The following is a 72,089-nucleotide window of genomic DNA, read 5'->3' as shown; positions in this document are numbered from 1 at the left end:
CCAAATGAAGAAACAACATACAATCAGACCAAGAACGAGATATTACCTCCAATGGACGCCCCCAACTGCAATGAAGTTGATTCCAAGCAAAGCCCCTTGCCCCAAGCCTTCAATTCCCACCAAATTCCTTCAATAAACTTCTCCAATGCTCCAATCCACTCAACAATGGAGCTCCTCTGCGATTTAGGGTTTCTGAAACTCAAGAGGGAAGTAAAGAGGCTGGGGAAGGAACATAATGTTCCTTATATAGGGCTCAACCCCGAGAATTAGGGTTTTCTTCACCCAGCGCCTACTCGCCGAGTCCATCTCATCGACTCGCCGAGTCGGCTACTTAACACGCGACCAAGTCGCGACTCTACTCGCCGAGTCCAACCATGGACTCGCCGAGTCACTCTTTCCCAAATAACACCTTTAGCCCTTCAACTCTACTCTTGCTATTTCGGGATGTTACAGGATAGGGGGGTCTATAGGTTTTGTGAAAGGGATGCTCTTATCATGTTATTACTGAAAATAAAAAATGAATTCCTCTATTTGATGTCGATTCAAGCTCTCCTCTTCCACGTTGCTGGAAAGGGCTTAGTCGCCTTTGGACAAGGACCCTTGAACCATTTACCTGGCCTCTCTATCTAGCTTTTCTCCTTCAACAGCTCTAAGAAATAATGGTCTCGAACATAGGGAAATTCAGATGAAAGCTCCGATCATTATGGATCATGGTTTGAAACCTAATTGCTAAATATTTTGGTATTGATAGCTCAGGGAGTCATCTGGGAAACAACTAGGGAATTCTTTCGGTGTGCTTCAGCACTCGTGGTGAGTCTTCCTTCAGAGAATATGTGGGTCAAAGGCACCAAGGCCGGCCCATGAACTATGTTATAGTATGATGATTGTCTTTGTGATAATTGTCATTTGTGTATGTATTGCATGATGCTTTCTGTGTGATGTTATGTGGTAGTGGTAGGGTGAAATGGACCCAATATCTAGTCGATATGGACCGAAGGAGTAGGTTGAGCACCCATATATGCTCAACAATATTTGGTTGAGATAGACCGAAGGGGTAGGTCGAGCACCCTGATATGCTCGACAGTATCCGGTTGGAAATAGACCGAAGGGGTAGGCCAGCACCCGGATATGTTTGGCAGTATGTTTGTTATGTATGGTATGTGGTATTTTGGGAACTCACTAAGCTTTGTGCTTACAGTTCTCAGTTTTTATTTCAGGTACTCTAGTTTTCAAATAAAAGAGCTCGGGACGATCGCAACGCATACATCCGTGTTTTCCTCAATATGTAATCTTTGGGGTCGGACTCTGATAATTTTTTTATTCGAAATGCTTTTCAATGTTTTGAACAAATATACAATAGTGTTTTGATTATGATAAAAATGAGATTTTTGTTGGATTAGTGTCTAAGTCCATAACTATTTTGGTATGTACTTGACCCGATGGTGCATGGTACTTTTGGGTTGCCTTCACCAAAGCAACTTGATTGGAGAAATAAATAAAGAGAGAGAGGTTATTATGATTTATTAATATGTTATAAGGATAATATATTAAAGGAGAAATCATATTTGTTTAATTAATATTGGTCAATAATTAATTAAGAATTAATTTTGTGATCAAGTGTAATTAATTAAACTAGAGGGGCTGAATTGTAATTATGTGATAATTACAAAATAAGGTAAGGATTATCTTATATATATATGGTGAACGAATTTGAGGTGTAAATCTCTTAGAATTTGACTAGGATAAGGATTTCTAGGACTTATCTTATGGTTGCTTGGTGGACAAGCAACTAGATAAGGATAAGGACTAAAACCCTAATCTTTACACCTATATAAACCCCCTAAGGCTTATGAATTCGGCCAACCCTTCCCAAGAGGTCCTAAGGACGAATTCCTACCTCCCTCCTCTCTCTTTATACCTTCTCCACTTGCTTATGGTGTTTGTAAGCCATTAGAGGAGTGACACTTGTGACTCTCTACTTTCCAAGGTCAATTCAAGGAGGAATTGGATTATTATTGCTATATGACAATCAAGGTATGTTCTTAAACCTAATTATATGTTAATATTGATTTCCATATGCTAGAATTAGGGTTCAAAGTCTTGGATTCAAAGTATGTACAATAGAGAAACCTAGATCCAAGCTTTAGGATTTGTATGAGCACATAGGATGTCTTATGACCAAAACCCATCAATGGTATCAGAGCCATGATTGGTTTCTATTGTATTGATGCTTGATGTAACTGAAAATCGTGTTTTGGCCTCACTGTTCAACCTGACTCGGCGAGTCACTCTTGGACTCGGCGAGTCAGCCCTACTCGGCGAGTTCCAGAGGGTGACTCGGCGAGTCGGTGCGTCAGACAGTGCTTATCTCGGGATTTCTTGCTGTTTTTGCATTGGGATAATTACCTTATCATGTTAGATTAATATTAATCCGATTATATGATATATTTGACTATAATTTTAATCTAATTGAAGATATTTATCAATTAATAGGATAATTGTTTCCTTATAAGATAATTGATTAATTATTTTAAGTAACTTGATAACTTATTTTGCAAGAAATCATCAAATATGGATAATTATGTGATTAAATTTTAATTTAAATTATTTGTTATTTGATCCTTGTTGTTGTGAAAAGTTTCATATTTGGCCCTTTAGGTTTTATAGTTTAAATTTGAACCCCAAAAGTTTTGTTGTTTTGAAATTTAAATAGTTGAAACCCTAATGTTTTGAAAAAGGTTTCAAAACTTGCCCTCAAGTTTTGGAATTTAAATTTTGATTAAATAGTTTAATTTTGATGCATATTTAAATTCTAAACCCTAATGTGTTGAAATGTTTCAAAACTTGCCCTCAAGTTTTGGAATTTAAAAGTTGATTAAAAGTTTAATTAGGAATGTTAAATTCTAAAACTCTAGTATAGTTTTGAAAAAGTTCAAATCACACCCTTATGGTTTTATTAACTAATTAAGGTGTTTAATTAAAGAGGTTTAATAAATCCATAAAATTTTAGGTTTACAATTTAATTGAATTAAAAGTATAATTGTTAAATTAGGCCACCTAGTATTTTAAAAGTATAAAATACACCCTATACTATATATAACATGAAAAGTCTAACATTATATATATGTATGAGTAAAAGTCAGTCTTACCGTTAGTAGGCCTCATTCACGAAGCTAGTCTATAAGGGGTGTTTAAGGAAATTGCCTATAAAATGGCGATTAAATGGGTATCCACTCTTACCCACCGCACTCTTGACTAGTGGAGGGTCGTTAGCCGAACGGGTAGGATAGGACGAAACCTTCCATTATAAGTATAATGAATTATAAAAGTAACTAAATGTTTTCAAAAATTCTCAATCTTAGTTACTTAGGCAAAAGTGAATTGATGCAATTCCATGAAATTACACTTTGTGCCCTTGCGAAGACGTTAGTGGAGCGTGTGTGGTTAACCGGCACACTAAATGGTTCTAAACAATGGTAGCAAATGGTGACTCAATGTTTGTCATAGTTCGGTGGAGCGTGTGTGGTTTACCGGCACATCGAACAGGTGACTGTAACATGTGAGGGCACCATGTAAGTTTGCATGGTTATTCACACCCGCTTTGTGATCCTCGGCATCCCAGTCACAAACAAGATGGGCATATCGAGATTTAAACATGCCATTGAAAGTTCAATGTATCTCAAAGGATCTTGGAGTTTTCATAGATTTAAAACTTAAATTTCTTTTTTCGTTTTTCATGGTGGAAATTAGTGAATCGTCATTCACTTACCTTCAAATGTTCTGCAATTTGGGTTACGGCATCCCTCTCCCGAGTTGTAGAATATTGTGTTGGGTCCTAGCCTTAGTATCTCATTTGGGTGATTTACTAAGGATTCATTCTATCAACTAACTTGAATTCGTTTTCTCCCGTTTTGTAGATGTCAAAGTTCGACAACTGTGGTTTTCCCAAATCCCGTGGAACAAGCTTTCCACATGAAGATGGTATTCCACGATTCAATCGAGGAACAAGAAATCATACTTCACTTCCTCCTCCTCCTCCTATTGTTCTCCCCAACCCACAAGATCGAAGAATTGAAAGGTTCAATATCACTAAAGCCCTATTGGAAATGAAACATGAAGATGGTAAACCCGTGTGTGCCCACGTTCTAGGAATGAAATCACACATTGATAGGTTGATAATGTTGGGTGTGTCATTCCCAGATGAGTTGGCTGTGAATTGGGTTTTGCAGTCACTTCCTGAATCATATAATGAGTTCAAAAGAAAGTATTATATGATGGATCATGACGACAACCTCATTGACCTAACTTACATGCTCATTGCTGCTGAATCAGAAATGATTTGGCGAAGCAATGGAGCGTATTTGTTGGGAAACTCAACCGACCATGCTTCCGAGGACGTTCTAGGAGAACCGACCTGCGTTTGCTGCCAAAAGAAAGGGCGTTGGATACAAGTCTGCCCAAAGAGCCTGAAGAGTCCAGAAGATGGGAGAGTCAAAGAGTATGACTGCGCTTCAAGTAAAATCCACTATCTAACTCCATTAAGTTCCTATTCATTAATTCTTAATACATAATGTAATAAGATTGCATTTGAATGTTTTACAGGATCGGTGAAAAGAAAGGAAGCATGGTGAAAGAGCAAGATGAATCTAATCACAAGGAATGGATCTTGATCGCATGGACTTGAAGATTAGATTTTGAGCTTAGATAGTTATGATAGAGTTATTAGAAATTCTTCTTTTGAAATACATAGTTTTCAATGGATTTTGCATTGTAAGGATAAATGTTTTCCGCTGCTTTTATAAAATAAATTTTTGTTTGACTTATTTATTTATTTGTTTATTTCCTTGCAATAAAATCGTTATGAAAATTGGTGTTTGCATATTTCTACAACAAATGGATATGATTCTCATTTATGGTGTTTATGGAAAAGTCGAGAATTTACCAAATAGGGAGAGTTTCTCATCGCCCAAAGTTTCAATTGGACAGAAATTTGGAATCACGCAACTTGGTTGCTCGATGAATGAGAAATTTCATATTTGGAAATTAGACAAATTCATTGACAAAGTGTCAAGTGAAGGAATAAGAGATCGAGCACACAATGTTGCGTGATATTCGTCATGATTTACTAAAGGTTTAGTAAATATGATTATACTTACAAGATTAAGTGTAATTCCGAATTGATTAAAGGGTTTAGATCAATAGCAGAACGAATAAGAAGAATCAAGTAGGCAGAAAGATAAAAGTTTCTCCATTCTAAGAAGAAGGGAGAGTACCTTTTATGCTTTATGATAGGTCTTAATGATTAAGAACCATATCTCAATTGATCCTCTAAGTGAGTCTTGGTACAATTGTATGTCCAAGAAGAGGAATCAAGAATTGAAGAAATGGTTAAATCAATAAGTCAATCATACTTCGTCCAAATAACAAGTCTTAAGGTTAAGATAATGAGTGAAAAGTATTAAAGGTTTACAACATTCATCAAATGAGGAAAGTTGTGATGTATTGAATAAGACAAAGACCGACTAGGACCAATTTATGAAGTGGTTTTGATAAAAGCTACACTAACTCTTGAATATTTGTCAAGAAATGGTTTTTGACAAGAGAATCGTATATGTCAAGGAGTCAGTGGGAGTCTTAATGGTCTTGAAAGGTTTCAAGAACAAATCAAATAAACTTATCGATCATCATTAGCACACGAGTTGAGCTTTACAACCTATCGTGTTGACATTATTTTGATTCTGTGCCAATCCAATCGAGTTAATTATGCATGTGAGTTCTATGAGTACTCATTTTGAACGCATAAAAGGCAAAGCACCTTAATCAATGAAAGGTACATTGATAGGAAAGGGTGAGCTGCTTAACTACTTGGAAGACATGGTGGGCAGCTGTGCTACCATAAAGGCAAGAAATCGAGATCAAGAAAGTTCGATTCGTAAGAGTTTGAATTTGTCGTAAACTTTGGTTTTGACAAATTCACATGGATAGGAACAAATACACTGTTTAAATCTAAGTGTCATAAGATTTCCTCCTTCATGAAAATGATTGTGAGGAAATGCTTTCACTAAGACCGATTTTAAGAAGATAGTGATTGTAAAATTGCATTCTCGAATTCGATTATGGTTACGGTATCCCTTTCCATAATTTGAATTGTAAGGTTTGGCAACTAGTCTTAATTGTTTAGACACACATATGAACTATCGAAGGCAAATGTGTATAAGTTCAAGATACCTTGATAAAAGATTATCAAAGCACTAAGTATTAGAAACATGAACTTAAGAAATTCAATAAGCATTGTTTTTCTAAAAGTTAAGATGTTTATGAATACATGTCGAAGCTAGTGGGAGCATAAGTGTTATGTTTTATAATAATCATCAGGGAGCATAAAAGTTATGATTATATGATTATTAAGGAAAGTGTTGCAAGGTTAGCAATATTAATTATAGAAAACAAGAGTCATACTTTGCAAAGTCGCAATAGTTGAAGAGTTGTTTTGCTATAATTAAGGGAGAGAATATTATGCTTCATTTCAAATCTAAAGGTTTAGGTTGAGAAATGTTAATAAAATTTAGTCAAAGGTACAAAGTGTGTTCTTAAAATTTCAATTATGATTACGGCATCCCTCTTCACAATTCGAATTTCGAGAACATAGCAAATAAAACATTATGCGTCGTGTCCCATACGCTTCGGGTATAGGATCGATTGCAAATGCTTTAATGTTTGACCATTCTAAAGTTTTCCAAATGTCTAGCGCATTTAGAGGGAAAAAGGACTAGAATCGGTTCTGACTAAAATAATTAAACAACTATCAAAGGACAATCCAAGTTCGACGAGGATTGGTCGCTTGTGAGTAGTTGGAAGTATAGTATTGGAAAATATGGAAATGTTTCCATATTTGATGGACCATATCGACATCATTACGAATAGATAAGATTCTATTAAGAATGAGTTGTCATATGGAACATATGGAAGTGTGTCCATATTGGGAATTGAATATTGAGAAATCTATGACTAGATTAGAAACTTCTATGCAAAAGGATGTTCAAAGAGAGTACTTTGAGTGAGAGACATCACATCTATGGAATTGTCTTGTAACAATCTCCGAAAGAAGACTTTGTAATATCATTGGCAATAGTCTTAGTGACTTTGGGGCAGTGATATTACGAAAGGATAGTTGCATAAGAATGTTAGAATCTAGCATATTCTATAAGTAGCAAGAATTTGATATTCTTTTACTTATGAAAAGGATTTGGAGTTGTGAAATGAGAATGATTGGAAATGTGTTCAATGTGATCTATTTCACAAAGTAAGAACCATAGGTAAACATTGTGTGCATGCTAGGAGCATGGGACAAGTGTTGTAATTCAAGTAAGAAGTTGATTACCTGAAACTACAAAAAATGAGTAATCAATATGGTGATAAATAAAAGGTGTTTTATTTATGCTCAAAGGGTTGAGGCCATATGGGATTAGTATTATTCTTGTGTTTCACATTTGCATGTTTTGACTTCCAGAATAATTGAATTTATTAAGAATAATCGAATTATTCGAACGGGCCACAGTCGTTCATATGTTGGAAGTAGATATGAATGAAGACTGTCGTGAATTGGTGTGTGGATTGTCTAAAAGAGTATTAGACATAAGCAAATGTTTGCTGCAACGTTCATGAGTGCTTATGAATGTGATTTGAGCATTGGATTAGACCCATGCTCACTTGGATCACTCCATGGATTGTATCACGAGTGATTGGTGAGACGATAACATCTTATATTCTTGAAACCGAGATGTGTGAGTTGTATCTTGCAAATCGGTTACACATTGATAATATGTAAACGCACCAGTAACTTGGTGTTATAAAACATATTGTTGTGTGTGATTCGGTGCGTGAGTACAAGCAAGCATTGTATCAAAGTTTATCCGTTCCTTTTATCCAAAGTAGGATAAAAGCGATATCTTTGGGCCACTCGATGGTTTAGTGATGACAAACGTAAATGCTCGGCCGGGCTAGGGCTAATTTGATTTGTTCAATTAGTCTGTCATCATAAATTGGAAATCGAGATATAGTACAAAGAGAATGATTTGAAATCATATCTCATATGATATCTAGAATGGAGGAATATATGATCTCTTATCTAAGGACACGCGTATTTGATATGATCAGAGTTGACAGCGGCTTTGGAAAGCTACGATTGCAGATCGGGATCCGAAGTCATACGCAGAATAGTTGTTAGACTTATCCAAGTGGGAGACTGTTGGATTAGTGTCTAAGTCCATAACTATTTTGGTATGTACTTGACCCGATGGTGCATGGTCCTTTTGGGTTGCCTTCACCAAAGCAACTTGATTGGAGAAATAAATAAAGAGAGAGAGGTTATTATGATTTATTAATATGTTATAAGGATAATATATTAAAGGAGAAATCATATTTGTTTAATTAATATTGGTCAATAATTAATTAAGAATTAATTTTGTGATCAAGTGTAATTAATTAAACTAGAGGGGCTGAATTGTAATTATGTGATAGTTACAAAATAAGGTAAGGATTATCTTATATATATATGGTGAACGAATTTGAGGTGTAAATCCCTTAGAATTTGACTAGGATAAGGATTTCTAGGACTTATCTTATGGTTGCTTGGTGGACAAGCAACTAGATAAGGATAAGGACTAAAACCCTAATCTTTACACCTATATAAACCCCCTAAGGCTTATGAATTCGGCCAACCCTTCCCAAGAGGTCCTAAGGACGAATTCCTACCTCCCTCCTCTCTCTTTATACCTTCTCCACTTGCTTATGGTGTTTGTAAGCCATTAGAGGAGTGACACTTGTGACTCTCTGCTTTCCAAGGTCAATTCAAGGAGGAATTGGATTATTATTGCTATATGACAATCAAGGTATGTTCTTAAACCTAATTATATGTTAATATTGATTTCCATATGCTAGAATTAGGGTTCAAAGTCTTGGATTCAAAGTATGTACAATAGAGAAACCTAGATCCAAGCTTTAGGATTTGTATGAGCACATATGATGTCTTATGACCAAAACCCATCAATTTTTACCTTGGATTTTTGGGTCGTTACAACTATAATTCTCATCTTAAGTTATTCCAACTCTTCAAAAACAAAGAAGAACTTAAGCTTAATTTAGGATTGAAAAGTGTTAGTGAAGGTTTCCAATATAAAGTGAAAAAAATCTACAAAAGGAAGGTTTGAAGTTATTTTTATATAGATAATTGTGACTGGCGGATTAGGGCAACAAATCATAATACTATTGATTCATTTCTAGTGGTTAAACTATCAGAGAAACACACTTTCTCAAACACACAACTACGTCTCCATCACCGATAAGCCAACAAAAAGGTATTGGGTCACTTCTTGTAGGGCATATTAGTTGATAGTACCGATGATATGTTGTGGGGGAAATAGATTCAACGAACTTTATATGTCCGTCTTTTATACATGTTTCATATTGGCAAGCATGGAATGCTAAAATGTATACTCTAAATCTATTGAGAGGGACCCCTGAAGAAAGTTTTCTTAGACTACCTATATACTGTTAGAACTTGGAGAAGAAGAATCCACGAATGGTTACACATATAAAGACGATTGATGACAACAAATTTGAATAGTTTTTTCATGGCTATAGGTTGCATAGTAATATATTTTATATACCTACTTCTTTATATTTAATGTCCATACACATGCATTTGCTTTAATTAGATTTTTAATTACTTTTTAGGTTCGAGTATTTCAAATATGTATGCGTCCTATTAATATCATTGATGACACACACCTTGAAGGGAAATACTTAGGCACCATGTTCCTAGCAGTATGCATGGATGGAAATAACCAAATCCTTCCTATTGCATTTGGTATTGGGAAAACTGAAAGTCGAGAATCATGGACTTGGTTTTTATCAAGACTCAAAGAATGTTTTGGGGACATGCCATATTTGGCTATTATATCAGATAGAGCCAATTCAATTGAAATGGACATTCAAGCCATGTTCCCGAATGCATATCACAGATTCTACTGTCACCATTTGTTGATGAATATGAGAACAAAGATCAGAAAGCAACAGAGAATGGAGATTTTGTTTTGGGAGGCTGCAAAGGCATACCGAGAGTTTGATTTCAAGGAAAGCTTGAGTAGGCTACGTCGTGCATTAAACGATGATTGTCAGAGAATCGGTAATGAGAGATGGTCACGGTCGTGTTTCCCCATGGTTCGGTACAATATTATGACATCAAAAAGTGTTGAGTCCGTCAATGCATTATCAAGAGACTCAAGGAAACTACTAATAACAATGTTGATCGATTTCTTTCGAGCAACTATGCTACAATGGGGGTGCCAGCGACATAATGTTGGAGGTAAGTGTTTCCCTATATTATAATAGTTCAATCATAATTGTAGTGTAATTTACTATGCATGACAACATATACGTAAATGTTTGTTATAGCTGAAAGCAAAAAAGATGTCATTGAGTATGCTGAGAAGGGCATCGATAGGAGGATCAACAAATCATCTGGTTTTCGGGTATACCAGATTCATCAAAGAAGATATGAGGTGAGTGACCAAATGAAGAATGGTATAGTAAACTTGGAAAGTCGTCACTGCACGTGTGAGAAATGGCAATTGTCGGGTATACCTTGTACTCATGCTATGACGGTATTCAAGGAACTGAGATATCAACACTACAATGCATGGGTGTCATCGTACTTCACAATGGAAACATATCATTCAACATATGCAGGACTTGTGTTTCCTGTGCCAGTTCCAACTAAATACGAAGAACAGAATGAATTCATGGTTGTTTTTCCACTATTGATGGACGAATGACAAGTCGGACGACCTAAAAACCATAACCGTATCCAATCCCAAGGTGAAGGTCCTATTCATAAAAAATGTAGCCGTTTGCCGAAGGATCGGTCACACAACCAAAAACTGTGACACTCTGTTTCCCATAGAGTAAAAAAAAGTGAATCTTCAAGCAGGACCAAGTCAAGTGGAAAAAATAGTGTTTAGTCTAAGATTAGACATACTAGTCAAAAAGTTAGCCAACAATATGATATTGTTGATTTAAAAAACCCGTAGTGATGTATGTAAGATATCATAATATTGTTTTAAGGATAAACTTGTTTTTGTTACATCTTCAAACGAAATTGTTTTAAAACATTAACAAAGAAAAGCATAACTCAAACATTAGCGTAATATGCAACATCTATCCATTGTACACTCTAAATCCATCACCTAACATCACGCTCATGCACAGTAGGCTGCAACAACTCGTTGGGGGGGACATTGCATCGAAAAACAATATATAAAGGTTAATCGTAATTTATTTATGCCATATCAACTTATAAATTATAAGGTGGACTAAACTACATACATTAGTAACATCGAGAATACGTTCACAATCAGGTGCATGCAAACGCCTCATCCTAGGGTATGCAACTGCCTGAGGGATAACACCCGATATAAGGGAACCAACAATACTACTGTTGGGAAATGTCTCGAAGATCCAAATCTACAAAATTAAGATGACAAACAACTTACCAAGTTAACAAAGTTACAATATTTGTTGTTTAAAAACTCTTATTAAACATAGTGTACATACCTTAAATGCATAGACAAATCCCTGCACAGTATATGTATGTCTACTGCCGATTATTGTTGAATTTGGGTTCAAATGGTCCTCAATCTTATCAAACACTGTATGCAACTATTTGTAAGTGAAATCGCATATTAATATGCTCCATGGGTACCTATGTCAAAAAATTACACTTAATAAGTATATGTACATTTTGATATAATGTGGGTAAAAAGTTGTTATACCTGTTAAACTCCTATAAATTAGAGACGAGTGTCATACGTTCATTAGTAACTGGTTGTCGCAGATATTACCCCAAAAATCCTTGCTCTAGCATATACAGTAGGGAGACTCTCACCATGTCTTCATTTCTTAATTGATGAAGTGAGTTATTGAACACGTTCGTAAGGTCATCCATACTCACCGAACGTGAAAGTGGCACAAATGGAAACACACGTTCTCTGAATGCTGCAAAACCAGAACTGGGATGGAAATAATCCCCGAACCGTAGGCCGGTGACCAAGAAGAATGCTTTCATGCCAAAGCAAACCCGATAGTCACCAACCGGAAATAGAAGCTCTTATAGGTCAACTGGATCAAAAGTAGTAGCTTCCTTGCACATTAGATAGTGACATTGTAAATGGTGACATTCGACACTCGTAGGCATGTTCATGTAATCATCAAAACAAGATTGCTTAAACATCTTCGCACAAACTAGTCGGTTTTGTAAGCGCGTCATGATTTCCCGCCCAAGTTCAGGTCTGCAGGTTGTAGTAACAATCGTTGCGTATGTTCTATCGTGCTACAATCAAAAGAATTATTAGTTAGGGATTTTTGTATGTATGTTCCGGAGTGGAATTAAGGTTTTTTTATTGTATTTCGGAATTAAGGTTTTTTATTGTATTCCAGAATTAGGATTTCCGGAATTAGGATTTGTGTATGTATGTTCCGGAATTCGAAAATCGGGGACGGTATTCCGAACCCACTTCATTGTATTCCAGACAATATTTTCGTATTTCAGACTTCATTTTCGGATTCCGGCCATTTTCCAGACTGGCAAAAAATAGGGTTTTTGCTTACGATGTATCATGTAGCATAAGTCTATGTAATCCTATAATTGTCTTAACAAGATTAAAGTTCACAGAAAACCTTATAATTACGTAAACTAAACATAAACTAAACATTTTTAACATATAATAAATAATAAATGCATTTAATTAGAAACAAATTTGAAACTTACAAATAAAAATTGCATTTCTTCACCTACTATCGGAAAACATTTTCAGTTGTAGAGGTGTCTAGAATGGGATATCGAAGTTTAGTCCGAAACAAAGGATGTCGAAGTGTAGTCCGAAACAGATTAAATGGTATTTATAGGAAAACCAGATTATCGGGTTAGAATTACTATCCGTTTAACGAATTTAAAATCGGGTCCGAAACAACCTATTTCGGACCAAGTGGTCATTTTGCTAAAAAAATGTTATATTTTTTAAAACAGCAACAAAAAAATAAGGTTAGATTTCTTAATTTCTCGTTAAAAAAAATAGCTTTCTTTGATGGTTTGCGTGTTTATGCACTAAAAAGAGTGTGGCGGTTTCCTTGTCCTGCCGGCAAGCAAAGCAGCAAACAACCCCTCCCCTAATCACTATTTACTTTTACGTTAATTTTTATGCTCTATATTTCACCTTCTTCTGTTTATAGTTTATTGTTAATTGTGTTTTATTTTCCTCTGATTGCATTCTTTATAGGTATTGGTTGTATATACCGGAGGTCTTTCGAATGACATTCGTTCTGTCCTTCTTTTGTTTATATTTTATTGCTAATTGTGTTTTATTTTCCTCTAATTGCATTTTTATAGGTATCGATTGCATATACTGGAGATCTATCAAGTGACATAGTAGTTCTATCCAATTTGAAGACATTATTGTGGACATCTACTTTCCTTCTACCTCGTCTCAATATAATTTCCAAGATCTTGGTTTATGTTTAATTTTAATGGTAGGAAGAAAAAATATAAGAATATTTGATTTTTTTTTTTAAATTTACATACCAATTTAAGATAAAAAATATACGGAGTATATATCTAAAAGATCTTACAGATATTTTCCAAACTGAAAAAAATAACATATAGTTGAAAACATTAGGTGTGTAAAATTAATATTTTATTGTTTTAACAAAGTAGGATTGTGAAATTGTCTTGTTGCATTTTATATCATTTTTATTTACATTGGATTAATAATCAACCATTTTTAACATGTAAATCTAGAACCAAATTTATTTATGACCATGCATGAGTCTATATTTTCATATCTACCTTACAAAATTAATTATTTGTTGTTTTTGTTTTTGTTTATTTTTTTCTTTCAAAATCCAAATGTGGAAATAAAGGTTAAGGAAAATTCGAAAATCCTTTAATTTCATATTGATAAAAGTTGCATTAACTAACGAAATAATTGCTTTTAGAAAGATCTCAACCTCCAATAATTTTAAAGGTAGCTTACAAGTTACACAAAATGACATTCAACAACACCATTATCTCTTATTTGCCCATCGTCTTTTTGTTTTTTAATTATTTATTTTCTTAATTAACATAGACTTCATAAAAACAATTTTTCAAACCTTTAACGCTCAATACAAGATGTACTTTATAGTTAGAATTTCAATATTTCATTTTTCTTTATAAAAAGAAACAGAAAGAAAATAAAGAAAGAAAACGTAAAATATGTATGAATTTCAAGCAAGAAGTTAAATATGTTTGAATTTCAACTTTCAAGCAAGAAGTTTTACCAATAAAATACTGCAGATATCTTTTAAAAATAAACAACACTTTACTTAAGATATGATATTGTTTTGTTATAAAAAAATTCATATAAAATATAAATCGTGTACAAATTATTTATTAGCTGGCTAGCATAAAAGCTCAATATCTAAGTAACTAAATCCATAGCGTAATTAAAACTCAATTCGTTTTGGACATTAGATATCGTAATTAAAACTCAATTCGTTTTGGATATTAAATGGCTTATTATACTTATCAAACACATCTTATTTATGTCATTGGGCAACAAATTGACAAAGTCAAATGTGTTTGACATGTGACAATATGACTTGATTCGTTTTTGATATTTTTTAATTAACTTTTAAACTAAAGCATTCTTAAATTAAATTTTATATAAATTTTCACTGATTTAATCTATGGATCAAATCAAAACAATCTCATTTGATGCGTGATCCTTTCCCTACTTCTAACTCAATATAGTTGTTCACAACATCCCAATAATTGATTAATTACTCAAGTGGATACGAATTAGTCCTCGTTAAGCCCTAGACTTAAACCAGCTTTATCGCTCATGGATCTCGTATTTAGTTACTTGATTATATTCTCTCCAAATTAGTTAAATATTGTGGTAGCAAACCTAAAAAAAATGAAAGTACTATTAAGTGACGTGTAGTTCACATAATGTTTTTAAAATAGTTGGAATCAGTCAAAGAATTCGAATATGTCATAAATTGGAATTAGAATTCGAAGCCTGTTAGGTTTGTAGAAAATAGAATTGAAATCCAATTGTATATTTTGTTTTGTTCGTAGATGTTAGTCGTATATATCTTTGTGTATTGTATTTTATCATTGTATTTATTTATTGTGTGTCTTTTGTATATTTAGTCCACAATTATAGCTCTTTCCATATAGTTCTTTCTATATTTTGTATTATTATATATTGGTGAAATGTATCTTGGTGTTTTATGGGAAAATCATTTGTTAGCATGGTTTTAGGCCAAAAAGAACCCTAGTTGTTTCCCTATCTGTGTCGACATCTCTTCCCTCTCATTCTTTCTTCTTCCTTAATTCTTCTCTACCATGACTATTCCACTTGATAAATTGTATGGCATCACCAACATCAAATCATATGTTCCTCTCATTCTTGATCTCGACAAGTTAAACTACGATGCATGCCGCGAGTTCTTCAAAAATCATTGTGTTGCCTACAAGGTTTTCGACTATCTTGATGGCACCGATCATAAACCCGTTGATCAAGATTGGTGTACTGTTGATTCTTTTGTCAAACAATGGTTTTACGGTACTCTCACACAACCTCTTATTCAATCTATTTTACTACCCAATGCAACGACTCAACTATGGAAGACTATTGAAGATCTCTTTTGTGACAACAAGGAAGCAAATGCCATTGAACTCGAAATCAACTGAGGAACATTGCTATAGGAGACTCCACTTTTATGGAGTACTACATACACACCAAATCTATTTCTGATCTCTTAGCTAACATCGGATCAAAAGTTCCCGAAAGAACCCTTGTTACTTATGCTCTCGATGGTATCTTCAAAGTTTGACCACATTGCCACTACCATCCGTCAAATTGATTGAATGATTAATTGCAATTTTTCAATTTCTTCAAATTGATCGAATGATTAATTGCAATTTTTTTTTGTCTATATAAAAACATTATCTTCCATTCTTGGTTACTCATATTTTCTTTTCTCCACTTTTGCCTGTATAAGAACATTATCTTCCATTTTTGGTTACTCATATTTTCTTCTCTCCACTTTTCCGTTTCTAGTATATAGAGTGCTTGACAATGAAGAAGAATATTGTAGTTGTTTATATATCTAAAAGAAATATTTTAATGATGAAATATGTCGGGGAGACATGATATTATTTGGAAATGAGATTGTTTATTCAAAATAACTTTAACGTGTTTGGTTGTTAGTTTGGTCATGTAATATTTTTTAATATAGCTATTAATGTTTTTTAATGTTCCGCGATATTTTTATTTCGTAATTAAGTAAAGTGCATCCATAAGCTATACTTCAACAAGAATGCTACATCATCGCCTATTTCGATTGTTAATTTATTTTATTATCCTATTTATTTAATTTATCTCTATGTTGTTATAATATGAATAATTTAATTCATTTACTATTATAATTTTCAATTCACAAATGTTGGTATAAAAAAGAACATATTGTTGAAGTCGAGACCGTATAATTTTTATTTATATTGTGATGCATACAGTGCATTTAGTTTTTTTTTTATTGAAATATGATAGTCTATGTCATTATAAATATTTTTTTTCTACGTCTACTCTCCAAAAGAAAATATATGTCAATCAATTTTAACTAATGAAACTCCTCGGATTTGATTGTAATTTTTGTTTATATTATACTTTAGGATGTACTACTTTATAAATTAAACAACTTTGTTTTAATGGTTATTTTTTATTTTTACTATATTTATACTCTTCGTATCCAAATTATTGGCTTAATTGTTTACTTAAACATTTACCCACGACTATTTAACTGTATAATTGTATTTGTGTGCAATGTGTGGGATTACACCTAGTAAACTTATAAATTAGGACATCTAAATCAACATAGTTCAATATATGTCTTCTTTTTTGAACCATATGCATTTCAAACTTCCAACTCTTCCACCTCCTACTAATTAACCACTTTTAATTTTTAGTTCTAAAACTCTTCAACTTTCAACTAATTAACCATTATAACTCAAAAATCTTCAACTTGTGACCTCAGGAGAAAGACTCAACTCTTCATTCTATAGCCATGGTGCTAGGAAATTCAATGAATTCATTTCACGAGCAAATCTACCGGAGTATTCCATGGGTGGTCGTAAATACACATATATGACAGATGGAGGGGAAAAGCTTAGTAAAATTGGCCGAATCCTCGTAAATTCCATCTTTATGCACAAATGGTCAAACGCAGCCCTCACGACACTACCCTAAGAATTCTATGATCATTTCCCACTGATCCTCCTCGTTTCTTGTGACATTCCCAATTTCACGACCAGAAAGACTGATTTGTTTATGCTTATTTAAAATCAGAGTATCCTTCTTGAAGAATAATATCGCGACATTTGTTCCCATAAACATGATAATGGTATTCTCAAAGCATTTACAAAGAAATATATTTTATTTATATTAAAAACCTTGGGATGTCATCGCCAATACAGTACATAAGTATAAACATAAATAAATAAGGCATTACAAACATCTATTATTCTACTGGCCTATAATCCATAAATCTCTCATCTAATCATCACGCCTCTACTCTCGTGCCACTACCTGTAATATAAGAAACTGAATGGGTCAGGATTGGGAGCCTAGTGAGCACATATGGTTTTCAACCCACAATAATTAAGTTCTTTTAATTATATATTTTCATTAAGTCATTCTAGCCGGTTACCCATTCTCGTTATCCTCACTTTCTGTCCCTAAAGCATCTAATTTGAGGGAACTATCCTAAGGATCATCTTTTGGATATGTAACATCCCAATTTTTAAGACCAAAAATTTTTGTTTTTAATTATGTTACTTATAAAAACGTTTACTGAAAAACATCATCAATATCATATAAATCCATAAAACATAATCACATGTCTCAAAAGTCATATCATCATCAATAGTAATAATAATAATATCAGAGTACAATCCCATGGATATCAAAATGTGGAAATCATGTGTGTGCGATGCGTTGCTACCATTCCAGCTCCTTCCCCTTCGACCAAGAGGTACCTGTAACCAAAACTGAAAACCGTAAGCACAAAGCTTAGTGAGTTCCCCCATCATACCACATACCATACATAATACATATTGTCTAACACATTTGGGTACTGGCTACCCCTTCGTTCTCTTTCAACCGGTAACTTCCCTAGCATATCATGGTACTGGCCTACCCCTTCGGTCCTGTCGACCGGTAACCTTGCCTAGCGTATCAGGGTGTTGGCCTACCCCTTCGGTCATGTCGACCGATATCCAAGGACTATTTCACCCATACCACTACCACATAATATCATAGCACATATATCATAATCTATCTATCGTAAGTGGGTACTAACCACCCCTTTGGTCCTTTCGACCGGTACTGGGGTCTATCCAACCCCTCCTATCACATATCACATAACATCATCGCATACTAGCACATAATCATAACATATCAACATACAAGATAATTATCACAAAGACAATCATCTCTACTATAATTCTTACTAGTGGGTCGACCTTAGTGCCTTAGACCCACTTTTATTGGAAGGTAACTCACCTCGTAAAGCTGAGTTTCGAATCTCACAGGAAGGGATCTCTAACAGCTGCTCCGATGACTCCTGGGTATCATAATCATAATGACACTCATTCAGAATTTACAACACTACTTACGGTAAAATGACCATTTTACCCCCTTGGTCTAAATTTAACCATTCATAAGGCCCAATGCTAACTTATTAAATGCAATGCACCCATAGCCCATCAAAGTATCCTTAAGGGCCCATTAATGGCCTAATTTTCTAAATTGGGCCCAACTCTTCAAATGGGCCTTTTCATAAGTCTAATAAGTCCTTAGCCCAAAATGAATAATCTTGAGTGGCATAATATGGCCCAAAGGCACAATACTTCTAATTCCAAATTCCCAGGCCAAGATCTATACTCCACAGTGGGCCACATGGTCTAATAGTCCAAGCCCAGTCCCCCAAGGCCCAAAAAGCCCAATCTAGCTCTTCTGCATGCATACGCGCGATATACCTGGCATGTACGCCCAACGTACGTTAGCCTTGACCAAAACGGGGAGTTGACCCAGTACGCGCAGCATACCAGGGTGTACGCTTAGCGTACTTTCCAACTTTCTTGGGACTTCATTTGTGACTTAATCCATTAAGTCTTCACGTCCAAAATGTAGATCTGGGTCCTTTAAGACCTCCTAATCCATAAAGTCACAAACTTTATGTGCTTGCATGCATGGTTGGGGTCCAAACATGATTTTGGTCCTTTTAACAAGCTTTATGACCATCAAACACTTGCATGGTTATGGCTTAACCATCAAGGTCCGATTTTTATTAATTTAAGTGCTTCTAAGAGCCCAAAAGGACAACTCTTATGTTCTGAAACTATCAAGACTAAAGCAGGCTCAACAATGGTGCTCCAAAAGTGACCCAAAACACCCCAAAGTCAAATCTAAACATGTAATGATCAAGTTTGAAGCTTGATACCTCAAATGAGTCAGAAATGGTGCTAATCTCCTGGATCTACAAGCTCCCTTTGAATTTTTGCTCCTTCTTCAAACTCCTTTCTTTTCAAAACACCAAAACGTGGATTCCAAATCACAAGAATACACAAATGTGAGTTAGGGTTTTCGTGGTGGCTGTAGGAGGGTGAGAGGGAGGATGGACTAAAGGCATAAGGTCCTTTAAATATGGATCAAACCCTAAAAATTACGGTTTTCAACTATGCGTGCGTGCGCTGCACGTACCCTTTGGTACGTTGGGCGTACGTACATGGCCTTCCCGCCCCATCATCTTGAGTATGTTGTATGTACTTGGCATGGTACGCCCCAAGTAATGCTTTTCTCAGCCCAGGGCTTAAGGCCCAACTATCCTAGCCCAAACCAACAACAACCCATTATTCAATAAAATAAGTAAAATTAATACTTGCAAATCCCGAATGTTACAAATCTCCCCCCACTTGAATTAGACGTCGTCCTCGAAGTCTGCTGATGCTGCTAAAAATAACTCAGGGTAGTGCTCCCTCATCTCATTCTTCGGCTCCCACGTCCATTCCAAACCCTTGCGGTGCTGCCACTACACCTTCACTAGCTCTACCTCCTTTTTCCTCAGCGCCTTCGTCTTCCTATCTAGAATGGCTATCGGTCGCTCGATGTAGTTTAGGCTATCATCCACCTGAATATCCTCGAGAGGCACCACCGCAGAGTCGTCTACTAGGCACTTCCGCAGCTGGGAGATGTGGAAAGTACTGTGAATCTGGCTAAGCTCGACTGGAAGATCCAGCCTATATGCCACCTTGCCCACCCGGTCTACAACTCTGAAAGGACCAATGTACCTGGGGCCCAACTTGCCCCGCTTCCTGAACCGGATGACACCTTTCCAAGGTGACACCTTCAGGAGAACCATATCCACAACCTGAAATTCCAGGTCCGAACGACGCTTATTGGCATAACTTTTCTGCTGACACCGGGTAGTCCCTGCTCCTGACCTAGTGGATCCTCTCCGCCGTCTTGAGTTCCACTTCGATACTCCCCATGACCCTCTGCCCAACCTCACCCCAACATATCGGGGTCCTACACTTCCTCCCATACAACATCTCGAAGGGAAGACGATCGATACTCGTGTGGTAGTTGTTGTTATAGGAAAACTCTGCCAAGGGAAGGTAGGTATCCCAGCTACCACCGAAATCCAAGACACACACCTGCAACATATCCTCCAAGGTCTGGATGGTCCGCTTGCTCTGACCATCCGTATGCGGGTGAAAAGCAGTGCTAAAGTGCAGACGAGTACCCAACTCATCGTGAAACTTCTTACAGAATCTGGAAGTGAAGCATATGTCTTTATCTGAAATCACGGAGACTAGCACTCTGTGCCGAGCTACCACTTCTCGGATGTACATATCGGCCAACTTCTCGGCCGAGATGCTCTCCTGGATCGGTATGAAGTGTGCACTCTTGGTCAACTGATCCACGATGACCCAAATCGAATCCACTCCCCGTGCGGTCCTGGGAAGATTTGTGATGAAATCCATGGTAATATCTTCCCATTTCCACACAGGGATATCTAATGGATGAGTCTTGTCGTGAGGCCTCTGTTGTTTTATTTGAGAATAATCATAATGTTCACATTTATTGCTATATTCTGCTTGAAGTTTTCTAAAGTTGGTTTTGGCCTCTAATTGATTTTTTAAGGGTTTTTGGGCCTTTCTGAGAGTGTATCCTTCATATTTAAGGTCCTTAATTTCCCTAATTAATAATTCATGTTGATCACGATAATGTTTAATTTTAGCTTGACAGGACTAAGAGCATGATTTTTCACTTACTTTGGTGATTGAAGAACTCATTATTCACCAAAAAGAATAATTTACCAAAAATAGAACTGATTATGAAACCAAGAAAAATATCCTTTGACTTGAAACCTCAAAAGTCAAAGTTGAAAGTCAAACTTAAAAGTCAAAATTAAAGGTCAAAGTTGAAAGTAAAACGTGAAAACTTAAAAGTTAAAAGTCAAATTTAAAAGTCAAAAGTCAAAAGTCAAACTTGAAAGTCAAAATTCAAATTTGAAAGTCAAACATGAAAATCAAAATTTTTGTCTAAAAAATAACCTTAACCGAAAACAAAAGTTTCTAGATCGAAAACGAGGGTTTTGGACCAAAAACATGACTTTTGGGCCGAACAATGAGATTTTGGACCAAAATTTGCGAAGCCTCTTGACCCAACCGAGAAGACTCGCATACACTCCACTAAAAACATTGGACCGAGAACTAGACCGAAAACCAGCAAGACCAAGAATTGCTGACCGAAAATGTGCAAACCGAGAACAAAAGACCAAGAACTTCGAGGCTTCGGACCGAGAACAAGGCCGAGGACTTCACAATCGAGAGCCTGATGACCGAAATCGCTACTGGCTCCGAATCTTCTAGGGTTTGACCGAGGACCGAGGACAGCCGCCGGGATCTCGCAAATTTTGACCAAAAACTCCTAAAACTTGCCAAAAACACGAAATTTTCAAATCTTTAATGCCAAACTCGATCAAAGACTCAAAAATATGAAGACACGAAGAACAATGGCCAAAATTTTGTCAAAAGTAAATTAAAAACACCAAGAAAAACTTTTAATAATATTTTTCAATAACCCGATTGCTACCAATCCTTTGCTTTGATACCAATTGTAAGTCCCTAAATCGCTATGTATCAATCGGATTTCACTATGATGGTGCAAAATCCCAATCAAGTGAATGACGCAAGATATAATATGAAATAAGAACAAGATGATTAATCTTCAATGCACACTATTACTGAATAGTCAGGTACACAAGATTCTTGATTACACTTGGATTTCTCTCTGTTTCTCTCTAGATCACATTCTTAGCTTATGGCAGCCTCCTAAAACATCCTACACACATTACGAGGCTAAAATAACACTATTGATACCTAGACCTAATAACCAAAGCCCAACCCAAAACCCAAACAAAACAATATTAAGCCTAACCAAAATCACATCTAATTTCGGTTCAAACAACACCAAAACATGGTGTTTTCGGTCCTAGACCGAGAACTTTAATAGCTTATGAAAAGCAAAGTATAAACCACAATTTATGACCTAACAGACACAATCGTTAAAGGAACACTGTGAAGTCTTACTATCTCATTCACATATACACCTACAAGCTTATCCATAGACCATCTCTCATTGGCTGCTATGAAGTGTGCACTCTTTGTGAATCGATCCACGATTACCCAAATCATATCGTGACCACTCTTTGTCCTAGGTAGTTTAGTCACAAAATCCATGGTGATGTCCTCCCATTAATACTCCATATTTCATGAGGTGTTATAAACCTACTTAGTATAAAATAAGTTTCAAGATATGATTTGTAATAACTATAGCATGGCTCTAATACTTGATTGGAAAGTGTTAAAGTTACCATTAACAACGACGTTAAATGTAACGGAAAGCATAAACGATATGTTATCTCGCCAGAACCTTGTTCAAGGCCCGGTCTTGGCCTAAGTAATCTAGCACCAGGGTGGCAGTTCGTTTCCCTTCACGAGGAAAGAATATTCCCCGTGATCTTCTCATTCACTCACGACCAATCAGGACGTGACAAAAAGCTTAGGTGACGCCCAGAACTGACGTCACCATGTAGTTAGTTAACGTGGTCATAATTCTCCTAGTCAGAGGAGGCCACGTCTCACACTTATTGGGCAAGGTCCCCACGATTCGTTAGTAGCAGGTATAAAAGGATCTATTCAGTCTCAAGGAAGGGATCCATCTTCTCCCTCACTAATTTTACCCTAAATTCTCTTTCTCATAAAACTAACTTGATCGTCGGAGTGACGTCCAGGGAGAACACCCGGTTGTCCTTTAGCGGTTCTTCTGTGTTGTGTTCTCAGGAAAACTTCAAGGTTCGATTCATCAACCAATATCCAATCCCCTGAAGATCATGTGACAACATTTGGCGCCATCCGGACGTATCCTTAGAGTGATACAACCAATAAACAACGATGGCTCTCAAAAAACGGGCGATCTAAACCCAACAACATCTACGACTGCAATAGACGACCTGTTTCGAACACCGATGATGACACAGATCCCGCCGATTACAGAGCCAATACTCTAGAGCAGTTTCTGGCAACTGTCGTTAGATGGTTCACTGCCTCAGACGGTGATATCGCATCCCGATCTATTGCAGGAGCCTCCATATGACGACACGGAGGTACTCGCTATCTCTAACTCTTGTAAGAGGAACACACCTCACCAAGCAGAGGACAAGACAAAGGTACTCTCGAGAAACCTACTCAATATTAGTTTCTCGAGCAGCGATCCCAGACCATTTAACTGGGATCCGCGAGACCCACTCCTCTTATTTGGATTCATTCGTAACACAAAAATCCATCGGATTTACATTAAAAATGGTAGTTGCTCTGATATACTCTATAAGCATTGTTTTAGGCAACTACTAGATGCGTGGAAGGAGGGGCTATGACCCCCAACCGGCGAGCCGTTGGTAGGATTCACCGAACATAGTTTGTGGCTACTGGGCACTATTCGGCTACCCTTAACGTTGGTCAGTCACGACGAGAGGGACCGAATCACATGAATAATCAAATTTTCTGTGATCCGGTATCCAGCAGAGTACAATATTCTGCTCAGACAGCCGACAATCTCCTTACTACACCTCATACCATCGACGATCCATGACATAGTTAAATTTAGCACGCGCCAGGGATCAGCGATGATCCTCGCCACAAACACTAAGGCACAACATTGCCACCAGATCATAGCTGCTCCCAAGCTTGTGCGAGCACCAAAGAAGTCAAAGGAGGGATGTTCCACTGAGCAGCACCAGATAAACACGGAATATCCAGAACAACTAATGTGAATCGGCGCTCACTTATCAGACGAGACCATGGCACAACTAGTAGCACTCCTGAAGCAATATTCCACCGTTTTCGCCTGGAAACCAACAGATCTGACAGGTGTTGATCGACAGGTTATAGAACACAACCTTAATATCATGCCTGGAAGCAATCCTGTTAAACAAAAGAAGAGGGGCCAGACAGTAGAACGGAACAGGGCAATAAACGTAGAAGTGGCCGATATGGTGAACGCCGACGTACTCAGTGAAGTAATGTTCCCAACATGGATAGCAAATCTTGTCATGGTAAAGAAATCCAATGGCTCATGGAGAATGTGAATTAATTACTCTGACCTTAATAATGCCTATCCAAAGTATTGTTACCCGCTCCCGTAGATTGATCATAAAGTCCAATCGCTCAAAGCTTTTCAGCTCAAATGTTTCCTTGATGCGTACAAGGGCTACCATCCGGTACAGATGAAATGAGAGGATGAGGTGAAAACTACCTTCGACACTGAGAAGGGCACTTTTTGCTACCAGAAAATGTTGTTTGGGCTCAAAAATGCGGGTGCTACATATCAAAGGCTCATGCACAAAGTATTCACCGATCAAACTGGTAGGAATATCGAAGTCTATGTCAATGACATGGTAGTTAAGAGCCGCAATGAAGAAACAGTGCTCCACGATGTGGAAGAAACTTTCCAAACGCTAGCTAAAGCGCATATGAAGTTAAACCTAGCTAAGTGTACTTTCGGGGTAGAGGAAGGAAAATTCTTGGGTATAAGATATCCAAGGAAGGGTTTCTACCCAATCCCACCAAAATCCATGAGTTCCTCAAGTCGAAAACTCCCCACAACCTCATGGGTGTACAGGAGATCAACGGTAGGCTGACGGCATTGGGAAGATTCATTGCCATATCTGCAGAAAAGGCGCTTCCTCTATACCAAACACTCAAAGGGTGCCTAGACAAGAAGCAGTTCAAATGGACAGAAAAAGTAGATGCGACATTGCCACAACTGAAAGATGCCTTACACCAACTACCGACTCTCGCCTGCCCGCTACCAGGGCAAACACTACAAATGTATTTAGCAGCTTCCGAAGAAGCTATCTCCTCTGTGTTAGCGGTGGAGAGGGAAGGCAAGCAGGTCACCATACATTTTGTTAGTAGGGCCCTACAAGGACCAGAAGTCAATTACCCAGCCTTAGAGAAGCTGGTCCTCGCCTTGGTATACAATGTTAGACGGCTACGGAGGTATTTTTCAATCCCACAAGGTGGATGTTCTGACTAGTTACCCGATAAGACAAGTGTTGCTAAGGTCGGAAAAGTACGAGCGCCTGACCAAATGGGCTATAGAATTAGGCGAACATGATATCCATTACCACCCCAGACTAGCATCAAGTCCCAGCCCTCATAGACTTCCTTGTTGAAATCCCAGATACCATTAAGGGAGTGCCGACAACAATCTCTGTCGACCCACTAGAGCCTGAAGCCAGCAAAGAACTCTAGAAGCTATACACCGATGACGCAGCAAGTAAGGAAGTCTTAGACGCATGCCTGATCCTCCAAAGCCCCAACGGTGAAAAGATCACTTACCCGTTACGATTCGACTTCCAAGTATCTAACAACAAGTCAGAGTACGAGGCACTCCTAGCAGGTCTGAGGCTGGCCAAAGAGGTTGGGGGAAAATATCTAGCAGCTCTTAGAGATTCATTACTTATCACAAATCAGATAAATGGAACATACGAGGCTAAAGACTCAAGGATGCAGAAATACCTAGATGCATTCTGTAGCCTAATCAGCACATTTAAAAGTTTTTCGATAAAACAAATCTCGCGGGGAAAGTACGCAAGGGCAGATGCTCTCAACAAGCTAGCCTCCACTTATTATGATTACATAACAAAGAAAGTGTTAGTTGAAGTAGTCCCGGAGAGAAGTATTGATAACCAAAGGGTCAATACCATATCGACTACTCCAGAATGGACCAAACCCTACGTCGATACTTGCACTATGGCGTGCTCCCGGATGAAAAGTCAAGATTAGGGCGTCACAATTTGCAATCAGAGACAACCAATTGTACCGAAGAGGGTATTTAAACCCATGGCTAAAGTGTGTCTCTAAAACAGAGGGGCATACATTCCTGGAAGAAAGTCATTCTAGAGACGCGGCGACACATGAAAGCGCTCGAGCGCTCACAGGCAAAATACTCCGCCTAGGGGTATATTGGCCAGACATATACAACGACACCGCAACCCTAACCAAGAAATGCAAAGAATGCCATGCCTTCGCTCTTTTCCAAAATCAATTGGCCATGCCATTGACTAGCATTACCAGGCCCTGGCCTTTCCATTAATGGGGAATCGACATAGTGGGACCTTTCCCACCAGGGCCAGGGGGTGAAATTTTTGTTGGTAGCTATGGATTATTTCACTAAATAGATAGAAGCAGAACTGCTGGCCACCGCCACTGGCAAGCAAATGATAAAGTTCATGACCAAGAATATCTTGACCCATTTGGCACCCCAGAATCCTCCTAAGTGATAACAACACGCGGTTTGAAGGAAGTCCCTTCAAAGAGTGGTAGGAAGACAAGATAATCCACCGCCGATTCACATCAGTGGTGCACCCTTAGGTCAACGGACAAACTGAGATATCAAACAAAACCATAGTCAATGGTTTGAAGAAAAGGTTGCTCAGATCAAAATCTGCCTGGGTGAATGAGCTCCCGACAGTACTATGGTCATATCGTACCGCAACAAGGTCAAGCACAGGAGAAACACCATTTAGTCTAACCTATAGGACGGAAGCAGTCCTCCCATTGGAAATAGTGGTCGGCTCCCTGCGAACAGAGAGTTTCAAGGAAGTAGCCAACAAAGAAGGGCGACGCCAGGACCTGGGCATGCTCGATGAAAAACGTGAGGCAGCACAGATGCGCCAAGCATTATACAAATCACGAACTGAGAACTATTACAACCACCAAGTCTGGGTCAAGAACTCTAAGGTTGGAGAATGGGTGCTAAGAAAGAACAAGTCCAGTCATGCTGAACTACTAGGGAAACTCAGTGTCACTTGGGAAGGACCATAAAAAATTGTGGAAGCCCATAAGAATGGTGCTTATGTCCTAGAAGCTCAGGACGGGCGTGCCATTCCAAGAACTTGGAATGCGCAGAGCCTGCGTCATTTTTATTCTTAAAACGAGTGTTAAAGATAGATTCAATCCTAGCTAGGGAATTTTGTATTAGTTTTGAGATATAAATGTAATCAACAAAAATTACTTTACCATCTTCAGTCTTATAATACTCCAACATTAAAACTAGAAAAAAGAGAGAAAGCAATTCAGAGGCTTCTTATTTTCAAGCTTGAAAAGCAAAACAAAGAGGCTGTGTACATTTACCGTGTGACAACAAGGACTGATCATCCAATGTCGCACGAGCGAAATTGTTACAAGGAGGCAGCCAGGGGGTTTGTATAAAAAAATGCTCATAACCTGTAACAACGTAATTTTTAAAACAAAATTTTCATTTTTCAACAACCATATTCATATGAAATATTCTCAAAAGTATCCATCAATAGTTATCAAATCATATCATATCCCAAGATCACAAAAAATCAAATCCTCTATCTCTAGTGTGTACGAGTCACGCAGGCGCCTTCCCACGGTCCTCGCTAGTACCTGAAACACATAACACAACAACTGTAAGCATAAATTCTTAGTGAGTTCCCAAAAATACCACTTACAAACATACGCCTTTCCAGGCCATACTCCACACGACCTTTCGGTCCATGTGTCTTAGGGGACTTCCGTCCTAACCTGGTAAACCTTCCGGTCCTACCCGTGTTGACCTTCCGGTCCATAACTCCCTGACCTTCCGGTCCACATCATAATGCCTTCCGGCCCATATTAAACATAGCATACATATCGCATACATAGCGCATACAAAACAGACAACTCATAGCATGTAACGCATATATTTCATAGCATACCAGACCTTCCGGTCACACATAGGTACCCTTCCAGGTACAGTATAGTGAGAAGACTCACCTTGTATGATGTCTAGAATCTCACGTGCTCAGTATCTCTGAATCTCGAAATGACGACCTAGCCTTGCCTAATCACAACAAATAATCATTCCATTTATTAACGGCTTTCCGGGCTATGCTACACCCTTTTCCCACTATCCCACAGAAGGGTAAAAGACCATTTCACCCCTCCCTGACTCAAAAGTCCACATGTTGACCAAAGCCCTAAAAGTCAACAAAAAGTCAACAGCAAGCAGTACGCGGGGCGTACCAGCTCCTGTACAAGGGGCGTACCCTTGCACTCCAGAAACGGGGGACGCGACCCACTACGCGGCGCGTACTGGGATTACGCCCGGCGTACATCCCAGTTTTCTACTTCCCCATTTTAATGTCTTAAATGGTTAAGACATAACCCTACATTTCAGATATGGCCATTTTAATACCTCTTAATCCATAAAGTCGAAACCTTTAAGCCTTTTCATGGCTATAAAGGTTCCCCACACCTTCTAACACCTTTCCTTTCTCCTCCAAAAGTCTAGAACTCAAGCATGGCTCAACATTCACGTCCAAGATTGCATTTTTATGAGCATACAACTCATATAGTTCTGGAATATGATAGATCTAGGCCAATGGAGACTATTTGCTCATAAAGTCTCCATCTTGGGACCAAAAACCCTAGAAATTTGTCCAAGAAGCACACCACACAAACTACAAGGCAAGATCTGAACTTTTTACCTTAGGAAAAAGCTCCAACCTTTGTAGTCCTCAAATCTACACTTGTCCACCCACTTCTAGCTTCCACAATGGTCTCCTCTTCTCTTTCACCACCTTGAAATGACACTTTGAAGCTTAGAACACTCTCACCCAAGCTAAAAATGAAGGAAATACTCTCTTAGGGTTTCTTTCTGAAAGATGGTGGCTGAGGGATAAGACCATCTCATTCCTTTTATAGCCCTCAAGTCATATTAGGGTTTTGAATCTGGGCCGGTTACGCCCGGCGTAACCTTAGGTACGCCCAGCGTACCCGGATGGAACCGCATACATAATAAGTGCACGACTACGCGTAGCGTACTCCTTGTACGCCCAACGTACTCACAAGCTTAGCACTTAACATGAAGGGATCTAATATGACAACTTGGAAAAGATGAAGGGTTAAATGGTTGAACCTGAATTTCGGGATGTTACATAACCTTTCTCCCAAAACATGTTCATCAATTACATTATAGAAAATAACAAACACACAAAAGAGCATGTGACATAAGTGTACAAGCATCATAACCTTCCAGTAATGAGAAAAACACAATCGGGTGAGCCTCAAGATGACGATCCTAGCTACACCTAGGGTCTTTAAGCAGAAAATTAGAACAAGTTTCTCAAAGACTAGCATTAGTAAAGCATAAAGAGTTCACCAATAAAAGAACCCATACCAGGGGCATAAGCAAACCCTGCGTAAATACTATATGATGGCCAACACAAACCATACACGAAGAAACAAAAGGAAAGAATATGTGCGGTAACAAGAAATATTCATACCCACAAATTAAAAGTGAACATTGTCAAAGTCGTCGGACTCCTGGACTTTAAGACTGCCACTAAGGACAGCAAAGACAAAAAACAAAGAAAAAATTGAAAAAATTTCTCACAGGAGTTACATCAAAATAAACCAAGTAAACAACGCTACTTATGGGCAGGGGTGGTACCATCACCGGGTGAAGAGCTTAGGCCAGGGCCAAACCCATCGCTCTGACTTTCTTGACAAAGATCGCGGAGCCTGGCCATGTCTAGACTTCCTAGACGGAGATAGCCAACAAAATCTATTTCTGTGAAATTCTCCATGACATCTTCCATCTTTTAGGTCTTACTGGCCACGTCCACCTCAACGTCTAGATTAAAATCCCCAGCAATCACCAGCTCTTTCGTAGCTCTTTTTCCCTGCTCTACCCCTGCCGCCACACAAGCTGCCCATACATGAACCAAACCTTGAAGAAATTAAGGGATCTTGATCACCTTATCCACCACCCGGCTCAGCCCATCGCTAAGGATCCACAAAATATCCTTCTCCAGTGCCCCATTTGCAGCGTTCTCTGCAACCAGATCGACCTCCAGTTCTACCGTCTGCTTGCTTAGACCAACATTATCCAAACTCAGGGCTCCCACGTGATCATTCAGGCACCTCACCTCTTCCTCCAACTTTGCCACTTGCTCTTTTAAGCTTGCATTCTCGAGCAACACCACCTCCTGCTTGGCCTCCCAGTTGCACTTGTCGGCTTCCATCTTTGCCACCTGGGCTTTCAGCTCTTCACATTCGATGCTTTTCCTGCCAGAGTGATACTGGATGGTCTCCATATCAGAGATACGTTTAGCAGTTGCAACCAGGTAAGATGATACTTGGGCAGCGACATAGTGCAGGCCGTTGGCTATGTGCTCATCTGATAGGATAGTTAAAGCCTTAGTTGTAGCAGGTGGAAAAGCATGCCGACACCACTCAAGATCAATGTTGTGATCAGAGACAAGGTCTTGGGAAGTTAGCCTCCAAGTTGGCTTGTAGGCATCCGGATGAGACCCTACAAAAAGGGGGACAATTGCGGTTTTACCAGAAGTTGTTGATGCGAGACCTTGGGAAGGCGAAGACCCAGTCTTCGCTTTGGCTCCTCCAGTAGTGGGATCAGGGTTGGTCTTTTCAGTGCTTTCTTCCTCTATATGACTGGGCGGTTCAGTCGCCCTAATTTGTGCCCCCTCCAGTAGTTTCGGAGGACTTTCATTGGGGGCTCGGTGCTATCCGACTCAGTTCGACCACTGGAAGAGGCCTCCAAGAAAGAAAAACGCCTCTTGACACAACGGAGGCTCCTCGGGGACCCGAAAGGAGCAGGATCCTTCTGAAAAGCGCCAGTGACAACAATGTCCTGCATATCTGAATCCTCACTGGCGCCAGTAGCAATTTCCGAACAAACAATAGCCTTTATTCCTCGACCAGAAACGGGGGAGGGGGGAGGAAGAGTCTCTACAAGGTCAATGCCACGACACTCAAGATCTCCAACAAACAAACCTTTCAGAGCTCTCTCCAAGGAGATAACCTCCTCCACACTTGGCAACAAAACAAAAACAACGAAGGATAACCAAAATGCTGATTTAAACGTGCTTTGCCGATTAAAGGGGGGGGGGGGGGGGAAGAGAAAACAATCTGAGAAATGCAATACCCTCTTTCTCGACGAAAAACTCGGGCATATACCCGCAAACTCTCCAAGCAGCGTTCATTCCGCCAACGGCCAAGAAGCAGTCAAGCCAATCCTCACCATTGATGTTGATCTTCTCTAGGACATCAACTAGTTCCTTGTCAGCACCAAAGAGTGTTGGAGCACGGTCGACGTACACCTTAGCCCTTGGGTAGCTGAGCACCACGAGGTCGTTGTTCACCCATAAAAACTTCTCCTGCCAGTTCTTCTTGGACTTTTTATCGTGGATAAGGGTAGGGACTCCCCACCGACGAGAAAGGGTCCGAGTCCCCGACTGAGTAGAAGCATTGAAGAAGTACTTGAATACCAGAACAATTGGCAAGCGGCCTAGGGCATGGCAGAGGAGTTCAAAACCCACAATCTTGTTTATAGCAGTAAGGGTTAGCTCTCTTACAGAAAACCCATATTCCCGGATAATCAGGTCGAAGAAATATGTAGTAGGCAAACACAGACCCACTTCGAACAAGGCGATTGGAATGCTAACTTTACCCTCGGGAGGACTATAAAGCGATGCATCAGGATGAAGGATTTGCACTCTGTGTTCGGGGACAAACCCGAATCAGAACTGAAAAGATTCCTATTCCTCAGCAGTAAGATCTCTTCACAAAGAGAGAAAGGCAGAAAGTAAGAAGGAAACACCCGGTGGAACAAAGGTTTAAATGCCACTAAAGGGAAATGAACCGTTTTCATGATGAAACCACCGAAGAACGACGGTTTTCACTCTGCCAACTGCATAACCTATCAGTAATAGTCTGCCACGTGTCTATGAATAAACAAGAACAACTATGCTACGTCATGAACGCAAAAGTCTACCGGTATAAGGGACTTGTTAACGTTACCATGAACGGCCACGTTAAATGTACCGGAAAGCATAAACAAAACGTTATCTCGTTAGAACCTTGGCCAAGGCCCGGTCTTGGCCTAAGTAATCCAGCACCAGGGTGGTAGTTCGTTTCCCTTCACGAGGAAAGAGTATTCCCTGTGATCTTCTCATTCACTCACGACCAATCAGGACGTGACAAAAAGCTTAGGTGACACCCAAAACTGACATCGCTAGGCTGTTAGTTAACGTGGGCATTCTCCCAGTCAGAGGAGGCCACGTCTCACACTCATTGGCAAGGTCCCCATAATCCGTTAGTAGCAGGTATAAAAGGATCTCTTCCGTCTCAAAGAAGGGATCCATATTCTCCCTCGCTAATTTTATCCTAAATTCTCTCTCTCAAAAAACTAACTTGACCGTCGGAGTGACGTCCTGGGAGAACACCCGGTCGTCCTTTAACGGTTCTTCTGTGTTGTGTTCTTAGGAAAACTTCGAGGTTCGATTCATCAACCAATATCCCATCCCCTAAAGATCATGTCACAGCAGAAACGAAGTATGACTCGTCTCTTGATTGAACCGTTTCAACTATATTTGCATTAAGAATAAGTATATGAATATGCATATGAATAACTATATGTATATACATAAGAATAAGCATATGCATATGCATATGAATAACTATATGTATACACATAAGAATAAGCATATACATATGCATATGAATAAGTATATACATATGAATATGCATAAGAATAAGTTTATGCACAAGACAATTAAATCCATTTAAGTATGCTTATGTATATTCATATACATATGTATAAGAATAAGTATATGACATATGCATATCAATAAGCATATGCCTATGCATAAGAATAAGTATATGCATAAGGCAAGTAAATATATATATATATATATATATATATATATATATATATATATATATATATATGTGTGTGTGTGTGTGTGTGTGTGTGATTATGAATAAGTATATACATATGCATAAGAATAAATACATGACATATATATTGATGTGCATATGAATAATCATACGCATATGTATAAGAATATGTATATGCATAAGGCAAGTAATACATATAAATAAGTATATGTATAAGAATAACTATATGCATAAGGAAATTAAATAATGCTATTGAAGTCTACCACGAATTTAAGCACAAAAAAAATTAATAAGAACACTAAATGTCGTTCATGTTGTAGCTTTTTTCACACAATAAACATACTTAAATAATGGAAAACTTGTAACATCCCAAAATTCAAGGTAAAATTTTCATTTTTCAAAAACAACCAAAAACCATAAATTTTACAAAACATAGTTTCAAAAGTGTCAAAATCACAAATCAAAGTATCCTAAAATCAAATCTCATAAAATCTGAAGGATATGCACGATTAAGCCTTCGCCTTGCCCGGATTATCTAAAGTACATGAAACATAAAACTTAAAATGTAAGCCAAAGCTTAGTGAGCTCCCCTAAATACCACACACAACCACACAAATATACAAAAATGCACGATGGGTCCACAGTTTATTGACTGGATTACCCTGGCCCACAACCTCCTAGTTGGATTTCCATTTTGGCCCACAATCTCTCGATTAGATTGCCACTGGCCCAAAATCTCCTGATTGGTTTTTCACTCTATCCCATACCCTCCCATTTGAATTGTCATCGGGTTTGTTGGTCGACAGCATAAAGCAGTACAACCTCAACCCAACCCATACTATGTTGGCATATGTAACAGATAAACATATAACCAGCAAACAAATAATCATACAGATCTAGCAGATCATTACATCATAACAACATCCTATATACCAGGATACATAACCGAATGGGTTGGAATTGGTGCCTTCGACCCATGAGTATAGTGAGGAGACTCACCTCACAGTCTGAAAAGATAGTAGAAAATAGTGTTGCTCCAAATGCCAGCTCTATAGGTCACCTATACAACAAACAGTAACCTAAACTCAAACTACATCTCAGAATACCTAAAATGCCCCTAGGTCAAACCCCAGTTCAAAGGTCAAAGTCAAAAAGTCAAAAGTGAAGGAAAGTCAAATTACGTTGAGTACGCCCTGCGTACTCGGCTACGACGCCGGGTGTAGTTAAAATCTAAGCAAACGTCAGGGCTTCAGCCCAGTACGCATAGCGTACCATTTGGTACGCCCGACGTACTCCATCTGGATCCCTTTCCTCTCATTTAGTTCTTATTTCTTAAAGATCTGTCACCCAATTTCAGATATAGACCCAAAACATCATTCTAAGTCATAAAGTTTCCACCTTTATGACTTTCCATGGCTAGAAAAGGTCCAAAAGCTAAAACCCTAACTTATTATTCCATTAAGACATCAAAACTCTTGCATGGAAGGAATAGAAGAACCAAGATCACATTTTTATGGTTCTTAACACCTAAAAACGTTTGAAAGGACGACTATTCTGGTTAGAGTAATCCATACTCATGAACACCAAGCTTATGGGACCAAAAATGAACATAAACTCAAGGTTATCAAGATCTAGTCAATCAACTCATCAAGTTTCAGACTTTACACCTCCAAATGATGCTTAAGGGTGAAAAACTTCTGGATCCAAGATGCCTTGAGCTTCCAAGATGATTTCCCTCCCTTCTTCTTCCTTCAAGAACACCAAAAAATGCACTCTCAAACTCAAAAAGGCTCACACAAAGGATTAGGGTTTGCAAGGTACGATTTGGGAGATGGAGGTTGATGATGGAGAAGGCATTGAGAAGTTAATGATGTTTAAATATGGCCCAAACCCTAAAAATTAGGGTTTGTCCCTCAATCCACGTACGCTTGGGTACGAGCAAAGACATGCGAGTCCCACTAAGGGGCTTTGGTGACCAATTTTGCAATAAAACTTCATACCAAGGGTAGAAATGGAAAATACTTGAACAATGAGTGTTACAAAACTAGCTTTAATATTTTTAATTTCCACAATTCTAGAAGTGGTTTGATGATGTAATGGGTTATGGGTAGAAATGCAAACCATAAGCATCTACTTCTAAGTATCTAATGAAATTGAGATGGTTCACTTTGGACATAGTATGAGTAAAGTGTTTGGACTATTTGTGAAATACCTTAAACACCCTTCAATAAACACAAAATGAATTTGAATGTTAATGGAAAATGTCATTAGTTTTGTAACGGGATGCAGTTCATCATGAATGATATTGCTGAAAGGATTTGATAAAGATGGTTTTGTGTGGTTAGTGGTATTATTGAATAATTTTTACAACAATGTGCACCTTTTTTATAGATTAATCATGTCCACTGTAATGCGTATTATTTAGGTACACAAATTATGGAAGCCGAAATGCAAAGGATTTATCTGAGAATGCTAATGCATCACTTCTATTCTATCAGGATGGATTAAATAACCAAGTCAACCTTTGAACTTTTTTCTAGTGCCACATCTGTGAACATGTTATATGATTTTATGGTCACTCTTCAAAAGATAACTACATACTAACCAATTTAAGGCATGTTTCTTTTTCTCTTTAATATGGATGAATGATGATTAAAAAATATTTAAAAGAAAATGACAACTTTGTTTTGCAGGTGCGAATAGAAGGTTCTGCGCAGAAGGTTTCTAAAGAAGAATCTGAACATTACTTTCATAGTCACCCTAGATGAAGTCAGGTTGGTGCAATAGCTAGCAAACATGTTTTGCATCTTCTTATTTTCTTATTTTCTTTTTTAATTTTTACTTATTACACTCATTTACAGTTTGTTTTTTTTTTTCTCAGAGCACTGTTAAATACAGGACACGATTTTCTCCATCAAGAGTATAAATATTTGGAAGCAAAGTTCTCTGATAGGTTGACGATTTATATATCAGAATTTTAAGTGTTGTAAGATTCATTTTTATGCTTTATTGATGAAAATTTTGTTCTTTTTTTCTCATATATTTGATCTCAAAACCAAACATTAGGGTGGATACCAGAGAACATCATAATGGGTGAATGAGTTTAAAACATCGATCTGGTCCATCGTGTGATTCATGCATCATATCATTATCCCACACAGTTGATGAGGATGATATAACCTAATAACTATAAACCAAAAGGCATACCTCATTCGTATAAAACCATATTTTTTACTACGCATTTAATTTTAAAAGACCATGTGAAAAAATATATGCATCAATCCAATGTATATGTAGAGTGAAGCAATTACATGACCTAATACCTATAAATCAAAAGGCATGCCTCATTCGTATAAATCCATATTTTTACTGTGCATTTAGTTTTAAAAAACCACGTGAAAAAAATATGCATCAATCTAATGTGTATGTAGAGTGAAGCAATGCCATTCACTCTAAGCAACCCAATGCATATTCAGAGTGAAGCAATAACATTGGCTATAAGCTTAGCGTTAAGTTTAGTGTTCCAATTGAATCATGATGCATTATTAATCTCATAGTATAACTACAATTACATATAACAAGCTCTATTTTTTGTTTTTTGTTTTAAGTAAACTTTAAAAAAAATCTTATGCATTTGATTGATGCACTATTTTTTCCTATTTGTTTCACACAAACATGATTGAACTTTTAAAACTTTGTTTTTTCATTAATTGACATTGAGTAAATATATTATCTATCAATTGATTGAGAAAAGTGACTTACAGAGAAAGCGAGAGGAGTCAGAACTAGAGAATGATGTTTTAATCAGAGCAATGAGATGAGAGATGGCGTCGACAACTACTGATTTAGGGGATGAAGCTACAAACTTTCGAATCAGTCGAGCGGTGGTTGACGGATCACCGATTGGTGCAGATATTCAATATAATCGGAAGATAAATTAAATATGAGAGTTGTTATTGAGTTCGTTACTTCGTTCTCATAATTTTAGTTTGCTGCTGAACTTATATATATATATATATATATATATATATATATATATATATATATATATATATATATATATATATATATCATACTATACTATATTTATAAATGAGACATTTTTTCTAACACCATAATCATTTGAAATTTCCATGTCTTTTCATATTTCTTTATAATAATGATTACATAATATCTATTTAAACCTACATAACTCTTTACTAGCACCTAATTAACGACTACAACTCAATAGTTTTTTAACTTTTGATACTTAATGGTTCTTATGACACTCATTGATTAAAATTGATATATATATATATATATATATATATATATATATATATATATATATATATATAGTTTACAATGATAGATTTTTATTAGTATGGTTTAAAGAGTTGTGTGAGTGGTTGAGAGGTAGATTATGAACTTTAAACAAAAAGATTGTCGGTGGAGAGCATAAGTAATAAGAAAGGGGAAGATGACAATGAGAAGATGACAATGAGAAGGAAAATGGATGTTTATGGTAAGAAAAATTGTTTCTTTTATTATTTAAATTTATAGTGTATAATTATGATTTTGGTTGGAATGCAAAAGATTATATATGAAGATGCTCTAATCCTTGCATATCCTTGCCTGTAGATTCAAATAAGCAACACTACTTCACAACCATCCAAAACAAGGATGGATACAACTAGGGTGGTTCATGCTTCTTGATTTTAAAATTTTGGTGATTAAATTAATTTTAAAGTTTTGCATTTTTCTTTTCATGAAAGTTATAATTCTGTTCGACGCCCAAAAAGAAGTTATGCAACTAACCGTCTAAAGTCTAAATACAATGGTCAATGTCGTGTAAATTATAATGGAGTTTGCAAGATGATGCAGGTTAATTTTCTTTCCACTTCAAATTGTATAACTAGGCTTTTAAAAAAGATTCATTGGACGTAATTTCTAAGATGATGTAATGGAGTGCATGTCGACATTTAATTTTATAGGTTTTCATGTTGTGTTGAATGTTCAGAATCGCTTACATGTAAATGGTCATATAGATAACAATTATGTAGTTGACAAAACTTATTAAAGCTGGTTTTACTATATTCCATAAAAATGGTAAATTAAAGTTGTTGATATATCATTGCATGCTATTGTTTGATTATAAATCATTTAATCATTCATGATTTTTTAAAGGAAACATTTAATAATAGGTAATTAAAAGTGAGATAAGATTTAGCAATTGCAATTTGCATCTCTAATTTTATGTTATGCTAATAAAAATCACAATGACCACGTGACTCTCACAAAATACAAATTATTTAATTGTTTTATAACTTATTTTTTTAACATATGAAAGCTAAAACTAATTTTGGGTCTTATAATTATTATTATTCTAGTTAAAATCTATTACAGAATATTTTGACATCAATTAATTATAAACATCTTACTAAAACTCATTTAATTGTTTTAATTTTTTCTTTAATTTGCTGTATTTACGTTATCAATAATTTATATGGTTAATTATTATTTCATATGTTGTAATAGCAATCAATTTATTCAATAATAAAAAACTAGATCCCTAATTTCAGAATATTTAGGAGCGGTTTTGAAATATCAAAAATCGGTATAACATGTTTCAGAATCGGTTCCAATATTCTAGGGTCATAGGTTCCAATTTTGATAGACCTATGTATAAAAAATAACAAAAAACCATAGATAATTTCAATATATTTTAACCATGTATTTGTTTACTGTGCAACGCGCGGGAATATGCCTAGTGTGTGTGTGTGTATATATATATATTCTAGATTAATCATTTTAGTTATTTTTAGAAAGTAATTAATACATATTGCATTTTAAAGATATAATGGACATTAATTAAACCTTCAACATTTAATATGTATTAATTACTTTCTTAAAATAACTAAAATGATTATTTTAGAATCAATCTTACAAACACACAATAGATAGTAGAAACATTTTGAACCTAACTATCTATCTCTCTCTCTCTCTCTTTCTCTCTCTCTCTCTCTCTCTGTATATATATATATATATATATATATATATATATATATATATATATATATATATATATATATATATATATTGAAATTAAAATGATTGTGGATGAGTTTGCCACTACTTTTGGGATTTGGATGGGTATAGGTGTCCATATCTTCGAAATTATGTTAAATTATCAAACACAATAGTGATTTGTGGAGTGTGGACTATGGGAAATATTTTAGAATCAAATTTACCTTTGGTTGTCGCTTATTGGGCCTTATTTGCTTTTCTTATGTTTCCCATCAATCACAATTCACACGAAAAGTTAAAAGTTTGTCAAAATTTGGAAGTGGCGTACATGGATCTGTAAAATCGAATATGAATTTTTCTTTTATAACAATACTTATAGGTGTACTAAAGTTGGATTCGATCCTATCTTAATCACATATAAATCAAGTGTATATCTGATTTTCATTAATTATATAAATGTTTATTTGAGTTGTTTAGCAGGCCTTTTCTTTTCACTCCTTTGATATCAATTATGCATTATGCTTTATATAGATGCGATATTAACATACAGTTATGCCAAACATAATAACGTGTCTTCCTTGTAAGATTTGGGTGTTGCCCATTACCGAGATGTGCTACTAGAAAATCGAACTCAAGCCTTCTTGGCTACAAATTTTGCCCCTAATTAAGAGGCTTTGTTATATGGAATATTTAGGTTGAAAACTTGAAATGATTCAATATAAATGAGACTGAAGAATAAAAAAATGGTTTTATATTATAGGCAATTTTTGGTTGCAAAAGAAACTTGAAGAGTAATAAATAAACTGGTTAAAGAGTGGACCAACCCATGTTCTTTGGAGTGCGAATGTCAAAGGGTCACAGTCAATGGTGCCCAATACAGCTCAACCAACAAAGGCATCGTTAGCAAATAAGTTAGGAGTGTAACACATTTTCATATAAGAAATTAATTTAGGTGCTTAAATGAAATCCCAACAAAAATTGAGAAATACAGTCAAATCCCAACAAATTGTCTCATTGACGGGTTTTTTATATGTTATCTACTGCTGAGCAATTTAGAGGTTACTTTATGCCATGTTTTTTTTTATATATAAAAAATTGGTAAAGTAAGAATTTATATAAATAATCTAATATATAGATCATGTTTGCTACATAGAATCCATTTCAACTTGGTGGGCCCATCTGGGTTCACATTTTGTATTTTACTACACACTCATGCACGTCCTTTTCATTGTCATGCATGAGATTGGAATATATGTTATTATACAGTCAGCAGTGATTAGTAATAATTGATTAATGTGTTAGTTATCCAGTCACTTGTTCAAGACTTTCATAATTATAAAAAATTTGGATGTTGTTAAAAAACAGCCGCCTCCCATCATATGTATTGAAAAGGATATATAATGCTAAATGCTCTTAATTTCTTTTCTTTATATGTTTATTTTAATAATAAAACAATTACACGAGATAAAATTCAAGAAAAAAAATAATAGATATGCAAAATAGATGGTTTAAATAAGTTGGATGGATGTTTAGATCAAAACGAGTAAAGTCATATATGGGCTCGAATGGACTAACGACCGGAAGCCTTCTCTAAAAAATAATATACTGGCTGTCTAATCTACTATAAATCATATTATTATTCCAGATGTGATTTGAACCTTCAATCATTTGGACTGAGAGACACTATATTAGCACCAGATACCACTGAGCTAAATTTAACTATTACTATGAATATATTTTTCGGTTTTATCCAAATTTAAACTTACATATTTGTTTGAAATATCAAAATTGTAGCTTATCCATGAATTAGAATGTGTAGGGTGAGCGTGAAGATGAGATGGGTCCTTCATCATCCATAGGGGAACCTTAGTTTTATGTGGGGTTCCTAAAATCACTTGCCTTATCTTCCAATTTTTATTTTTAGCATTGTTTCCTTTTCAAGTTTCAATGTTTATCAAATATCAGATATTCGACATTGTTCCAACATAACGTATATGATATAATAACGTGCTTTTATGTCTATCTCATATTCCATATATTAAATTATCTGATAAATGGGTTGCTCTAGAATGAATATGAGACAATAACGTCCCTTTTATGTCCATCTCATATCTCATGTATGTTACATTCATGTTTCCTTTTCTTAGAGATGCTAAAATAGACGGGTCTAATATTGTAGGATAAAAAATCAAAACTGATATTTTTTGTTTGACACGAAATATTAATCCATCCACGTAAGCTCCATTCATTATCCATAACTCTATTATTATTAAAATTATTAAAATTGTTAAAGTCTTAAAGAGAGTATAAGATCCCATACTCAATCATGCAAGTTGCAACCACTAAACTAAAGAATCAAATTGCATTTAAGATCGTGGGTACGAAGTTGATTATTTAAACTCGTTACGTATAAGAAGCTGATCATCAAGTCAATAAATAGAATAATAAATTTAACCAGGCGAAAACATATAAAATGGATCAGCGTGTTGTGCGAGTTGAAAAGCATCAAATCTTTTAAATATGTACAACTTCTTTAATGGTTATATTCGAAAAATTAAATTATTATTATTATTATTATTATTATTATTATTATTATTATTATTATTATTATTATTACTACTATTACTATTACAAATAATTTTTATAGACAGTATTTAACGCATTTGGTTGTTCACAAAAGGATAAAGACCAATTAAGACAATTTATCATGACTTCAAAATAGCAATATACAAATTTTATTAGCTCAACATGTTACCAAGTTTTCTTTTTACAATTTTGGCCTTACACTTATCTTTTGTCAAAAATTTGATCTAAACTTTTTTTAAAATTTTTTTGACTTAACTTGTTTTTACAACTCTGTTTTCACAAAAATTAGTTTTTTTCATAAATTTACTAAACATTTTTCCCATTATTCTTTACAAATCAATGTTTTTTATAATGTCCTCTTACAAATTCGTTTTTATAAAACATGTTTTAATTCATAAGAGCAAATTGCAAGAATTCGTAAGAGAACATTGTAAAAAAAATGAAAAAAAAAATCATAAGAGGACATTGTGAAAATGAATCTTAAAAAAAACATTAATTTGTAAGAGATTGATAAAAAAAATTATCAAAAAATAAAACTAATTTTATAAAAACATAAAAAGTACATCACAAGGACCAAACCAAATTAGTAATTTTGTGGTAATGGTACCAACACCAGCCATGGTACTGGTTTTCGGTACTAGAACCGAACCAGAGGGGCAAATATGTCAATTTGACTATGCAGGGGCAAATACGTCCAGTTTCATTTACTGTAATGATAACCACAGTCCATAATGGCAACAGACTTTCAATACCCAATCCAAAATAGCAATGTACTTCTGACTCAGAAGTACATTGCTATTTTGGAGTGGGTATTAAAAGTACCAGGCCATGTATGTGGCAAAACATGCTTTGAGATTTATTTTCGTAAATGTGAAATTACCTTACTACCCCTAACTTAAATCAGGCTGTGTAGGTTGCAAAACACATAAGAATCTGACCAATATTTTTTTTATAAGAGCAGATAGTCAGATACACCCAATTGAAGAGGTGTTGGTTTATCAAGAGAATTAGATATGCATGCAAAAGGCAAACTTGTAGTAGTGAATACAAACTCTATAACTTGTACCAAAATACTAATCAAAAGTCAAAACACATGGAACTACATATTTTCATAACTAATCACAAGACCTCTTCAAAAATTCTTATACCAAAGTTGTTCGTATATATTATACCGATCTTCTGACACTAAAAGCTTACATGATCAAAAACGGTGTCTCCACATAAGAAGAGATTGATGATCGAGCTCCTCTACATCCACCTCATCAAACCTGTCTACTCACTACTTAACATCATTTGGCTAAATCAATTTTTTCAGTAACGCTTGCTTCTTCTAGAATCATCTGTGAGGAAACACCGGTTGAAAATCCTAGCTTTTGCATGATCTCTTCTAGACGTTCAACTTTTGTAAGGTATAGATAACCAATCTACAAAAGCAGGTGTATAATGATTAGAGACAAATTAAGACTTAAACAGTGAGTGAAATCTCATGTATATAGGAAATTAAGAAGATAAGTGACCAGTGTTTCCAAAGACGATGCTCTGTTGTAAACAGCTACACCAGCACGTTTTTTAGTCCGTGTTTTGGATGAAGAAATATTTTTTCCCCACCTAAGAACATCCCTGTCAGATACAAATAAAAAAAATCTTTTCAACTCCATGTGAATAATGATAATCCTATATCAACAAATTTCATTTTGGCACCGACAAAGTAACCATGCAAATGATGTATGATATTATTTTTCAAGAGTTAAAAGAATTCGGGGATTACTTAAATTTCTATTATCTTGATAACCGTGAACGAGGCAAGGAAGAAGGGCCAACTTCCTGTAGTAATCTCTATTCAAATGGTGGTTCCATTTTCAGCTTCTTATAATACGATACGAGAGGTTCATGAAATATGTACTAAAGGAATGATTGTAGATGATGAGTATGTGATTTTGGGAGTTGCCAATATCAATCAAAGGGTTCAAGAGATGAAGAAATAGCTATAGGGGTTTATCAGATTCTATGGAGTGAAACTTGGTTCCAAGAATGCAGGAGGAAATGTAGTTTCTCAACTCTGAAATCTCCCACTCAAGTGTCAAAACTCACAGATGAAAAGAAGCTCACAATATAAAATAGTTAATGAAAAGAAAGAGAAAGTGTCCAGAAGTTTATAGAGAAAAAACACATTACTTTATTCATGAAAAGAGATGGCAATATATAGTCTTATGGAGTACCACGTGAGACATGAAAGTAGCCATACCCATTACTTCACCTAAAGAACCGGTACAACCCATGACCCAATCTTCCAACGTCACTTTCTCAACGTACAACTCCAACAAATTCGGTCAAACCAAAATACCTATTCTACCTAATAAACTATTAATAAAAACATAACATATAAAACCATAAATAATTCTAAACCCAGCCATATGCATAATCACGTGACCTTGGTAAATAATCGATTAATCCCAACAGGAAAGAAGCCTATGTCTCAGATGCTATGGAGTGAAGATCAGTGGCGGACCTTAGTGGGGCATTTGGGGTCCCGGGCCACTGCTCAATTTCCGACACGCAGTGTAATTTTTTTTTTTTTTTTTGGTTTTTTCTATTAGGTGCACCCGCTTGAAAGACGAGGGACACCCCTACTAACACAGTCTGCGTCCGCCACTGGTGAAGATGATGAAATTATGATCTTAAAATTAAAACGGAGCAATATGGGGAAGTTGCATCCCCTTGTCCAATCCCCATGAAAAGAAAATGTACGAGTTATCAGAGAAGTTATGGGGTAGAAATAATAACAAAAGTTCAGCTACTATTTGTTTAAGCGCCAAGAAAGTCAAGCCTATGCTGAAAGAGAACCCTAATTTTGGGAAAACCAAGGTGAAAGTGAAAGGGGTACATGTGGAAAAAGTGGAATATCATTCTCTAGCCGTAGTTTAAAAAATCAGGTGAGGAGTGAGCCTCGATGCGAGGCGGTGGAAAAACGTACTTGAGGCAGGCGCCTCAGCTAAACGAGGCATCCCGAGACATACTTTTTTTTTTGAACGGCAAGCAAGCAATAACCATTAACTGAAAGCTATAAAACAATGAAAAAGAAGAGAAATGTAAAACTTTTGTCGAATTTTCTATCTTTTTACCTACATAAAACAAAAAAGTAATTTTTTCACCTAAATAACCTAATTGACGTAACTTTGTTCAATATTTGCTTTGTTAATATATTTTTAAAATTTGTTTTCTAGTTAATTATGACTTTTTATGTATCTTTATTATATTTTTATTAGTTATATAATATTTAAATTTTAGTTTTTATACTGCCGATTGCGTACTTTTAAACCTTTAGCCGCTATTACATGTGAGTTGAAATGGTTGCACAATCTACTCCAAACTCCAAGAGATTCTTGTGCCACTCTTCGGTCATCAACATTACACACTGCTTATGAGCACACAAAACATATTAGAGGTAGACTGTCACTTTGTTCGTAACAAGATGCGTTGTCAGTGGTTCATTCTTCTATCCTTTGTTCCAAGAACTCACCCGCTAGCCGATATCCTTATGAAGGCACTTGATAAGCATCCTTTTGGTACATTACTTGTCAAGTTGGGCATTTCGAAGCTCCATCAACCAACTAGTGTAATCATTCCTTGGTTCCTTTGTAATCATTCCTTTTCTAATTCAATCATTCCATTACAAGCAATTCCATTCCATTCTATCCTTAATTCCATTCTATGCTAAATCACACCTACAGTAGTATCTTCTTGTGTATCTTTTCTCTTAGTTGTCTCTGGTAGGAAAGTCTTGTATGTATGTAACTACCCTACTTTATATGATGTTTAAATAAAAACTACCTACTTTATAGAAGTAACGTAAGACTGAAGATCAATACAAGCTATACTTAAACTTCAAAGTATTACCCTTGTATATATCAATATATGTATATGTTGACTTAATGATAAAGACAAAGATTCTTCCTATTTCATTGCCCAAAACTTTACAGCAAATACAACTCTTGATTTCCATGACTGATTTTACTTTTGTTACATGGGAAAGAAAGAACTAGATGGGATGGGACAGGATCAGAATAGAGAAGCTTTCTCGGGATGTTTTCAATGATGAGAATGAGGAGGGCATTCACGTCTTTTGCACAAACAAGAGACCAAGAGCAAGTCCCTGTCCCACCTTGTTGCACATTTTTTAGGTGGACAAAAAACTGCAACTTTTGCCAATGAGTTCCGGTCCATCTCAGGGTCTAATTCAGAAAATTTTCTATCTGTTTGTATAGCAAGGAAGACAGTTTCACTTCATAAAATAAATGCCCTCTATCAAAAAGTTTTATTTTATGATTTGCTCTATTCTCTATATGCAGAACTTTGAACCTCACAATGGTGACTCAACACAGTGCATAATCAACAAAGCATGGTAAGACTGACCTTTCTTCTTCTGATAGAACTTTATCTTTCATTAGTTTGTGGAGCATTGCATCCTGATATGCATCAAACATAAATTTCGATAATTTGTGTAAAATATAGAACTCAATCTGAAAAATATGTTATAAAACTAAAGGATGAATGGTTTTGTATCATACTTGGGCTTCACAGCGTACAACAGCCATAACACGATCATTATATTCTTCAATACTCAGCGGTGGAAATAAAAAATGTCTGCGTGCATATAGCTGTATGAAAACGCAAAAAAAAGGTAAGGGTTTTATGGAGTTAGTTTGTGGAAAATAGTAAGCTATATATGCGTTTTTTCTTGTTACTTTATGGCCTTGAGACTATCTGTAAGTTATATATATGGGTGTTTCCGTGTAAGATAGATGCTAATGGACACATAAAATCATCATTTGCAATTTATGCACGAGCTTGCAACATGATTTAACACAAACCTCGTATATGCAATCTCCAATGTATGCTAGCGAGGCAGCATTGTACGTCGAGCGAGGTTTTTCCACTTTTGGTGCACTCGGCATCCATGTGTCGTAGCCCAGATACGTTTCTTCCAAGCGCGCTGTTGAAATTCACAGTTTAAATCAAAACAAATGCATGCAACGGGTAAAATTAAGAATCTCCCTCACTCGCAAGATAAACAAATTGTTCACTAATTTGTAACAGAGAGGATACAACTCTGCTGAATACAAGCACACCAAGTGTTTGACAAAATTCCGCACTGAAAAGCATATAACAAAATTATACCTTGACTTGGGCTTGGAGATTTGCGACTAAGAAGCGCTGAAACAGATATCAAATTACGATCTGTCGAGGTAGATTTTAGGTTTTGCTCTATGCTTAAATTGGCGGGGGTAAGACTGTTAGGATTTTTGGGGTAAGTACGGTGGGGATTGTAAGGAAGTCTATCATGCGTATCCCATGAAGCTTTAACCTTCATTGGAAACGCATGGAGAGCGGTAGCAGCAGCAGCCATGGAATTGGCTCCGAGTCTATTGGGGATGGTGGTTTTGCGCTTTTGCCTCCCGTGTTTCAACCTTACTGATAAGGTACATGATGCATTTAAATCTTTTAGCAATAAAACATTTTAATAAAATTTACAAAAACAAAAAAAAAAAAAAAAAAAAAAAAAAAAAAAAAAAAAAAAAAAAAGTCTGGCAAAAGATGTTTGACAAAGTCTTTTTTGGAAAAGTAAAAAAAATAAAAGATATTTGGCAAAACTAGTTTTAAAAGTTATTTTTGGAGTTTTTATAAAAGGAAAATGAATTTTTCGGGAAAGTCAGGAAATCTGACTTTTTGTAACTTTTCCAAAAAGGACTTTTGGGTTGTAAAAAACAAAGTCAAACACCCCCTTTGTTGAAAAAGTTCATGAGGTCGAAAATGACGCTTATATATAACTTAATATTGTAGTCATGTCTGATTCGGGTAAAAAAAACATCACCACAATTAGGTTAATCAAATATGGTTTTAAGAACATGTGCCAATGAGATGATTACACTAGTTACTAATGAGGAAATGCCGAATGTAACGTCCGTAGATCAGGGCTAGTCAATTTAGAGACGTTAAGCGTCAAAAATGATTTTTTGATGGAAGATTATTTTGAAAGAATAATCTTAACTAAGTTGTAGTATATGTTACAAGGATTCCGTACATATAAAGAACGCCGAAATCCGAGTTATAACGAAGAAGTTATGACATGTCGAAGTTTCGCGACAGAACCGGCACGGCACAGCGCGACGTAAAAAGTGAATTTACGTTAGAGCAATATTTAGCCTTAGCAATCTAAATGAAAGTCGTAGAATACGTTAAACCATGAGCGTGCATAAAAAGAACGCCCAAATCTGACTTCGTATGAGGAAATTATGATTTTTCGAAGTTTCGACTTAGCGGTATGCAGCCCGAATGCTCGATTTGAGACCGAGCGGTTTTTAGCCGAAACAATCTAAATGAGAATTGAAGATCTCATTAATTATAGTAAAACGATAAAAAGATAGGCGAAAACGAACGTCGGATGAAGAAGTTATGATTTTATAACGGAGTTTTCCTGTCCTGGCCTACTAAAAATAAATAATAAAAATAAAGTCAAAATTAGCCGACGGAGTCTAAACGAAAGTTGTAGAGCGTAGTCTCACCTACGCGGGGATATAAAGAACGTCGAAAACGGAGTTTGTATGAGGAAGATATGAATTTTTGAAGTTTATTAAATATTTTAGATATTTAATTTAAATATATATTGGCCGATATTATCCATGGGGGGAGTCAGGGACCTTATCGTCGTTACGCCCCGCGTAACTAGGATTTACGCCCTGCGTAAATCGACCTTCCAGCCCCTATAAAAGGGTGTCGAGGGCAGCCGAGTAGTTTGCTCATTTCTTCCCTTTTTCTCGCGTTTTTGCATCGTTTTTCGTGCAAGAATTATCCCGAAGCCCTGGTATCATTCCCGAGCCCCGAAGCAAGTCTCGAGGCCCCGAAGATCCCGAGAAGTGCGGTTCCCGAGCCGAAGCTCTGCCCGCAAGAAGTCCGGTTTTTGTGGAGATCTTCCAGATCTACCGAAGAATACTACTTCTGCAAGTCGTAGTGTTGTCCGATCATCTTCTGATCAAGTGAGTGTATAGTCACTTTCATCTTACACATAGATATGAAGTATTTTATAAAATACGTGCTATGTGTATATATAAAGTTGTTTATATGTGTGAGTGTATACTACCTTTCACAAACACGATAATAATACAAGTATGGTTTGAGTGTATTAAGTATATTGTTGTGTATACGTGTGAGTGTGTAGTTACTTTCTTCTAACACATAAATATTAAGTATTTTCTATAAAATACGTGCTATGTGTATAATATAAAGTTGTTTATATGTGTGGGTATATAGTCCCTTTCATAAACACGGGTATAATACAAGTATTGTTTGAATGTATTAAGTATATGTTTGGGAGAGTGTGTGGTTACTCTCTTCTAACACATAAATATGAAGTATTTGTTATAAAATACGTGTTATGTGTTTATATATTGTTGTTTATTTGAGATGAGTATGGAATGAATGTTTTATATAGTTTTTAAATGAGTTAAACTGTATATGTATTTTATATCTACAAATATGTTGGGTAGAACATGGGTAGATGAGATAGTTGGTATGTGATAAAATGATGAGGTATGAAAGATGATTAAGAATGATATTGGTAGATGCACTAATTAAAGAATGTCATAAAACTAGCAGATGCGCTTGAGAATAATATCGGTAGATGCACCAAGTAGTGAATGTCGTGATCTTGGCAGATGCGTCAAATAGAGATTGTCATAATAATAGCAGATGCGCTTATAGGGTAATCTTGGCAGATGCACTTATAAGATAATGTCGGCAGATGCGCCTAAAAGAGAATGTCATAAACCTGGCAGTCGCGCCTCATAGTGTATGACGTAATCCTGGCAGAGGCGCTTAAAGGATGATGTTGGTAGATGCGCCTTATGTAGTAATAGATTTTGTGCTAATTCCTTAGGTCAATCCTAGGAATGGATGAATGACGGCTAGTTGAATGTAAAATCCTAAGAAATAAAGAAGATAATGAGGATGGGTAATTAGGTTGATTGTTTGATGGTTGAATATAATAATTATATTATTGTGGGTTGAAAACCCTATATGCTCACCAAGCTCCCAAGCCTGACCCACTCAGTTTTCTTTGTATTACAGGTATCGATACGAAGATATATTTCACGGAGAGATTAAAGGAGATGTAAAATCTTTAGTGTAAATAATGTAAGTTCTGTTTATGCTTATGTGTCTGTATCGGAACATGACATCCCGAGATTTTCTTATATAATAAAAATACATTTCTTTACAGAAATGTTTTGATAAATCTTTATCATATTTTGTGAACAAATTCCGCAACTGTTTTCTTTAAAAGATTACTCTGATTTTAAAAACCAAGCATAAACAAATCGGTCTTTTCTGGTCGTGAAATTGGGGATGTCACACCGAAATGTTTTAGATTTTGGATGACAAAGCGTCCAGATTTGATGGATTTTCAACATAAGGAGGTACATGATCTTAAACTCCCTAACAAGTAAAACATCCACATTTATGGATTTACATATAAAATGCAACTAAGGATAAGATCAGACTTACCATTTCCAAAACATAGTTTATATCCTTCAACTTGAAACCACAACACACTATTGTATTGTTGGAATGAGCATTGTATGGATGACTAGTAGGGTCTTCATTCCAAAACATGAATTCATAAATAGGGTTACACAAGCTGGAGAATGAGGCATCTCTCTTAATTTGTCCATAGAGTGTACATTGTCTTTGATGGCCAATATGATCAGGTAATAATCTTGATTCCAATGATATTTAAGAGAATATAGCTAGATACGAAAACACACACGAAAATATAGTTACACTCTCGTGAGTATACGGTTAAATACATGCAATTATTATCAAAGACTCATGATAATAAACATCCTAATGAGAGTCTTTGTTATTCACCTTGATGAGTGTCCTATTAATAACACTTCAAATTTAGTCAGGAAAATGGTAATGCTTGCTTATAAAACTACAAACACAAAATGAAATAACCTAAAAGGTTAAACATACTTGACAAAATATTCTTGAAACAACTGTTAAATGTATTAAAAACAAATAATTGTTGATTTCTTCCTTGCAACTTGAGCATAATAAACACCATATCGAGAGTGTGCACCATTTACGACCGTGTTGTTTTATGCTCGTGAGCTTGTACATTATTTGTCTTGATGAGTGTTCTATTAACGGTACTCCAATTCCAGTAAGGGAAATGGTATGCATGCTTATAAAACTGCAATAACAAGACGAAATAACCTAAAAGTTAAACATATTTGTTACTAGGAAGGGATCTAATCACGATCTTATAATAAAGAACATGATGTATTTCTCGATCATCTCCTTGTCCCTCATTCTCTAAGAATTAGAAATATCATTTTCAAGTTTGAATTTGTTCATTTGGAATATGAGTTCTTCCATTTCATTTTTATTTACTTATTTATTGATTTTTATTTAATATCAATATTTTTGAGGAGGGTAATGAATTTGGGAGATGGACATGCCTAGAGAGAGTGTAGAAGTCATTGGTGGCTCAACCTTTAGGGCTATAGTCCTTTACACAATGGTCGATGAAGTTATTAACGATGTAAAGTTCATAGAAAATAAAAAGGGTATAATGGTCATTTACACATACTTAACGGGGCATCATGTTAACAACCTTATGGACCATACAAAAATAGATTTTTGAAAACCACATGGACAAGCTATATCCAAAATTAAAAAAGTCATACTAAAACTACACAAGGACTAAAACAATAATTTACTGTTGTATAAATGAAAGATTGGATTAATATGTGATTTGGTTAACGAAACTATGTTAACAGATTTAACTATTGATTGGGTTGTCGTGGTCAATGTATGTGGATAGTGTTTGGGCCCAAAGGTTGTTACCATATGCGTAGCAGGCCTAGCCCAGTTACCGATTTCACGTCTTTCAGTCCAGTTTCATTACGGCGTCCTTCCTTTGGCATCTGGTTTGAAGAGAGGGCAACTGGCGACAGTGACGAGACGAAGCCACTGAAGAAAAGCACAAAATGAGTAACGAAACTCCCAAGCTCTACGTTCACAAGCCTAAGAAAGGTATCGCTATCATCAATATTCAAAATTTCCAAGCAAATTTCGGTGAATGTTATCTTTGATTTTCGTTAGTGTAATCAGTACTTTAAAAAGTTCTGAGAAATAGTTGTAAATTTCGATTTGTATTAGTCGATTGGATTGTGATGATTTAGCATACTATGTGAAACAGCTCAACGTAAGAAACATCTACAACAACAATCACTTCCTTCTCCGCTGCAGTCACCGTCACCGTCACCATCGCCGGTGTCATCCTCGTCGGCACCGGCAATGGTTAGTCAATCTACTACTGCGACCTCCTCTTCGCGTGTTCCGCCGCCGCCACCAAAGGAGTCATTTGCACGCCGTTACAAGTTCCTTTGGCCTCTTCTACTCGCCGTCAATTTTTCCATCGGAGGTATCTATATAGATATATATCGCTTACGTAACAATTTTAGGTTGCTAGGATTCTTGATAAATGCTGTTTTATAACTGTGTTCTGCTTAAATGAAAAGAAGACAAGCCTAGGTTTTATCGATTTGAATCTGTGTCACCATAACTCTCTGACAACGAATTAGGTTGATTAGTGCCTTCTGAAATGTGTTTTGTTTGGCTAGATCTGATCTCTGTAGCTTTAAGCATTACTTAGAATGTGGGTTATAGCCATTCTTATTTGAAGTAGTAGTCACAGTGCTTTCAATAATTCAATCATGGTGTCATTGTGAAAAATTGTAGGCTGTATCCAGTATCAAATTTCAGGCTTTTAGGATTGGAATGAGATTTGGATTTAGTTTATTTGCTAAAGACCAACGAAATAAGTGCTTCCCAATTGGATTTGGTCATTTGGTGAACATTTAAAAGTACAAAAATGTTCAACAAACAAAAAATCAACTTTCTTTTCTGTAAGAAATACATACACCTTTATAATATACTATAGATTAGATACCTGTGTATCACATGGGTTGATTAAAAGAAATATTAAATAGGAAGGAGTAAACATTAAGGATTTTGAAAACCATATTTTCCATTAGGATCCAACTGAAATATTGTTCAAAATAACAAAAAGAAAGTCATAAACATAATTTCCAAAGACACTTTTGGAAAAGATAAACATTTATTTTAAACTTAGCAAATCAATCTGGATATTTAAAATCATCACATCAACATGGATATTTTGAAATTTGTATAGCTGTTAAAGATAATTTTGGAAAAGATATTTAGAAATGAGAGGGTGTTTCAGCTTCCCTAAATTGGAGGCATTTAGGGATGAGTGGGAAAATCAGATAGTTGGGAACACAGGAAGGTGACAAGTGTACCTAAAGTTATTTATTATATTATAACAAACAAAAAAATAGATGTATGTTTCAATTTCCTTCATTTAGCCCAAATTTAAACGGGTTAACTACAAAAAATATCATTCTACATTCACAAAATAAAAAGGGTTAAATGCAAAAAATAACATTCTACTTCAAAAGTAATTTGGTTGACATTCAATAGCAATGTATACAGTATAGATAAGTTCTTTTCACTTAAAACAAACTTCAATAGCAATTTACTTATGGTTTTTAATTTTTTTTCAACTTAAAATTTAAAAGGATCAAATGCAAGAAACACCATTCTTTATCAGTTGTTTATGTTATTGTACATCACACATAATTATCAACATCTCTCATCATTTAATTATATCTACCATAAAAAGACGCCAATATATTGAAATCAAACACTATCACCTTAATATTATTCACCATTTTTCAATTCAGTTGTCTGTTTTATCTTAATTTTTTGTAGCTTACCTTTTCATGAGAACAAAGAAGAAGGAGATCATAGCGGAAGAGGTGACAGCTGTCACTTCTACTCCCACATCTTTGGTTTCAACTTCTTCAGTTAGCGATCCATCGCCAGCTGTCATGGAACTAGTGAAACCACGTGAACCTATACCATTAAATCAGCAGCTTGAGCTTTTCAAATGGATTTTAGAGGAGAAAAGGAAAGTGAAAACAAAAGATCCGGAGGAGAAAAAGAGAATCGATGAAGAAAAAGCCATTCTTAAACAATTCATCCGAGCAAAATCCGTCCCATCTCTGTAACCGCAGGTTTGTTCTTGTTTCTAACAAGCTGTACATTTAGTTTTATTTTTTGGATCATATTTGCTCCTACTGAATATCGATTAGTGTTTGCTAAACATGATTACAAAAACTATATTATTTCAATAAAATATCCTTTTTAATACAAGGGTTTAGATAAGTGAGGCAAAATTTCTACCACTAATATGTATGTATCATTATCAACAGTTGTAATGACCTCTTTCGTATGAGATAAAAATGTTAAAAAGGGGCCTAGGAGTTCATGATTTTACCCATAAACATGCGAATCAGTGTATTTGATTTGGAAACAGGCCATTTGTGTATGCTTATACATGTAATAGGGGCATATCAGTCACACATTGCTGGGGATCAATTCAGTTGACATAACAGCTGTTGACATTCGCGACATGCCATGAATTGTGTACATACAGTGTACACTAAGCTTACGATACAGTGCATATTGTAAAATACTATGATTTATTGAAAGCCTGCAAATTTTCATCGAATGGCCCTAGTGTCATCATTAATATTAATTTTAACTTTTAAGATGTTATAATGATTTGGTGTAGAGATGGGGATTACGATTGATTTGTTTTTTAAACGAGTTGGTCTCATCACTCATGGTGTATTTCATATGGGCCAAATCAAAAGGATTTAGCTCAAAATATCAATTGCAGTGCGAATTAGAGATGCATATTAGCAGTCTTGGACCGGTCTTGAAAAGGTCCGATCTTTTTTTTATTAGTCCTGGATGGTCTGGAGCAGGTCTATTTTATTTTTTTTATTTTTTTCGGACCAGTCTTCCGGTCGTCTATGCCTTTTCGGTCCGATTTGAATTATTATTATTATTATTATTATTATTATTATATAGTTTTTCTGTTAACAAATGTGTGATTAAATACATTAAGATTTACCAAAAATGATACATTGAAGTTTAATAAAAGAAGGGAAAAAGTTGGGTAATGTGATTATAAAACGTGTAATTAACACAAAAATGATATGTATATAAACTTTGGCGACGAGACTTTTTTGAAATTGGTTGCGGGTCGGTTACTGCTCTCGGAACGGAACGGTTTTCTTCGAACCGGTCTTAGCCTGGTTTGTTTTGTGTATCTTTTTTAGGGCCGCTCTTGTTTAAACCGGTTCGGTCTAAGTCTTTTTTCAAGACCAGTACTAGATCAATCCTTTTTTGATTCATGTCTAGTACGAATCCTATATTTAAAATTTAAATTTGAATGAACATCATTTAAAAGCTTTTTCTATGCAGCTAGAGTGGGCTGGTCCAATGAATTTATACTTGTTAATTTGTTATACATGTACTCAAGAATGGTCCAATGAATTTATATTATTTTACTTTTTATTTAAAAATGATTCACAAATCATATAAAAAGTACAACTTTTTGATAATATAGTATAAATTAATTTATTGAACCTCAAAAAATAGATCTACATCATTAATATGCAAAAGTGGCTTGCCTTTTTCCCACCAAATTGGCATCAAAGTTCGATTTCTACCAATCACTATGTATTCATGATTTATCAGTATACATGCCTTATAAAATCTATACAAAACTACAAAACCAATTGGGTTGTGTGACTTGGTAAGATATGTGGAATATATGGTGGATAACCTATTGATCAATGTTCAAATCCTGACACTATTCAACTAATATGATCATGGAGGTTCGTCCGCAGTGACTCCAGAGCATGAGACATAGTCCAATGTTTGTAATGGGAGGTTAGTCGGTGCTCGAAAGCTGACATGGAATTCGAAAGCTCTCTTCACAAAAAAAAAAATTATACAAAATAAAATGTTAATATATATTGTTTAATTAGATATATCAATGTTATATGTGCATGTTAAAAGAATGTGATCCTTGACGAATCGAGACATGATCTGCACTATATGGAAAAAAAAATCTAAAATATGACAAAAAGCGAATAAAAAAAGGGGTTTAATTTCGAAATCAAATATTAAACTATGGAATTTATGCTCATTTAGAGAGGGAGGGAGGGAGAGCTTAGGTTAATGGGTGAGGTCACACGGATGAAGGTGACCACCTCATCACCATATAAACACCACTGCTAATGAGTTTTGTCACAAGAGAAGAAGGGTGTGAAAAAGAAAGAACAAAGAACAAAAAAGAGATGATCTGCCATGGTCGGGTGTGAGAGGGTTTACGTGGCACTACGTTACCTCAACATCACGCCTAAGAGGGTGTTCATGTTGTGACAAATGTCCACCTCAACATCACCCTTGATGTTCATGTTAACTGGCCTTAAAGAGTTTGCTATAAAAGCTTAAAACGTGTACAAGTACTTAATAAAGAGTTAAAAAGTAGTACATGTGTCAACCAAAGATTATAGAAAACATCAGTACTTTATATTTTGACCTATCTTTCGCATAGAGCAATGATATATCTCGCATTGTTTTGAATGTGGTCCAATTTGAGAACCAAAAGTGCCAAACAGTTTATTATAACCAATTCAAGTCATTCAACTATATGAGTACTTATCAGTCGTTGATTTCAATCTAAAAAAGCGAAAGAATTAAACACGTTTATTCATATGTATGTTCCAAGATAAAGTAAATCAAACACACAACAATGGAATAACATTTTTATGCCAACATGTTGTCCATGATTTATTTTAAGTTGTAGTTCGAATTTTGAGCTTCAGTTTCAAGTTTCTTCCATTTTCTTGAGTAGTTGAAAGGAGATGGATTACCTTTCTAAGTGTTAAGCCTTTACATGTTTGACAAAATGAGAAAATAATGGAGCAGAAATAATGAAAGTTAAGGAGAAGGAGATTCAAGATTGGATTACATCCTGATTTTACGATTCCAACTACGATCGTATAGCCATGTATTCGATCTTATAGGTTATAGATGGGTCAGGTGTAATGTGGGATGGGGGTAGGGATAACGTGAGTGGGATGGGTGGGGCTAGGGGTAGAGGATATGTGCATGTAGATAGGGGTGGGTGAATGTGTGGGCATGGTGGTGGAGATGGGAATGAGAGATGGGGCGGGTTAAGGGGTGGTGTGGATTGGTTGTCGTGGGGGTGTGGTTGAGTGAAGAAGTAGGGTGAGGATGAGTATGTGTGTGTTTTAGAAAAAAAAATTGTAATTGGAAAATTGTGGAAAACAATAGGGAAATCTCTGATAAAATTTCAATATTTTGGGTTAGTTTATGGTTTAATCCCAAATTTTATTTTTTGAACAAAAAAAATCTCGATTATTTTATATTTTGCCAAAATTAACGAAACAATATTTATTTTTTTCTGTTAAAAAATGACAGATTATCATATAAAATTAGATAATCGGGATTTTCCTGTTCAAAAAATAAATGTTATGATTAATTTGTAAATTAACCCGAAATATTGGGACTTTATCGGAGATTTCCCAAAACAGTATTTATTGGGTTTTCAAAATTTTCCAAGTTTTTTTTAACTTAAGAAAATGACAATTTTTTCATTTTCTTGAAATTAATAAAAAATGTTAACAAAACAAGTTTTAAAAATTCTTATTTTTCTTAGATTTTTTTGAAAAATATCTCATTTTTTCCGTAACTAAACGGAGCCTTAAGCTCTTTATTGATTATCTTTATTTTCCATAGAAAATATTTAGAAAAATTTCATGATTTGAAATGACTAATCGATATTTAAGGGAATTCATTTGATTCAAATTAATACATGTTAATTATAGATCGTTTCACCCCTTGGCCACACTCGTTGACAAAATTGCTTAGGGTAGGGATGAGTATTTAACCCGATAGAACCGATCGAACCAGTACCAGGTAGGGGTATTCAGTTTGGTTCCCAATTCTTTAGTTCTCTATCCGCTTCAAGCTAGATCCAAAATCAGGGTATTAGGTTAGGTTTGTGGTTCTCCATTTCCCACAAAACCAGTTTCCGATTTTTTGGTTCTTAATCCGGGTCCGAACCAATGATCATCTCTAGTTTAGAGTCATCCTAATTTGACATGTACTAATAGATAAATTTATTTAATTTGTTACTTAGAAAACTTGCTTATTTAACATCTAGTTTAATTCTTGGTGTGTTGAATTCTTATTTGTGAAATCAAGTCTTCTTGGTTGTTTTGTTTGGTTAAGTAATTTTTTTTGCACCTGGTTGGTTTTATGGACATTTGTTAGGTTCATTTTTACGTATCATTTTAGTACATTTTGTTAATTATGTTCACGATATATTGTGTATATTTAGTATGTATTTCATATGTTTCATTGCATCGTTAGTTTGGGACAATTTTACTCGTTTAAGCTTAATTTGTGCAGATTTATGAAGCGGGTAATGATATTTTTGAGCACCGATACAAGTCACATGGAAGGCCTTGCAATCACAATTGAAGTCCCGTGACAACATCCACGATAAAGCAATAAAACGAAACGATTTAAAGATTTTTTGGAAATTTGGCAGCAATGCGCGGCCTTCGTAAAGTGATTGGATCGAGGGGTAAACGAAGTCTGATCGAGCCGAAATTTTACCGGTGTCTTCATAACTCGCAGATCTTTAATATGATCGGTGGAGATCGGATTTTGACATTAATTAATACACTTTTGGGCCTCGTGACCAGCGGAAGGAAAATCTGTCCAGCAAACATTAATGTGGAAACCCACTTGATTTAATTCCAGCCCAAGTTGAAATGCTTCAGCAGCCCAATTTCGTTAATAATTTGAGAGCCCAATCGTTAGTTTATTTAAGCTATGAAAAGTGTCCATGTTGGAAGCCCATTTTTTAGGTGATTTTGCCAAGAAAAAAACTGAAGCGCAATTAACAAAAACGAACTGCCGGCAATTTTAGGGACATTAAAAAGGAAAAGAAAGAAAAAGGGGTGGAGATATATCTCACGCACGACAGGAAGAAGAGGAGAATAGCAAGCATTTTTATTTTAGGGTTCTTAGGATCAAAACAATCTTAATTTCGTTTGTAAGTTTATTTTTTCTTTGACTGAATTGTAGTTTCTGGGGTTTAACCGTCTTAAAGGCTAAACCATCGGGTTTGATGTTTGAATTAGTTTAATTATTTAGACTTGTTTTAGATCGTTGTTATTTAAATTTAATATGCTCCTATCCATATGATTTTTGATTTCATTAATTTCGTTGTTACAATTTTAGTTGGGCTTGAGCAACCCGATTAGGGTTATAATGATGAATTGCTAATCAATTAATTGAATCTATAATTGTTCTTTTAATTGGTCTAAGTAGCAAATAATACACTTGTGTTATGAAATCATGTTGGTACAATGTAAATTCTCCGAACTTACGTGAGGGTTCATTGTGTTTGGTGTTTCGTTTGTGTTTTAATGCGGCTCTCACCTAATTACAAATTGCTCGTTTGATAATTTTGTAGTGAGTCAGTTCTAATTGAAGCACCCATTTTAGTTAAATAAGTTTGCAGCTTGGTTAAAGAGCTTGTTTTAATCGAGTGTCTGGCGAAACGGGTTGTCAGAGCTTGTTGACAGCCGCGGCCAAACTAGGAATTGTATAAAAATCATTGCACGTAACAATCCATGATCACACGTCTAAATCAGTCTTTTGGTACTAATTCAGTCATCAACTAGTTAGTACTTTTTAGTATATATTTATCATATTTTAGTTAACGCATCCGGTTTTGTAGTTTGAACTCCCTTTTTAATTTTTATGTAGTTGATCATATGATTTGATGTTGAATTTGTATTCTATCTAGTGAATTTGACTTCGTTTTAATCGAATGTTTGATTTTAATTGTAATTCTTGTTGGCCATTTAAATTAGAGTTTGATCATTCAAGTTATCTATTTTGCAAAATCCATAATTGTTTGTGAAAGAGAGTAAGTAACAGGCGCTAAATTGAATTCTTTTGAATAAATCTAGTGTAAATCATATTCACACATTCTTACGCTCCCGAACTTGTGAGGAGTATTGGATGTTGTTGGGAACATTCACACAAAACTTAATGCAACCTTTTGATTTCTATCTAATAACTTGTTTAGATTAAATCAGAAGGGTTAGATTTAATTCAAAGAGTTTTTTTAGTTAAACAATTTGGTGAATGAGAAGTGTTAGAGCTTGTTAATGTTTCCAAGTACCAACTTAGATTAGAATTCAACCTGACATCAATCATTATTAGCTTGCATCATTAGGAAAATAGAACTCGGAACCGGATCGTTTTTATTTTTGTTTCTAGTATTTATTTTACCATATTTCAATATAGTTTTATTCGTTTTCAAAATCCTCCCCCGTATTTACTTTTTATGCAATAGGAATAAAAACATGACTATTTTGATGTGCTTATGGATTAAAACCGAGTCCCCGAGGATCGACCATGTTTGCCACTATTACTATTATTTTTAAATCATATAAGTGCAAATACGATTTATCTGTTTGATGGATTCGACACCCGTTAACATTACAATTAAAAAAGTTATAACGTTATAAATAATTTAGTATCAGAACTCAGAAATATTATGAAAACCATTATTAAAAAAAAATATCATTCATTCTTAAATCTTTTCTTAACTCCATCAACTTGTCCATTTAACAACCATTCCAACTACCAACATATTAAATACTTAAATATGATGTAAATTAATAAATTATATATATATATATATATATATATATATATATATATATATATAATAAATTATTTTGTTTCTTACATTTATTGTATACTAGAATGCACAAATAGGAATTTAATAAATTAAATAATTATTTAAATAAATAAATATAGATATTAAATGATTTCAATAATTATATGTATATTAAATGATATCCATAATTATAATTTTTTTTATGGAAACTAATTAAATCCGTCATTAATCTCAACAATAACATTCTTTTAGAATGAATTCGCATCTATGTGTTTATATATGAGTTCGTATTTTGTTTCAGGACTCACTACCTTAAACTACAATAAAGTTGCATGGAATATGAAAAACGAGAGTGTATTCTAATAGAATATACTCTCATTCTGCTGGATATTAATTCATTCTGAAAGAATATTATTGTTGAAATTAATGACGAATTTAATTAGTTTCCATAAAAATGAGTTATAAGTATGGATAACATTTAATATACATATAATTAATACTAAATTCCTATTGGTGCATTCTAGCACACAATAGATGTGAAAAACATTTGAACCAACCTCTCTCTCTCTCTCTATATATATATATATATATACACACACACACACACACACATACACACGTAAATTAAAGTTATGAAAGATTTTAACATTAAAGTGACACCTTTTTTGTCAATTTTGGTCGTCCAACTTACAACATTGACCCTTCACCTTTATGCTTTTGTTCACAATCAACCCTTTCACTTTGGTTTGAATTTTTCATAACTCTCATCTTTTATTATATATTATTAGTATTTAGTCTCTTGGCAGAAATGGTCTCTCATTATTACTCCCTCCGTCCCAAATTGATAGTCTACTTTTGACTTTTTAATTCTTTTTTCTTTAACTTTGACCTTAAATATTTTTATTTGTGTTATATATTACTTGATAAAACTTATAACAATGAAAAAACATTTAAAATTCAATTCATTCATATATTTTGCATCAAGTATTATCTATCAAAAATAAAAATATTTAAGGTCAAAGTTGAAGAAAAAAGACTTCAAAATTCAAAAGTGGACTATCAATTTGGGGCGGAGGTATTATTATTATTATTATTGTTAGACAAAATTACACGATTGGTCCCTGTGGTTTACCAGATTTAACATTCTCTTTTTGGTTTTAAATTAATGTTTTATTTATTAGAAAATACTCACCCAATATCATAAACCCACCCACCATTTTCCATCACCACCACCACCACCGCCAAAATTACATAAATGGTCCATATGGTTTACCCATGGTGACAAATTCAGTCTCTACTACCTGAAAAGACCAAATTACCCTCACATTAACGGACAAAAAACAACGGTATATATTTTTCAGATTGGTTTTCTGACCCCTGCCATACATGACAATAAAGTTCAATTTGTGAGACCATTTCTTTATTTTCCTCATTTATTGCAAGAAATAATGATTTAGATTTCTTTACTTATGTAATTAGATGACATTGTTTTTCTTCATTTACTAGATTATCTCAATGCAATTCAATATGCTACTTTACTTTACAAAGCAGTACCTTCCAACTCCGGCAACGCCGGAGAATCTTTTCTAGTTATTATTATATAAAGTTGATGTAGATATCTTGATATGGTTGTTTTATTTTGTTAAGAAAATATAATTAATTAATGTTATTATTCAAACTAATAATTAATAATAATATATTTTACTACATTTTTATATAGGGTATGGTACCACCCAAGAAAAAAACCAAAAAAAATTACAAGGCTATTGCCCATGCAAAAAGAGAGTCAAGTCAACCCCATTACCATGAAGTTAAATATATTAAAAACTTAATAATTTTTTTAAAGGCATGAACATAATTCCATGGCCATGGCCCATGGGAGGTGTACTTTGATTTCCTATGTAGATTTGATACACCATTTTATATAGTTATCTACGTTATTACTAAATAGGTGTGAGACTCGTGTACTACATGGGTTGATTAAAAAAATTAAATATCAAAACATAAATAGAATTTACATATCATAATTTAGAATAATTCAAACTTCACGTATTTTAAATGAATCACGAATACATCACATTGTCCATAAACGATCAATTAGAATGAATGAAAATGAATTATGAATCATCTCACTGAATCACCTTTACTAGTATGCCAAAAAAATATAACAATACTTGGAAGTCCAAATGACTCCAAGAGTGTGAGCACCGTAAGTCAATTTTTTATAAAAAAAAAACAATGAGAGTGTGTTCTTTATTAACTGCCACTGCATACAAATTTGAAATTGAATGCTCTATTGTCTCGCAAGAAACAACAAAAGACCCAAACATTGATAGAAATTGTATTGTTCATCTATATCAATACAAAGGAGGTGTGTATTCACCCTATCGATAACGGAACAATAGATAAATTTGAGGATAGAAGTCTTCATGTATGAAGCTGATATTTCTAAAATTAATAATCAAAGAAAACCCATTTAGCATTTTGTAAAATATATAAAAATTGCAGAAAGTGTATAGAATTAGATAGTTAACTCACTTGAAAATGACTCTTGACTTCATCTTTGGTGAGACTATCGACTCGCATAATGATAGGAATTAGATAGTTAAGTACTTAAAGGGGTAAAAGGGTAATTCCTAAATAGAGTTGTTAGAGGTTTGCTAATAAATAGAGGGACAAAAAAAAAGTGGCAGGAAACATTTTTGAAACCAGCAAAAACCATAAACTTGCACTAAAAGCCAAAAAAAACACCAAAATTTCACAAAGGAATCTGAAACGAAGCATATCAATCAACAAAAGTCAGCGAAAAGAGACAACAAAAAAGGATTAAGGTGTTATTGTGTAAAAGTTGACAGAATTGCCCCTGCACTGTTGGTAGTAAACATTTCTAAAGTTATGTTGAAATGGATAGCATGTCTAATATCAATCATTTTATAAATTCTCAACTGCAAAAGTTATGTTGAAGTGATAATTTCTCAATTGCTATGTGTGGACCATGTTGAAACAATTAACATGTCTAATATGAATCTGTTTATAACAATAAAAATGGGTAAATCGGTGACTAAACGCATAAGTTGCATGTAAAATATTAACGTTTGGATGCAAACAGACAAAAAAAATACAAGCTATAGCCATACAACCAAAAAACACCAAAATTTCACAATGGAATCTGAAACCAAGCATATCAGTAAGCAAAAAGAGACAAAAAAAGGATTAATGTGTTATTGTGTCAAAGTTGACAGAAATGCCCCTGCCCACTCGTGGCAGGCAGCATTTCTGATATCTTGATATCTTATTATACCACAGTTATAAACAAATATCATGTCTAATATCAATCTCTTTTATAATTTCTCAACTTGAAAAGTTATGTTGAAGTGATAATTTCTGAATTGCAATGTGTGGACCATGACCAAAAAGAAAAAAGAAAAATAGTAGCTATAAACCACACATTTTCACCAGTAAAATTTTGGATGATTGGTAATTTTACGCAAATAAGAAAGTTTGAAAAGTTTTAACCCCCAAATAAGAAAAAGAAAAAAAAATACACTTTGCAAATTCAATAATCATTTGATTCGCAATCGAAAGAAACTCAGTAAAACAAAATCACTTGAAACACACATACATACATACATTCAATTAAACACGGTAATAGCCATAAAAAGAAAGTCAATACACGAAATTAATTTGCTAGCCTTATGTAGATGATGGTGTTGTCGATGATGATTATGGAGAGGTAAACAACCAAAGCAATTCGTCTACCGAGATGTAGAATGAAATAAATATGAAATCATATATATATATATATATATATATATATATATATATATATATATATATATATATATATATATATATAACCATAATTATTGGTTCTTCAAGGAACCATTTTTTTTTTCAATTTCTAAAGCTTATTCTTTATCGAAAAAAATCTAAAAATATCTAAATTCATATATTAACATTGTGAATGTGAAAAATATTTTTCGGATTCACCGTGTGAATCTGGATTAACGTTGTGAATTTTCAAAGATTTACATTGTGAATTTGACGTAAAAAAAAATCGAATTTGATATCATTGGAAAAAGAATAAAAAATTATGAATTTCTGTATTTTTAGTTTTTCTTTTGATAAAAAATAAGTTCTAAAAATTGAAAAAAAGATGGGTTCCTTGGTTAATTATGGTTCTCTATTGAACCTCACCATATATATATATATATATATATATATATATATATATATATATATATATATATATATATATATTATAAATTCAACGTGATTAAGATAATTTAAAACAAACTAAACTAACAACATAGATAAAAAACTCTGATGGAGAAGAAGGTTTAGAAAAGATATGAGATATTTTATATCTTGTGAAATTATATACTACAAAAATGTTACTATTTACATTTAATGGTGACTAGTAAGAAATGTTTTACCATGCACCAATTATTGTGTCATCCACCAATTATTTACAACACTTTCCCTTGGATGACATCATTTCATATTAAAGATCAATTTTGAAGTGCTGCCTCATTAAAAACCTTGCTAAAGAAAACCCAATGGGAAAAAACTTTAGCGAAGGGAAAAAGAGTGCAGTGTATAGTTGACTCCCCCTTATTTAGACATATGTTACATTATATTCTATGCACAGGCCGCATTCCGATACCATGTACATATTTCGTAAAGGTTGCAGTAGGAAGTGCCTTCGTAAAAAGGTATGCTGCATTGTTGCTGGATTGAACATATTTGATTTCAACTTGTTGGTTCTTTATAAGCTCTTGGGTATACTAAAAAAGCTTTGGATATATATGTTTTGTCCTGTCGCTCTTGATATACCCTTCTTTCATTTGAGTGATACATGTTGAGTTATCTTCATATATTAAAGTTGGACATATATCTTTTTCAAGTCCACATGAAGTTAAAACTAGTTGTGTCATCGATCTCAACCATGTACATTCTATACTAGCTTCATTTAGTACATTTACTTAAGCATGATTTGAGGATGTGGCAAAAAGTGTTTGCTTTTGAGAACGCCAGAAAATTACAACACCTCCATTCATGAATACGTATCCAATTTGGGATCTAGCTTTATGAGGATCAGACAAATAACCTGCATCTGCATAACCAATCAAGCCTTGTTTTGAATTGTTAGGATAAAATAATCCTAAATCACTAGTTCCTCGAAGGTATTGAAAAATATGTTTGATTCCATTCCAGTGTCTTTTTGTTGGGGCTGAACTAAATCTTGCTAGCAAGTTTACAACAAAAGAAATGTCAGGTCTAGTACAATTGGTAAGATACATAAGAGCTCCAATTGCATTGAGGTATGGTACTTCTGGACCAACGAATTCTTCATTTTCTTCGCATGGACGAAATGGATCCTTATCAATATTTAATGATCTAACAACCATTGGAGTGCTTAAAGGATTAGCATTGTCCATATTGAAACGTCTCAAGACTCTTTCTGTGTAATTTGATTGATGTACAAGTATTTCGGTAGGCATATGCTCAATCTGTAAACCAAGACAATATTTGGTTTTTCCAAGATCTTTCATTTCAAACTCTTTCTTTAAAAGTTCAATCACTTCAAGGATTTCTTTATTCGTTCCAATGATGTTTAGATCATCAACATAGACTGCTATGATCACATACCCAGATGTTGTTCTCTTAATAAATACACATGGAAAAATAATGTTATTATTATAACCTTTACTTGTCAAATAATCGCTCAAACGATTGTACCACATGCGTCCAGATTGCTTTAACCCATACAAAGATCTTTGTAATTTTATTGAATACATTTATTTGGGTTTTGCACTTAATGTTTCGAGCATTTTAAATCCTTCAGGGATTTTCATATAGATATCACTATCAAGTGATCCATACAAGTAAGCTGTAATAACACCCATAAGACGCATCTCTAAATTTTTAGAGACTTCCAAGCTAATTAAATATCTAAAAGTGGTTGCATCCATTACCGGTGAATAAGTTTCCTCATAATCAAATCCAGGTCTTTGAGAGAAACCTTGAGCAACAAGTCTAGTCTTGTATCTTACAATTTCGTCTTCCTCATTTCTTTTTCGTACGAAGATCCATCTATACCCTAATGGTTTCACAACTCCAGGTGTGAGGATAATGGTCCTAAAAACGTTTCTTTTGTTAAGAGAATTTAACTCAACTTCCATAGCTTCCTTCCATTTAGCCCAATCATTTCTTCTTTGACATTCAATGACAGATTGTGGTTCAGGATCATCATTAATAATATCACATGCAACTGAATAAGAAAATATTGTACTTATATTGCCAGTTTCATTTTGGTTACGTATTCTATTTGTTTGACCATAATTTTGTGCATCATCCTCCTTTCCTGGGGGAATTTGAATAATTTGTGTTTCTCCTGGAACATTTTCCTCATGATCCAGTGTAGTTTCTAATCCTCTTCTTTTTTGTGGGTTCTTATCCTTAGAACCAAATGGCCTTCCACGCTTTAGGCATGTTTTAGACTCTTGAGTGACTTTATCACCAGATTGTCCATGTGGAATTTCAATTCGAGCTGGAACATTGACAGCTGGTATATATGATTTAGTCACCCTTTTTGTGTCAGTAAATGTATCAGGCAATTGATTTTCCATTTCTTGGAAATGCATTATCTTTTGAACTTCCATGTCACATTGCTTTGTGCGAGGGTCAAGATATGATAAAGAAGGCTCATGCCATGACACATCTTTTTCCAGAATCTTCTTTTCTCCTCCTAATGATGGGAAATTTGCCTCATCAAATTGGCAATCTGCTAGGCGTGCTGTAAAAACATCACCTGTTAACGATTCAAGATATCTTACAATAGATACTGACTCATAACCAACAAATATTCCTAATCTTATTTGAGGACCCATTTTTGTCCGTTAAGGTGGTGCAATAGGGACATATACTGCACACCCAAAAATTCTCAAATGGGATATATTTGGCTCTTGACTAAAAGCAAGTTGTAGTGGAGAATATACATGATATGAACTCGGTCTCATGCGTATCAATGATCCAGCATGTAAGATTGCATGACCCTAAATAGATACAGGAAGTTTGGTCCTCATTATCAATGGTCTAGCTACTAGCTGGATGCCTTTAATCAGTGATTCAGCTAAACCATTTTGTGTATGTACATGAGCTACTGGATGCTTAACAACAATTCCTACAGACATACAATAGTTATTAAATGCTTGTGAAGTAAATTGACCAGCATTATCAAGTCTCACTCTTTTGATAGTATAATCAGGGAAATGTGCCCTTAATGTAATAATTTGGGCAAGAAATTTTGCAAATGCCATATGACGAGTTGATAATAGGCAAACATGAGACCATTTACTGGATGCATCTATTAAGACCATAAAGTATCTAAATGGTCCAGATGGTGGGTGAATCGGTCCATATATATCACCTTGATTTCTTTCTAGAAATCCAGGTGACTCCCTTTCAACTTTCATTGGAGAATGTTTTATAATTAACTTTCCAAGGGAACAAGATGCACATGGTTTTATGCTGTTGGATTGAGGGAACTTTTGGTCCTTCAATGGATGCCCATTCGTATTTTCAATTATCCTTCGCATCATTGTTAATCCTAGGTGGCCTCAACCTATCATGCCATAAACTGAATGTCCCAGGATCACAATGTTTTCCTTTCATTACCATATTTGATTCAATCATATGTATATGTATAATGCATACCAGAATCAAGTGTTGGTAGTTTTTCAAGCACATGGTTTTTGTCTATAATATACATATATTTCTTATTTTCAATGGTCACAGTTTTTGTATCATATCCTTTGAAATATATGTCATTGAAACTTAGTAAGTTTCTATTAGACTTTGGAGAAAATAAGGCATTTTCTATACAAAAGCTTGTACCATTTGGTAATATAAAATGGTCTTTCCCAGTTCCCTCTATCAAGTATGCAGGACCTGATATTGTATGTATGACTGTATTTGTTGGTACTAATTTTGAAAAATATTTCTTTGATTTTAGAATAGTATGCGTACTACCACTATCTGATATACAAAGATCTCCAACCGTTTCTTGATGTTGTGCTCCAGTTGGACTCATATTAAACTTCACATATGAAAGAAATAATAATCGAATAAACATAATCATAATAATTATTATAAATAAAATTCATTTATTGTAGGAAATACATTACATGAGAAACAAATAAAGGAAAACATGTTTATTAGAACAATAATAGAAATCTTTAGTTTATGTCGTTCATGTCATTGCAGAAATCATCAAAAGTTAGCGGAATGAATTCAACATTATCAACGAGGTTTGCTTCTTTTCTGCAACATCCCAAGTTCAGAAGCAAGAGTTCAGGGGTGTAAAGTGTTATTAGGAGGGTGGACTCGGCGAGTTGGAGCTATGAATCGTCGAGTCGGAGCATGTAAAGAGCACGTGATTAAGTGGCCCGACTTACCGAGTCGGCGGATGGACTCGACGAGTTAGTGTTGGGAAGAGAAAACCCTAAGATTTAGGGTTTGCACCTTATTTAAAGGATCTATTGTTCACCTCTCCGCCCCCTTACTACACTTTTGAGATCCAGAAACCCTAAATCGTGAGTGAGAGTCCTTGGAAACAATTTAGAGCTTAGATAAGTGATTTTGTGAAGAGATCTTGAAGATCAAGAAGCTTGGATCAAGGAGATTTGTGGAGATTCAGATTATTCTTCAGTGGGAGGTTGTTTTGGAGGTAATGAATCGTTATCTTGGCATTCTCCTTTCTAGATCCATATTTCATGGAGTTTTTGGGTTTGTTTGGGGATAATATGATGAGATTTTGGTGCATGAGTTAGATCTGGATTGAGTTGAAACTCCATATCTGAGTTCTATTTGGATCCAATATGCAGAAAGCCCTTTGAATTGCTATGCAAAAGCCATCCCCCATGAGTTAAGTTCCTTTCTAGTTTGGTTTTTGAATTATGGGACATGAAAGCACGTAAAGGTAGCAACTTTATGTTGCTAATGCACTCTAGGGACCCAGATCTATTATTTGGAGCAAAGGAGTAGATCTGTATCTTTCGATTATGGGAATACCCGTATGAACTCGGCGAGTCTGGGAGATGACTCAGCGAGTCGGGTCGGGGTTTGGTTCGATTAAGTTCCAAGTGAACTCGGCGAGTCTGGGAGATGACTCAGCGAGTTGGTCTGGGGTTTCAGGCACTGAGTCGCGTAGTGACTCGGCGAGTCGGTTGGGAACTCGGCGAGTCAAGTCGTGTATGGTGGGTTTTAGAGTTAAGTGAACTCGGCGAGTCACTAGGTTGACTCGGCGAGTAGGGTCAACCGGGAAGGTTGACTTTGACCAGGATTGAGACTTTGACCAAGAGTTGACCAGTTGACTTTCGAGGGTATGTTGGTAATTTGGGTTCTGATGGTTATGGTTTCATTGGAGTAATAGGTGGTGGTGTTCGTGGCGGTGATCAGGAGTTTTGATTCTATCTCTCCAGCTCGGAAAGTGCAAGGTGAGTTATCCTCACTATACTCAAGGGTCTAAGGCACCAAGGCCGGCCCTTTGATTTGCATTTAAGATAGTTACACTGTGATCTGATTGCTCTGTATCCTAGTAGATAGGATGGCTGTTATGCTGGTATGATTGGTTAGATCAGTATTTTGGTAGAGTGGAAGCGGTTATGCTTCGTGACCTATAGTTAGGTTTGACTGTCTGTATGCTGGTAGGATATTACCTATTATATGTGCACATGATTGTTTGCTAGTTGTGGGGTATCCCATCCTGAGGATGATAGGACCCTAGTATGTCAGTTTAGACTGTTATATGGTTATCTGATATTGGTGCACATGTCTGATTGATAGTATGTGGGCAATCCAACCCGATGGTTGATGGCCTGGGGTATTCCATCCTGATGGATGATTGGACCCATAGTAGTTAGAATAGATGTAGGAGTGTGGGCATTCCAACCCGACGGTTGTGGGCCAGGAGTATTCCATATCGGTAGGATGATTGGACTCATAGTATGTTGGCATTCCAACCTGATGGTTGAGGGCCTGGGGCATTCCATCCAGAAGGATGATTGGACCCATAGTAGTTATTGTAGGTATAGGGGCGTAGGCATTCCAACCCGATGGTTGTGGGCCGGGAGTATTCCATCCGGTAGGATGATTGGACTTGTAGTATGTTGGCATTCCAACCCGATGGTTGAGGGCCTAGGATATTCCATCCTGATGGATGATTGGACCCATAGTAGTTAGAATAGATGTAGGAGTGTGGGCATTCCAACCCGATGGTTGTGGGACAGGAGTATTCCATCCCGGTAAGATGATTGGACTCATAGTAGGTGGACATTCCAACCCGATGGTTGAGGGCTTGGGGTATTCCATCCTGATGGATGATTGGACCCATAGTAGTTAGAATAGATGTAGGAGTGTGGGCATTCCAACCCGACAGTTGTGGGCCGGGAGTATTCCATCCAGGTAGGATGATTGGACTCATAGTAGGTGGCCATTCCAACCCGATGGTTGAGGGCCAGGGTATTCCAACCTGATGGTTGACTGGAACCATAGTATGCTGTTTTGTTACTGTATGTGTATGGTTGTATGTGTATGGGTATGTTGGGGGTAACTCACTAAGTTTTCAGGCTTACAGTTTCAGTGTATTGTTTCAGGTTCATCAGGAGATCGTGGCAAGGTGAAGGCGTGATCGTACCGCTCCTCATTTTTATGCTGATGTTTCTGGGATACTCTGATAATAAACTAATTGAAAACCTTTTTGTAATAATTAATGGATTTGGATTGTTTTTGAAAAGTTTAAATTTATTGGAAATTTTATGGATATTACAAGTTGGTATCAGAGCCTTGGTTTGAGTGAATTGGAGGAACATTCGTGTGAATCCAGTCTCAAATCAAGGGGGGGGGGGGGGGGGGTTCAAAATGATTTCTGAAATGGTTTTCAAAAAAAAAAGTAAAGGAGGATGCAGAGTGTACGATTAGCCGGAGCCAGTAAGTAGACCCCAAAATACCATACAACTAATTTGATTATGTGATATGGTAGAACAACTTGCTAGTACTAGGCTAGGGGTCTTCAGGAATTGCATGATAGAATTGTCTGATTACATGATGCCTGTTAGCCTAGGGTTCTCTTTATATGGAATTGACATCATTACTTTAGTTATTTAGTGTATGCATCACAGTTATACATAACTAAGATCTTATAGCCTGAGAATGTTTGATTTAGCCTTATGTTCTGTTCTTGTTTGGTTGGGAGCTTAGGGTAGAGTTGGATATTGGAACTCTTTAAGGTCCAACATTAGGTATGACTAGCAT

General features: G+C 35.5%; 3 protein-coding genes across 5 annotated transcripts; 2 read left to right on the top strand and 1 right to left on the bottom strand.

Moving 5' to 3' along the window:
• Positions 1-9,831: 9,831 nt before the first annotated feature.
• Positions 9,832-10,835, top strand: LOC111910074 (uncharacterized). Its single transcript, XM_023905864.1, has 2 exons — positions 9,832-10,366; positions 10,456-10,835. The coding sequence occupies exons 1-2, from the start codon at positions 9,832-9,834 to the stop codon at positions 10,833-10,835; spliced, it is 915 nt and encodes a 304-aa protein (XP_023761632.1).
• A 32,231-nt stretch (positions 10,836-43,066) lies between these two features.
• On the bottom strand, positions 43,067-47,576 carry LOC111910314 (uncharacterized). The gene is made up of 6 exons (XM_023906138.3): positions 47,213-47,576; positions 46,906-47,027; positions 46,603-46,692; positions 46,448-46,500; positions 43,552-43,654; positions 43,067-43,458 (listed from the first exon to the last, which is right to left on the bottom strand). Exons 1-6 carry the CDS (start codon positions 47,439-47,441, stop codon positions 43,324-43,326), a joined length of 732 nt encoding a protein of 243 aa, XP_023761906.1. The 5' UTR covers positions 47,442-47,576; the 3' UTR covers positions 43,067-43,323.
• Positions 47,577-51,972: 4,396 nt separating this feature from the next.
• LOC111910315 (uncharacterized) lies at positions 51,973-54,880 on the top strand. 3 transcript variants are annotated; one of them, XM_023906141.3, is made up of 4 exons: positions 51,973-52,129; positions 52,296-52,520; positions 53,891-54,195; positions 54,498-54,880. In XM_023906141.3, exons 1-3 carry the CDS (start codon positions 52,084-52,086, stop codon positions 54,187-54,189), a joined length of 570 nt encoding a protein of 189 aa, XP_023761909.1. In that variant the 5' UTR covers positions 51,973-52,083; the 3' UTR covers positions 54,190-54,195; positions 54,498-54,880. The 3 variants fall into 3 exon arrangements, with proteins under 3 accessions (XP_023761909.1, XP_023761908.1, XP_023761907.1); XM_023906140.3 differs by having other exon boundaries at positions 54,394-54,880; XM_023906139.3 differs by lacking the exon at positions 54,498-54,880 and having other exon boundaries at positions 53,891-54,334.
• Positions 54,881-72,089: the final 17,209 nt, after the last annotated feature.

This window comes from Lactuca sativa, chromosome 5 (assembly GCF_002870075.4).
Source record: "Lactuca sativa cultivar Salinas chromosome 5, Lsat_Salinas_v11, whole genome shotgun sequence".
NCBI classification, from domain to species: domain Eukaryota; kingdom Viridiplantae; phylum Streptophyta; class Magnoliopsida; order Asterales; family Asteraceae; genus Lactuca; species Lactuca sativa.
Note: the sequence above shows the minus strand (reverse complement) of the source record. Positions and strands in the feature narration are given on the sequence as shown.

Coding starts and splice junctions, on each gene's coding strand:
- LOC111910314 (XM_023906138.3), bottom strand. CDS start 47,441: ATGGCTGCTGCTGCTACCGCTCTCCATGCGTTTCCAATGAAGGTTAAA. Junction 46,501..46,602: donor TTGTACGCTGTGAAGCCCAA/GTATGATACAAA, acceptor GATGCATATCAG/GATGCAATGCTCCACAAACT. Junction 43,655..46,447: donor GTTCTATCAGAAGAAGAAAG/GTCAGTCTTACC, acceptor TGTATCTGACAG/GGATGTTCTTAGGTGGGGAA.
- LOC111910074 (XM_023905864.1), top strand. CDS start 9,832: ATGGATGGAAATAACCAAATCCTTCCTATTGCATTTGGTATTGGGAAA. Junction 10,367..10,455: donor CCAGCGACATAATGTTGGAG/GTAAGTGTTTCC, acceptor TGTTTGTTATAG/CTGAAAGCAAAAAAGATGTC.
- LOC111910315 (XM_023906141.3), top strand. CDS start 52,084: ATGAGTAACGAAACTCCCAAGCTCTACGTTCACAAGCCTAAGAAAG. Junction 52,130..52,295: donor CGTTCACAAGCCTAAGAAAG/GTATCGCTATCA, acceptor TATGTGAAACAG/CTCAACGTAAGAAACATCTA. Junction 52,521..53,890: donor CGTCAATTTTTCCATCGGAG/GTATCTATATAG, acceptor AATTTTTTGTAG/CTTACCTTTTCATGAGAACA.